The sequence below is a fragment of the Schistocerca gregaria genome, unplaced genomic scaffold (genome assembly GCF_023897955.1).
Source record: "Schistocerca gregaria isolate iqSchGreg1 unplaced genomic scaffold, iqSchGreg1.2 ptg000256l, whole genome shotgun sequence".
NCBI lineage: Eukaryota > Metazoa > Arthropoda > Insecta > Orthoptera > Acrididae > Schistocerca > Schistocerca gregaria.
In genome coordinates this window covers 436260-508348 of record NW_026061762.1, presented here as the reverse complement: position 1 = coordinate 508348, position 72089 = coordinate 436260, and positions in this window count along the sequence as shown.

The following is a 72089-nucleotide window of genomic DNA, read 5'->3' as shown; positions in this document are numbered from 1 at the left end:
TCCGTCCGTTTTCGTCATTTGTTATCGAATCGACTTAAAGCCAGATCGTCACATTTGCCGCTATTCTCTCTGGAACGGTTGTACTTATCGTCTGCAAAGCTATGTCGCGTGCTGCGGTATGCGGAGACACTAAAACCACCATAGTAAAACACAGATGAAGCTTCCTAGTTGATGTAATAGTCAGTATGAAGTAGTACAATTCAAGTTTTTGTTATCGATTATTGACTTTTTCTCTTCTTTGGTGCCTTGGACATGAGCTAGGACCTTAAGATTCTGCATGAAAGGAGGATTAGTAGCCGAGTTGCACAGGAGAATGTGAAAAGTGTTCATATGTAGTAAAAACCTGAGAATCCGTCCGTTTTCGTCATTTGTTATCGAATCGACTTTAAGCCAGATCGCCACATTGGCCGCTCTTCTCTCTGAAACGGTTGTACTTATCGTCTGCAAAGCTATGTCGCGTGCTGCGGTATGTGGAGACCCTAAAAGCACCATAGTAGAACACGGATGAAGTTTCTAAGTTGATGTAATAGCCAGTAAGAAGTAGTACAATTCAAGTTTTAGGTATCGATTATTGACTTTTTACCCTTCTTTGGTGCCTTGGACATGAGTTAGGATATTAAGATTTTGCATGAAAGGAGGACTAGCAGCCACGTGTGCATGGGAGAATGTAAAAAGTGTTCATATGTAGTAAAAACCTGAGAAATCCGTCCGTTTTCGTCATTTGTTATCGAATCGACTTAAAGCCAGATCGTCATATTTGCCGCTCTTTTCTCTGAAACGATTGTACTTATCGTCTGCAAAGCTATGACGCGTGCTGCGGTATGCGGAGACATTAAAAGCACCATAGTAGAACACAGATGAAGCATCTAAGTTGATGTAATAGCTAGTAAGAAATAGTACAATTCAAGTTTTAGGTATCGATTATTGACTTTTTAGCTGGCTTAGGTGCTTTGGACATGAGCTAGAAACTTAAGTTTCTTCATGAAAGGAGGACTAGCAGCCGAGTTGCACGGGAGAATGTGAAAAGTGTTCATATGTAGTACAAACCTGAGAAATCCGTCCGTTTTCGTCATTAGTTATCAAATCAACTTAAAGCCAGATCGTCACATTGGCCACTCTTCTCTCTGAAACGGTTTTACTTATCGTCTGCAAAGCTATGTCGCGTGCTGCGGTATGCGGAGACACTAAAAGCACCATATTAGAACACAGAAGAAGCTTCTAAGTAGAAGTAATAGCCAGTAAGTAGTAGTACTATTTAAGTTTTAGTTGTCGATTAATCACATTTTAACCGGCTTTGGTGGCTTGGACATGACCTAGGACATTAAGATTTTGCATGACAGGAAGACTAGCAGCCGCGTTGCACGGGAGAATGTGAAAAGTGTTCATATGTAGTAAAAACCTGAGAAATCCGTCCGTTTTCGTCATTTGTTATCGAATCGATTTAAAGCCAGATCGTCACAGTGGCCGCTCTTCTCTCCGAAACGTTTACATTTATCGTCTGCAAAGCTATGTCGCGTGCTGCGGTATGCGGAAACACTAAAAGCACCATAGTAGAACAGAGAAGAAGCTTCTAAGTTGAAGTAATAGCCAGTAAAAAGTAGTACTACTTAAGTTTTAGTTGTCGTTGAATCACTTTTTAACCGGCTTTAGTGGCTTGGACATGTCTTAGGACCTTAAGATTTTGCAAGAAAGGAAGACTAGCAGCCGCGTTGCACGGGAGAATGTGAAAAGTGTTCATATGTAGTAAAAACCTGAGAAATCCGTCCGTTTTCGTCATTTGTTATCGAATCGATTTAAAGCCAGATCGCCACATTGGCCGCTCTTCTCTCTGAAACGGTTACATTTATGGTCTGCAAAGCTATGTCGCGTGCTGCGTTATGCGAAAACACTAAAAGCACCATAGTAGAACACAGAAGAAGCTTCTAAGTTGAAGTAATAGCCAGTAAGAAGTAGTACAATTCAAGTTTTAGTTGTCGATTATTCACTTTTTAGCCGGCTTTGGTGGCTTGGACATGACCTAGGACCTTACGATTTTGCATGAAAGGAGGACTAGTAGCCGCGTTGCACGGGAGAATGTGAAAAGTGTTCATATGTAGTAAAAACCTGAGAAATCCGTCCGTTTTCGTCATTTGTTATCGAATCGACTTAAAGCCCGATCGTCATATTGGCCGTTTTTCTCTCTGAGACGGTTACATTAATCGTGTGCAAAGCTATGTCGCGTGCTGCGGTATGCGGAGACATTAAAAGCACCATAGTAGAACACAGAAGAAGCACTAAATTGAAGTAATAGCCAGTAAGAAGTAGTACAATTCAAGTTTTAGTTATCGATTATTCACTTTTTAGCCGGCTTTGGTGGCTTGGACATGAGGTGGAAACTTAAGATTTTGCATGAAAGGAAGACTAGCAGCCGCGTTGCACGGGAGAATGTGAAAAGTGTTCATATGTAGTAAAAACCTGAGAAATCCGTCCGTTTTCGTCATATGTTATCGAATCGACTTAAATTCAGATCGACACATTGGCCGCTTTTCTCTCTGAGACGGTTACATTAATCGTCTGCAAAGCTATGTCGCATGCTGCGGTATGCGGAGACACTAAAAGCACCATAGTAGAACACAGAAGAAGCTTCTAAGTCTAAGTAATCGCCAGTAAGAAGTAGTACAATTCAAGTTTTAGTTATCGATTATTCACGTTTTAGCCAGCTTTGGTGGCTTGGACATGAGGTGGAACCTTAAGATTTTGCATGAAAGGAAGACTAGCAGCCGCGTTGCACGGGAGAATGTGAAAAGTGTTCATATGTAGTAAAAACCTGAGAAATCCGTCCGTTTTCGTCATTTGTTATCGAATCGATTTAAAGCCAGATCTTCACATTGGCCGCTCTTCTCTCTGAAACGGTTACATTAATCGTCTGCAAAGCTATGTCGCATGCTGCGGTATGCGGAGACACTAAAAGCACCATATTAGAACACAGAAGAAGCTTCTAAGTAGAAGTAATAGCCAGTAAGTAGTAGTACTATTTAAGTTTTAGTTGTCGATTAATCACTTTTTAACCGGCTTTGGTGGCTTGGACATGACCTAGGACATTAAGATTTTGCATGACAGGAAGACTAGCAGCCGCGTTGCACGGGAGAATGTGAAAAGTGTTCATATGTAGTAAAAACCTGAGAAATCCGTCCGTTTTCGTCATTTGTTATCGAATCGATTTAAAGCCAGATCGTCACAGTGGCCGCTCTTCTCTCCGAAACGGTTACATTTATCGTCTGCAAAGCTATGTCGCGTGCTGCGGTATGCGGAAACACTAAACGCACCATAGTAGAACAGAGAAGAAGCTTCTAAGTTGAAGTAATAGCCAGTAAAAAGTAGTACTATTTAAGTTTTAGTTGTCGTTGAATCACTTTTTAACCGGCTTTGGTGGCTTGGACATGTCTTAGGACCTTAACATTTTGCAAGAAAGGAAGACAAGCAGCCGCGTTGCACGTGAGAATGTGAAAAGTGTTCATATGTAGTAAAAACCTGAGAAATCCGTCCGTTTTCGTCATTTGTTATCGAATCGATTTAAAGCCAAATCGTCACAATGGCCGCTCTTCTCTCTGAAACGGTTACATTTATCGTCTGCAAAGCTATGTCGAATGCTGCGGTATACGGAAACACTAAAAGCACCACAGGAGAACTCAGAATAAGTTTCTAAGTTGAAGTAATAGCCAGTAAGAAGTAGTACAATTCAAGTTTTAATTATAGATTATTCACATTTTAGCCGGCTTTGGTGGCTTGGATATGACCTAGGACCTTAAGAATTTGCATGAAAGGAGGACTAGCAGCCGCGTTGCACGGGAGAATGTGAAAAGTGTTCATATGTAGTACAAACCTGAGAAATCCGTCCGTTTTCGTCATTAGTTATCAAATCAACTTAAAGCCAGATCGTCACATTGGCCACTCTTCTCTCTGAAACGGTTTTACTTATCGTCTGCAAAGCTATGTCGCGTGCTGCGGTATGCGGAGACACTAAAAGCACCATATTAGAACACAGAAGAAGCTTCTAAGTAGAAGTAATAGCCAGTAAGTAGTAGTACTATTTAAGTTTTAGTTGTCGATTAATCACATTTTAACCGGCTTTGGTGGCTTGGACATGACCTAGGACATTAAGATTTTGCATGACAGGAAGACTAGCAGCCGCGTTGCACGGGAGAATGTGAAAAGTGTTCATATGTAGTAAAAACCTGAGAAATCCGTCCGTTTTCGTCATTTGTTATCGAATCGATTTAAAGCCAGATCGTCACAGTGGCCGCTCTTCTCTCCGAAACGTTTACATTTATCGTCTGCAAAGCTATGTCGCGTGCTGCGGTATGCGGAAACACTAAAAGCACCATAGTAGAACAGAGAAGAAGCTTCTAAGTTGAAGTAATAGCCAGTAAAAAGTAGTACTACTTAAGTTTTAGTTGTCGTTGAATCACTTTTTAACCGGCTTTAGTGGCTTGGACATGTCTTAGGACCTTAAGATTTTGCAAGAAAGGAAGACTAGCAGCCGCGTTGCACGGGAGAATGTGAAAAGTGTTCATATGTAGTAAAAACCTGAGAAATCCGTCCGTTTTCGTCATTTGTTATCGAATCGATTTAAAGCCAGATCGCCACATTGGCCGCTCTTCTCTCTGAAACGGTTACATTTATGGTCTGCAAAGCTATGTCGCGTGCTGCGTTATGCGAAAACACTAAAAGCACCATAGTAGAACACAGAAGAAGCTTCTAAGTTGAAGTAATAGCCAGTAAGAAGTAGTACAATTCAAGTTTTAGTTGTCGATTATTCACTTTTTAGCCGGCTTTGGTGGCTTGGACATGACCTAGGACCTTACGATTTTGCATGAAAGGAGGACTAGTAGCCGCGTTGCACGGGAGAATGTGAAAAGTGTTCATATGTAGTAAAAACCTGAGAAATCCGTCCGTTTTCGTCATTTGTTATCGAATCGACTTAAAGCCCGATCGTCATATTGGCCGTTTTTCTCTCTGAGACGGTTACATTAATCGTGTGCAAAGCTATGTCGCGTGCTGCGGTATGCGGAGACATTAAAAGCACCATAGTAGAACACAGAAGAAGCACTAAATTGAAGTAATAGCCAGTAAGAAGTAGTACAATTCAAGTTTTAGTTATCGATTATTCACTTTTTAGCCGGCTTTGGTGGCTTGGACATGAGGTGGAAACTTAAGATTTTGCATGAAAGGAAGACTAGCAGCCGCGTTGCACGGGAGAATGTGAAAAGTGTTCATATGTAGTAAAAACCTGAGAAATCCGTCCGTTTTCGTCATATGTTATCGAATCGACTTAAATTCAGATCGACACATTGGCCGCTTTTCTCTCTGAGACGGTTACATTAATCGTCTGCAAAGCTATGTCGCATGCTGCGGTATGCGGAGACACTAAAAGCACCATAGTAGAACACAGAAGAAGCTTCTAAGTCTAAGTAATCGCCAGTAAGAAGTAGTACAATTCAAGTTTTAGTTATCGATTATTCACGTTTTAGCCAGCTTTGGTGGCTTGGACATGAGGTGGAACCTTAAGATTTTGCATGAAAGGAAGACTAGCAGCCGCGTTGCACGGGAGAATGTGAAAAGTGTTCATATGTAGTAAAAACCTGAGAAATCCGTCCGTTTTCGTCATTTGTTATCGAATCGATTTAAAGCCAGATCTTCACATTGGCCGCTCTTCTCTCTGAAACGGTTACATTAATCGTCTGCAAAGCTATGTCGCATGCTGCGGTATGCGGAGACACTAAAAGCACCATATTAGAACACAGAAGAAGCTTCTAAGTAGAAGTAATAGCCAGTAAGTAGTAGTACTATTTAAGTTTTAGTTGTCGATTAATCACTTTTTAACCGGCTTTGGTGGCTTGGACATGACCTAGGACATTAAGATTTTGCATGACAGGAAGACTAGCAGCCGCGTTGCACGGGAGAATGTGAAAAGTGTTCATATGTAGTAAAAACCTGAGAAATCCGTCCGTTTTCGTCATTTGTTATCGAATCGATTTAAAGCCAGATCGTCACAGTGGCCGCTCTTCTCTCCGAAACGGTTACATTTATCGTCTGCAAAGCTATGTCGCGTGCTGCGGTATGCGGAAACACTAAACGCACCATAGTAGAACAGAGAAGAAGCTTCTAAGTTGAAGTAATAGCCAGTAAAAAGTAGTACTATTTAAGTTTTAGTTGTCGTTGAATCACTTTTTAACCGGCTTTGGTGGCTTGGACATGTCTTAGGACCTTAACATTTTGCAAGAAAGGAAGACAAGCAGCCGCGTTGCACGTGAGAATGTGAAAAGTGTTCATATGTAGTAAAAACCTGAGAAATCCGTCCGTTTTCGTCATTTGTTATCGAATCGATTTAAAGCCAAATCGTCACAATGGCCGCTCTTCTCTCTGAAACGGTTACATTTATCGTCTGCAAAGCTATGTCGAATGCTGCGGTATACGGAAACACTAAAAGCACCACAGGAGAACTCAGAATAAGTTTCTAAGTTGAAGTAATAGCCAGTAAGAAGTAGTACAATTCAAGTTTTAATTATAGATTATTCACATTTTAGCCGGCTTTGGTGGCTTGGATATGACCTAGGACCTTAAGAATTTGCATGAAAGGAGGACTAGCAGCCGCGTTGCACGGGAGAATGTGAAAAGTGTTCATATGTAGTAAAAACCTGAGAAATCCGTCGGTTTTCGTCATTTGTTATCGAATCGACTTAAATTCAGATCGACACATTGGCTGCTTTTCTCTCTGAGACGGTTACATTTATCGTCTGCAAAGCTATGTCGCGTGCTGCGGTATGCGGAGACACTAAAAGCACCATATTAGAACACAGAAGAAGCTTATAAGTTGAAGCAATACCAAGTAAGAAGTAGTACAATTCAAGTTATAGTTGTCGATTAATCACTTTTTAGCTGGCTTTGGTGGGTTGGACATGACCTAGGACCTTAAGATTTTGCATGAAAGGAAGACTAGCAGCCGCGTTGCACGGAGAATGTGAAAAGTGTTCATATGTAGTACAAACCTGAGAAATCCGTCCGTTTTCGTCATTTGTTATCGAATCGTCTTAAAGCCCGATCGTCATATTGGCCGCTTTTCTCTCTGAGACGGTTACATTAATCGTCTGCAAAGCTATGTCGCGTGCTGCGGTATGCGGAGACACTAAAAGGACCATAGTAGAACACAGAAGATGCACTAAGTTGAAGTAATAGCCAGTAAGAAGTAGTACAATTCAACTTTTAGTTATCGATTATTCACTTTTTAGCCGGCTTTGGTGGATTGGACATGAGGTGGAACCTTAAGATTTTACATGAAAGGAGGACTAGCAGCCGCGTTGCACGGGAGAATGTGAAAAGTGTTCATATGTAGTAAAAACCTGAGATATCCGTCCGTTTTCGTCATTTGTTATCGAATCGATTTGAAGCCAGATCGTCACAATGGCTGCTCTTCTCTCTGAAACGGTTACATTTATCGTCTGCAAAGCTATGTCGCGTGCTGCGGTATGTGGTGACCCTAAAAGCACCATAGTAGAACACGGATGAAGTTTCTAAGTTGATGTAATAGCCAGTAAGAAGTAATACAATTCAAGTTTTAGGTATCGATTATTGACTTTTTACCCTTCTTTTGTGCCTTGGACATGAGTTAGGATATTAAGATTTTGCATGAAAGGAGGACTAGCAGCCGCGTGTGCACGGGAGAATGTGAAAAGTGTTCATATGTAGTAAAAACCTGAGAAATCCGTCCGTTTTCGTCATTTGTTATCGAATCGACTTAAAGCCAGATCGTCACATTTGCCGCTATTCTCTCTGGAACGGTTGTACTTATCGTCTGCAAAGCTATGTCGCGTGCTGCGGTATGCGGAGACACTAAAAGCACCATAGTAAAACACAGATGAAGCTTCCAAGTTGATGTAATAGTCAGTATGAAGTAGTACAATTCAAGTTTTTGTTATCGATTATTGACTTTTTCTCTTCTTTGGTGCCTTGGACATGAGCTAGGACCTTAAGATTCTGCATGAAAGGAGGATTAGTAGCCGAGTTGCACAGGAGAATGTGAAAAGTGTTCATATGTAGTAAAAACCTGAGAATCCGTCCGTTTTCGTCATTTGTTATCGAATCGACTTTAAGCCAGATCGCCACATTGGCCGCTCTTCTCTCTGAAACGGTTGTACTTATCGTCTGGAAAGCTATGTCGCGTGCTGCGGTATGTGGAGACCCTAAAAGCACCATAGTAGAACACGGATGAAGTTTCTAAGTTGATGTAATAGCCAGTAAGAAGTAGTACAATTCAAGTTTTAGGTATCGATTATTGACTTTTTACCCTTCTTTGGTGCCTTGGACATGAGTTAGGATATTAAGATTTTGCATGAAAGGAGGACTAGCAGCCACGTGTGCATGGGAGAATGTAAAAAGTGTTCATATGTAGTAAAAACCTGAGAAATCCGTCCGTTTTCGTCATTTGTTATCGAATCGACTTAAAGCCAGATCGTCATATTTGCCGCTCTTCTCTCTGAAACGGTTACATTTATCGTCTGCAAAGCTATGTCGCGTGCTGCGGTATGCGGAAACACTAAACGCACCATAGTAGAACAGAGAAGAAGCTTCTAAGTTGAAGTAATAGCCAGTAAAAAGTAGTACTATTTAAGTTTTAGTTGTCGTTGAATCACTTTTTAACCGGCTTTGGTGGCTTGGACATGTCTTAGGACCTTAACATTTTGCAAGAAAGGAAGACAAGCAGCCGCGTTGCACGTGAGAATGTGAAAAGTGTTCATATGTAGTAAAAACCTGAGAAATCCGTCCGTTTTCGTCATTTGTTATCGAATCGATTTAAAGCCAAATCGTCACAATGGCCGCTCTTCTCTCTGAAACGGTTACATTTATCGTCTGCAAAGCTATGTCGAATGCTGCGGTATACGGAAACACTAAAAGCACCACAGGAGAACTCAGAATAAGTTTCTAAGTTGAAGTAATAGCCAGTAAGAAGTAGTACAATTCAAGTTTTAATTATAGATTATTCACATTTTAGCCGGCTTTGGTGGCTTGGATATGACCTAGGACCTTAAGAATTTGCATGAAAGGAGGACTAGCAGCCGCGTTGCACGGGAGAATGTGAAAAGTGTTCATATGTAGTAAAAACCTGAGAAATCCGTCGGTTTTCGTCATTTGTTATCGAATCGACTTAAATTCAGATCGACACATTGGCTGCTTTTCTCTCTGAGACGGTTACATTTATCGTCTGCAAAGCTATGTCGCGTGCTGCGGTATGCGGAGACACTAAAAGCACCATATTAGAACACAGAAGAAGCTTATAAGTTGAAGCAATACCAAGTAAGAAGTAGTACAATTCAAGTTATAGTTGTCGATTAATCACTTTTTAGCTGGCTTTGGTGGGTTGGACATGACCTAGGACCTTAAGATTTTGCATGAAAGGAAGACTAGCAGCCGCGTTGCACGGAGAATGTGAAAAGTGTTCATATGTAGTACAAACCTGAGAAATCCGTCCGTTTTCGTCATTTGTTATCGAATCGTCTTAAAGCCCGATCGTCATATTGGCCGCTTTTCTCTCTGAGACGGTTACATTAATCGTCTGCAAAGCTATGTCGCGTGCTGCGGTATGCGGAGACACTAAAAGGACCATAGTAGAACACAGAAGATGCACTAAGTTGAAGTAATAGCCAGTAAGAAGTAGTACAATTCAACTTTTAGTTATCGATTATTCACTTTTTAGCCGGCTTTGGTGGATTGGACATGAGGTGGAACCTTAAGATTTTACATGAAAGGAGGACTAGCAGCCGCGTTGCACGGGAGAATGTGAAAAGTGTTCATATGTAGTAAAAACCTGAGATATCCGTCCGTTTTCGTCATTTGTTATCGAATCGATTTGAAGCCAGATCGTCACAATGGCTGCTCTTCTCTCTGAAACGGTTACATTTATCGTCTGCAAAGCTATGTCGCGTGCTGCGGTATGTGGTGACCCTAAAAGCACCATAGTAGAACACGGATGAAGTTTCTAAGTTGATGTAATAGCCAGTAAGAAGTAATACAATTCAAGTTTTAGGTATCGATTATTGACTTTTTACCCTTCTTTTGTGCCTTGGACATGAGTTAGGATATTAAGATTTTGCATGAAAGGAGGACTAGCAGCCGCGTTGCACGGGAGAATGTGAAAAGTGTTCATATGTAGTAAAAACCTGAGAAATCCGTCGGTTTTCGTCATTTGTTATCGAATCGACTTAAATTCAGATCGACACATTGGCTGCTTTTCTCTCTGAGACGGTTACATTTATCGTCTGCAAAGCTATGTCGCGTGCTGCGGTATGCGGAGACACTAAAAGCACCATATTAGAACACAGAAGAAGCTTATAAGTTGAAGCAATACCAAGTAAGAAGTAGTACAATTCAAGTTATAGTTGTCGATTAATCACTTTTTAGCTGGCTTTGGTGGGTTGGACATGACCTAGGACCTTAAGATTTTGCATGAAAGGAAGACTAGCAGCCGCGTTGCACGGAGAATGTGAAAAGTGTTCATATGTAGTACAAACCTGAGAAATCCGTCCGTTTTCGTCATTTGTTATCGAATCGTCTTAAAGCCCGATCGTCATATTGGCCGCTTTTCTCTCTGAGACGGTTACATTAATCGTCTGCAAAGCTATGTCGCGTGCTGCGGTATGCGGAGACACTAAAAGGACCATAGTAGAACACAGAAGATGCACTAAGTTGAAGTAATAGCCAGTAAGAAGTAGTACAATTCAACTTTTAGTTATCGATTATTCACTTTTTAGCCGGCTTTGGTGGATTGGACATGAGGTGGAACCTTAAGATTTTACATGAAAGGAGGACTAGCAGCCGCGTTGCACGGGAGAATGTGAAAAGTGTTCATATGTAGTAAAAACCTGAGATATCCGTCCGTTTTCGTCATTTGTTATCGAATCGATTTGAAGCCAGATCGTCACAATGGCTGCTCTTCTCTCTGAAACGGTTACATTTATCGTCTGCAAAGCTATGTCGCGTGCTGCGGTATGTGGTGACCCTAAAAGCACCATAGTAGAACACGGATGAAGTTTCTAAGTTGATGTAATAGCCAGTAAGAAGTAATACAATTCAAGTTTTAGGTATCGATTATTGACTTTTTACCCTTCTTTTGTGCCTTGGACATGAGTTAGGATATTAAGATTTTGCATGAAAGGAGGACTAGCAGCCGCGTGTGCACGGGAGAATGTGAAAAGTGTTCATATGTAGTAAAAACCTGAGAAATCCGTCCGTTTTCGTCATTTGTTATCGAATCGACTTAAAGCCAGATCGTCACATTTGCCGCTATTCTCTCTGGAACGGTTGTACTTATCGTCTGCAAAGCTATGTCGCGTGCTGCGGTATGCGGAGACACTAAAAGCACCATAGTAAAACACAGATGAAGCTTCCAAGTTGATGTAATAGTCAGTATGAAGTAGTACAATTCAAGTTTTTGTTATCGATTATTGACTTTTTCTCTTCTTTGGTGCCTTGGACATGAGCTAGGACCTTAAGATTCTGCATGAAAGGAGGATTAGTAGCCGAGTTGCACAGGAGAATGTGAAAAGTGTTCATATGTAGTAAAAACCTGAGAATCCGTCCGTTTTCGTCATTTGTTATCGAATCGACTTTAAGCCAGATCGCCACATTGGCCGCTCTTCTCTCTGAAACGGTTGTACTTATCGTCTGCAAAGCTATGTCGCGTGCTGCGGTATGTGGAGACCCTAAAAGCACCATAGTAGAACACGGATGAAGTTTCTAAGTTGATGTAATAGCCAGTAAGAAGTAGTACAATTCAAGTTTTAGGTATCGATTATTGACTTTTTACCCTTCTTTGGTGCCTTGGACATGAGTTAGGATATTAAGATTTTGCATGAAAGGAGGACTAGCAGCCACGTGTGCATGGGAGAATGTAAAAAGTGTTCATATGTAGTAAAAACCTGAGAAATCCGTCCGTTTTCGTCATTTGTTATCGAATCGACTTAAAGCCAGATCGTCATATTTGCCGCTCTTCTCTCTGAAACGGTTGTACTTATCGTCTGCAAAGCTATGACGCGTGCTGCGGTATGCGGAGACATTAAAAGCACCATAGTAGAACACAGATGAAGCATCTAAGTTGATGTAATAGCTAGTAAGAAATAGTACAATTCAAGTTTTAGGTATCGATTATTGACCTTTTAGCTGGCTTAGGTGCTTTGGACATGAGCTAGGAACTTAAGTTTCTTCATGAAAGGAGGACTAGCAGCCGAGTTGCACGGGAGAATGTGAAAAGTGTTCATATGTAGTACAAACCTGAGAAATCCGTCCGTTTTCGTCATTAGTTATCAAATCAACTTAAAGCCAGATCGTCACATTGGCCACTCTTCTCTCTGAAACGGTTTTACTTATCGTCTGCAAAGCTATGTCGCGTGCTGCGGTATGCGGAGACACTAAAAGCACCATAGTAGAACACAGATGAAGCTTCTAAGTTGATGTAATAGTCAGTAAGAAGTAGTACAATTCAAGTTTTAGTTGTCGATTATTCACTTTTTAGCCGGCTTTGGTGGCTTGGACATGACCTAGGACCTTAAGATTTTGCATGAAAGGAAGACTAGCAGCCGCGTTGCACGGGAGAATGTGAAAAGTGTTCATATGTAGTAAAAACCTGAGAAATCCGTCCGTTTTCGTCATTTGTTATCGAATCGACTTAAAGCCAGATCGTCACATTTGCCGCTCTTCTCTCTGAAACGGTTGTACTTATCGTCTGCAAAGCTATGTCGCGTGCTGCGGTATGCGGAGACACTGAAAGCACCATAGTAGAACACAAATGAAGCTTCTAAGTTGATATAATAGTTAGTATGATGTAGTATAATTCAAGTTCTGTTATCGATTGTTGACTTTTTACCCATCTTTGGTGCCTTGGACATGAGCTAGAAACTAAAGATTTTGCATGAAAGGAGGACTAGCAGCCGCGTTGCATGGGACAATGTGAAAAGTGATCATATGTAGTAAAAACCTGAGAAATCCGTCCGTTTTCGTCATTTGTTATCGAATCGACTTAAACCCAGATCGTCACATTGGCCGCTCTTCTGACTGAAACGGTTACATTTATCGTCTGCAAAGCTATGTCGCGTGGTGCGGTACGCGGAGACACAAAATGCACCATAGTAGAACACAGATGAAGCATCTAAGTTGATGTAATAGCTAGAAAGAAGTAGTAAAATTCAAGTTTTAGGTATTGATTATTGACGTTTTAGCTGGCTTTGGTGTCTTGGACATGAGCTAGGAGCTTAAGATTCTGCATGAAAGGAGGACTAGCAGCAGAGTTGCATGGGAGAATGTGAAAAGTCTTCATATGTAGTAAAATCCTGAGAAATCCGTCCGTTTTCGTTATTTGTTATCGAATCGATTTAAACCCAGATCGTCACATTGGCCGCTCTTCTCTCTGAAACGGTTGTACTTATCGTCCGCAAAGCTATGTCGCGTGCTGCGGTATGCGGAGACACTAAAAGCACCATAGTAGAACACAGATGAAGCTTCTAATTTGAAGTAATAGCCATTAAGAAGTAGTACAATTCAAGTTTTAAGTATCGATTATTGATTTTTTAGCTGGCTTTCGTGCCTTGGACATGAGCTAGGACTTTAAGATTCTGCATGAAAGGAGGACTAGCAGCCGAGTTGCACGGGAGAATGAGAAAAGTGTTCATATGTAGTAAACACCTGAGAAATCTGTCCGTTTTCGTAATTTGTTATCGAATCGACTTAAAGCCAGATCGTCACATTCGCCGCTCTTCTCCTGAAACGGTTGTACTTATCGTCCGCAAAGCTATGTCGCGTGCTGCGATATGCGGAGACACTAAAAGCACCATAGTAAAACACAGATGAAGCTTCTAAGTTGATGTAATAGTCAGTATGAAGTAGTATAATTCAAGTTATGTTATCGATTATTGACTTTTTACCCATCTTTGGTGCCTTGGACATGAGCTAGAAACTAAAGATTTTGCATGAAAGGAGGACTAGCAGCCGCGTTGCATGGGACAATGTGAAAAGTGATCATATGTAGTAAAAACCTGAGAAATCCGTCCGTTTTCGTCATTTGTTTTCGAATCGACTTAAAGCCAGATCGTCACATTGGCCGCTCTTCTCTCTGAAACGGTTGTACTTATCATCTGCAAAAGTATGTCGCGTGCTGCGGTATGGGGAGACACTAAAAGCACCATAGTAGAACACAGATGAAGCATCTAAGTTGATGTAATAGCTAGTAAGAAATAGTACAATTCAAGTTTTAGGTATCGATTATTGACTTTTTAGCTGGCTTTGGTGCTTTGGACATGAGCTAGGAACTTAAGTTTCTTCATGAAAGGAGGACTAGCAGCCGAGTTGCACGGGAGAATGTGAAAAGTGTTCATATGTAGTACAAACCTGAGAAATCCGTCCGTTTTCGTCATTAGTTATCAAATCAACTTAAAGCCAGATCGTCACATTGGCCACTCTTCTCTCTGAAACGGTTTTACTTATCGTCTGCAAAGCTATGTCGCGTGCTGCGGTATGCGGAGACACTAAAAGCACCATAGTAGAACACAGATGAAGCTTCTAAGTTGATGTAATAGTCAGTAAGGAGTAGTACAATTCAAGATTTACTTGTCGATTATTCACTTTTTAGACGGCTTTGGTGGCTTGGACATGACCTAGGACCTTAAGATTTTGCATGAAAGGAAGACTAGCAGCCGCGTTGCACGGGAGAATGTGAAAAGTGTTCATATGTAGTAAAAACCTCAGAAATCCGTCCGTTTTCGTTATTTGTTATCGAATCGACTTAAACCCAGATCGTCACATTGGCCGCTCTTCTCTCTGAAACGGTTGTGCTTATCGTCCGCAAAGCTATGTCGCGTGCTGCGGTATGCGGAGACACTAAAAGCACCATAGTAGAACACAGATGAAGCTTCTAATTTGAAGTAATAGCCATTAAGAAGTAGTACAATTGAAGTTTTAGGTATCGATTATTGACGTTTTAGCTGGCTTTGGTGCCTTGGACATGAGCTAGGACCTTAAGATTCTGCATGAAAGGAGGACAAGCAGCCGAGTTGCACGGGAGAATGAGAAAAGTGTTCATATGTAGTAAACACCTGAGAAATCTGTCCGTTTTCGTAATTTGTTATCGAATCGACTTAAAGCCAGATCGTCACATTCGCGGCTCTTCTCCTGAAACGGTTGTACTTATCGTCCGCAAAGCTATGTCGCGTGCTGCGATATGCGGAGACACTAAAAGCACCATAGTAGAACACAGATGAAGCTTCTAAGTTGATGTAATAGCCATTAAGTAGTAGTACAATTCAAGTTTTAGGTATCGATTATTGACTTTTTAGCTGGCTTTGGTGCCTTGGACATGAGCTAGGACCTTCAGTTTCTGCATCAAAGGAGGACTACAGCCGAGTTGCTCGGGAGAATGTGAAAAGTGTTCATATGTAGTAAAAACCTGAGAAATCCTTCCGTTTTCGTCATTTGTTATGAAATCGACTTAAATTCAGATCGTCACATTGGCTGCTCTTCTCTCTGAAACGGTTGTCCTTATCGTCCGCAAGGCTATGTCGCGTGCTGCGGAATGCGTAGACACTAAAAGCACCATAGTAGAACACAGATGAAGCTTCTAATTTGAAGTAATAGCCATTAAGAAGTAGTACAATTCAAGTTTTAGGTATCGATTATTGACTTTTTAGCTGGCTTTGGTGCCTTGGCCATGAGCTAGGACCTTAAGATTCTGCATGAAAGGAGGACTAGCAGCCGAGATGCACGGGAGAATGAGAAAAGTGTTCATATGTAGTAAACACATGAGAAATATGTCCGTTTTCGTAATTTGTTATCGAATCGACTTAAAGCCAGATCGTCACATTCGCCGCTCTTCTCCTGAAACGGTTGTACTTATCGTCCGCAAAGCTATGTCGCGTGCTGCGATATGCGGAGACACTAAAAGCACCATAGTAGTACACAGATGAAGCTTCTAAGTTGATGTAATAGCCATTAAGAAGTAGAAAAATTCAAGTTATAGGTATCGATTATTGACATTTTAGCTGGCTTTGGTGCCTTGGACATGAGCTAGGACCTTCAGATTCTGCATCAAAGGAGGAGTAGCAGCCGAGTTTCTCGGGAGAATGTGAAAAGTGTTCATATGTAGTAAAAACCTGAGAAATCCTTCCGTGTTCGTCATTTGTTATGAAATCGACTTAAATCGAGATCGTCACATTGGCTGCTCTTCTCTCTGAAACGGTTGTCCTTATCGTCCGCAAGGCTATGTCGCGTGCTGCGGTATGTGGAGACACTAAAAGCACTATAGTAGAACACAGATGAAGCATCTAAGTTGATGTAATAGCTAGAAAGAAGTAGTAAAATTCAAGTTTTAGGTATCGATTATTGACGTTTTAGCTGGCTTTGGTGCCTTGGACATGAGCTAGGACCTTAAGATTCTGCATGAAAGGAGGACTAGCAGCCGAGTTGCACGGGAGAATGTGAAAAGTGTTCATATGTAGTAAAAACCTGAGAAATCCGTCCGTTTTCATCATTTGTTATGAAATCGACTTAAATCCAGATCGTCACATTGGCCGCTCTTCTTTCTGAAACGGTTGTCCTTATCGTCCGCAAGGCTATGTCGCGTGCTGCGGTATGCGGAGACACTAAAAGCACCATAGTAGAACACAGATGAAGCTTCTAAGTTGATGTAATAGCCAGTAAGAAGTAGTAAAATTGAAGTTTTAGCTATCGATTATTGACTTTTTACCCTTTTTTGGTGCCTTGGACATGAGCTAGGAACTTAAGATTCTGCATGAACGGAGGACTAGCAGCCGCGCTGCACGGGAGAATGTGAAAAGTGTTCATGTGTAGTAAAAACCTGAGAAATCCGTCCGTGTTCGTCATTTGATATCGAATCGACTTAAAGCCCGATCGTCTATTTGGCTACTGTTCTGTCTGAAACGGTTACATTTATCGTCTGCAAACCTAAGTCGCGTGCTGCGGTATGCGGAGACACTAAACGCACCATAGCAGAACACAGATGAAGCATCTAAGTTGATGTAATAGCTAGTAAAAAATAGTACAATTCAAGTTTTAAGTATCGATTATTGACTTTTTAGCTGGCTTTGGTGCCTTGGACATGAGCTAGGAACTTAAGATTCTTCATGAAAGGAGGACTAGCAGCCGTGTTTCATGGGAGAATGTGAAAAGTGTTCATATGTAGTAAAAACCTGAGAAATCCGTCCGTTTTCGTCATTTGTTATCGAATCGACTTAAAGCCAGATCGTCACATTGGCCGCTCTTCTCTCAGAAACGGTTGTACTTATCGTCCGCAAAGCTATGTCGCGTGCTGCGTTATGCGGAGACACTAAAAGCACCATAGTAGAACACAGATGAAGTTTCTAAGTTGATGTAATAGCCAGTAAGAAGTAGTAAAATTCAAGTTTCAGGTATCGATTATTGACCTTTTAGCTGGCTTTGGTGCCTTAGACATGAGCTAGGACCTTAAGATTCTGCATTAAAGGAGGACTAGCAGCCGAGTTGCACGGGAGAATGTGAAAGGTGTTCATATGTAGTAAAAACCTGAGAAATCCGTCCGTTTTCGTCATTTGTTATCGAATCGACTTAAAGCCAGATCGTCACATTGGAAGCTCTTCTGTCTGAAACGGTTACATTTATCGTCTGCAAAGCTATGTCGCGTGCTGCGGTATGCGGAGACACTAAAAGCACCAAAGTATAACACAGAAGAAGCTTCTATGTTGATGTAATAGCCAGTAAGAAGTAGTACAATTCAAGTTTTAGTTGGCGATTATTCACTTTTTAGCCGTCTTTGGTGGCTTGGACATGACCTAGGACCTTACGATTTTGCATGAAAAGAGGACTAGCAACCGCGTTGCACGGGAGAGTGTGAAAAGTGTTCATGTGTAGTAAAAACCTGAGAAATCCGTCCGTTTTCGTCATTTGTTATCGAATCGACTTAAAGCCAGATCATCACATTGGCCGCTTTTCTCTCTGAGACGGTTACATTTATCGTCTGCAAAGATATGTCGCATGCTGCGGTATGCGAAGACACTAAAAGCACCATAGTAGAACACAGAAGAAGCTTCTAAGTTGAAGTAATAGCCAGTAAGAAGTAGTACAATTCTACTTTTAGTTGTCGATTATTCACATTTTAGCCGCCTTTGGTGGCTTGGACAGGACATTGGACCTTAAGATTTTGCATGAAAGGAGGACTAGCAGCCGCGTTGCATGGGAGAATGTGACAAGTGCTCATATGTAGTAAAAACCTGAGAAAGCCGTCCGGTATCGTCATTTGTCATCGAATCGACTTAAAGCCAGATTGTCACATTGGCCGCTCTTCTCTCTGAAACAGTTACATTTATCGTCTGCAAAACTATTTCGCGTGCTGCGGTCTGCGGAGATACTAAAAGCACCATAGTAGAACACAGAATAAGCTTCTAAGATGAAGTAATAGCCAGTAAGAAGTAGTACAATTCAAGTTTCAGTTGTCGATTATTCACTTTTAGCCGGCTTTGGTGGCTTGGACATGACCTAGGACCTTAAGATTTTGCATGAAATGAGGACTAGCAGCCGCGTTGCACGGGAGAATGTGAAAAGTGTTCATATGTAGTAAGAACCTTAGAAATCCGTCCGTTTTCATCATTTGTTATCAAATCGACTTAAAGCCAGATCGTCACATTGGAAGCTCTTCTGTCTGAAACGGGTACATTTATCGTCTGCTAAGCTATGTCGCGTGCTGCGGTATGCGGAGACACTAAAAGCACCATAGTAGAAGACAGATGAAGCTTCTAAGTTGATGTAATAGCCAGTAAGAAGTAGTACAATTCAAGTTTCAGTTGTCGATTATTCACTTTTTAGCCGGCTTTGGTGGCTTGGACATGACCTAGGACCTTAACATTTTGCATGAAAGGAGGACTAGCAGCCGCGTTGTACGGGAGAATGTAAAAAGTGTTCATATGTAGTAAACACCTGAGAAATCCGACCGTTTTCGTCATTTGATATCGAAACGACTTAAAGCCAGATCGTCACATTGGCCGCACTTCTGTCTGAAACGGTTACATTTATCGTCTGCAAAGCTATGTCGCGTGCTGCGGTATGCGCAGACACTAAAAGCACAAAGTATAACACAGAAGAAGCTTCTAAGTTGAAGTAATAGCCAGTAAGAAGTAGTACAATTCAAGTTTTAGTTGTCGATTATTCACTTTTTAGCCGACTTTGGTGGCTTGGACATGACCTAGGACCTTACGATTTTGCATGAAAAGAGGACTAGCAGCCGCGTTGCACGGGAGAATGTGAAAAGTGTTCATATGTAGTAAAAACCTGAGAAATCCGTCCGTTTTCGTCATTTGTTACCGAATCGACTTAAAGCCAGATCATCACATTGGCCGCTTTTCTCTCTGAGACGGTTACATTTATCGTCTGCAAAGCTATGTCGCGTGCTGCGGTATGCGAAGACACTATAAGCACCATAGTAGAACACAGAAGAAGCTTCTAAGTTGAAGTAATAGCCAGTAAGAAGTAGTACAATTCAAGTTTTAGGTATCGATTATTGGCTATTTAGCTTGCTTTGGTGCCTTGGACATGAGCTAGGACCTTAAGATTCTGCATGAAAGGAGGACTAGCAGCCAAGTTGCAAGGGAGAATGTTAAAAGTATTCATATGTAGTAAAAACCTGAGAAATCCGTCCGTTTTCGTCATTTGTTATCGAATCGACCTAAAGCCAATTCGTCACATTGGGCGCACGTCTGTCTGAAACGGTTACATTTATCGTCTGCAAAGCTATGTCGCGTGCTGCGGTATGCGGAGACACTAAAAGCACCATAGTAGAAGACAGATGAAGCTTCTAAGTTGATGTAATAGCCAGTAAGAAGTAGTACAATTCAAGTTTTAGTTATCAACTATTGACATTTTAGCTGGTTTTGGTGCCTTGGACATGAGCTGTGACCTTAACATTTTGCATGAAAGGAGGACTAGCAGCCGCGTTGTACGGGAGAATGTGAAAAGGGTTCATATGTAGTAAAAAGCTGAGAAATCCATCCGTTTTCGTCATTTGTTACCGAATCGACTTAAAGCCAGATCATCACATTGGCCGCTTTTCTCTCTGAGACGGTTACATTTATCGTCTGCAAAGCTATGTCGCGTGCTGCGGTATGCAAAGACACTATAAGCACCATAGTAGAACACAGAAGAAGCTTCTAAGTTGAAGTAATAGCCAGTAAGAAGTAGTACAATTCAAGTTTCAGTTGTCGATTATTCACTTTTTAGCCGGCTTTGGTGGCTTGGACATGACCTAGGACCTTCAGATTTTGCATGAAATGAGGACTAGCAGCCGCGTTGCACGGGAGAATGTGATAAGTGTTCATATGTAGTAAAAACCTGAGAAAAACGTCCGGTATCGTCATTTGTCATCGAATCGACTTAAAGCCAGATTGTCACATTGGCCGCTCTTCTCTCTGAAACAGTTACATTTATCGTCTGCAAAGCTATTTCGCGTGCTGCGGTCTGCGGAGAGACTAAAAGCACCATAGTAGAACACAGAATAAGCTTCTAAATTGAAGTAATAGCCAGTAAGATGTAGTACAATTCAAGTTTCAGTTGTCGATTATTCACTTTTTAGCCGGCTTTGGTGGCTTGGACATGACCTAGGACCTTAAGATTTTGCATGAAATGACGACTAGCAGCCGCGTTGCACGGGAGAATGTGAAAAGTGTTCATATGTAGTAAGAACCTTAGAAATCCGTCCGTTTTCGTCTTTTGTTATCAAATCGACTTAAAGCCAGATCGTCACATTGGCCGCTCTTCTCTCTGAAACGGTTACATTTATCGTCTGCAAAGCTATGTCGCGTGCTGCGGTATGCGGAGACACTAAAAGAACCATAGTAGAAGACAGATGAAGCTTCTAATTTGATGTAATAGCCAGTAAGAAGTAGTACAAGTTTTATTTATCAATTATTGACTTTTCAGCTGGTTTTGGTGCCTTGGACATGAGCTAGGACCTTAACATTTTGCATGAAAGGAGGACTAGCAGCCGCGTTGTACGGGAGAATGTAAAAAGTGTTCATATGTAGTAAACACCTGAGAAATCCGTCCGTTTTCGTCATTTGATATCGAAACGACTTAAAGCCAAATCGTCACATTGGCCGCACTTCTGTCTGAAACGGTTACATTTATCGTCTGCAAAGCTATGTCGCGTGCTGCGGTATGCGAAGACACTATAAGCACCATAGTAGAACACAGAAGAAGCTTCTAAGTTGAAGTAATAGCCAGTAAGAAGTAGTACAATTCAAGTTTTAGTTGTCGATTATTCACTTTTTAGCCGACTTTGGTGGCTTGGACATGACCTAGGACCTTACGATTTTGCATGAAAAGAGGGCTAACAATAGCGTTGCACTGGAGAATGTGAAAAGAGTTCATATGTAGTAAAAACCTGAGAAATCCGTCTGTTTTCGTCATTTGTTATCGAATCGACTTAAAGCCAGATCATCACATTGGCCGCTTTTCTCTCTAAGACGGTTACATTTATCGTCTGCAAAGCTATGTCGCGTGCTGCGGTATGCGAAAACACTATAAGCACCATAGTAGAACACAGAAGAAGCTTCTAAGTTGAAGTAATAGCCAGTAAGAAGTAGTACAATTCTACTTTTAGTTGTCGATTATTCACATTTTAGCCGCCTTTGGTGGCTTGGACATGACCTAGGACCTTAAGATTTTGCATGAAAGGAGGACTAGCAGCCGCGTTGCACGGGAGAATGTGAGAAGTGTTCATATGTAGTAAAAACCTGAGAAAGCCGTCCGGTATCGTCCTTTGTCATCGAATCGACTTAAAGCCAGATTGTCACATTGGCCGCTCTTCTCTCTGAAACAGTTACATTTATCGTCTGCAAAACTATTTCGCGTGCTGCGGTCTGCGGGGAGACTAAAAGCACCATAGTAGAACACAGAATAAGCTTCTAAGTTGAAGTAATAGCCAGTAAGAAGTAGTACAATTCAAGTTTCAGTTGTCGATTATTCATTTTTAGCCGGTTTTGGTGGCTTGGACATGACCTAGGACCTTAAGATTTTGCATGAAATGAGGACTAGCAGCCGCGTTGCACGGGAGAATGTGAAAAGTGTACATATGTAGTAAGAACCTTAGAAATCCGTCCGTTTTCGTCATTTGTTATCAAATCGACTTAAAGCCAGATCATCACATTGGAAGCTCTTCTGTCTGAAACGGTTACATTTGTCGTCTGCAAAGCTATGTCGCGTGCTGCGGTATGCGGAGACACTAAAAGCACCATAGTAGAAGACAGATGAAGCTTCTAAGTTGATGTAATAGCCAGTAAGAAGTAGTACAATTCAAGTTTTAGTTATCAATTATTGACTTTTCAGCTGGTTTTGGTGCCTAGGACATGAGCTAGGACCTTAACATTTTGCATGAAAGGAGGACTAGCAGCCGCGTTGTACGGGAGAATGTAAAAAGTGTTCATATGTAGTAAACACCTGTGAAATCCGTCCGTTTTCGTCATTTGATATCGAAACGACTTAAAGCCAGATCGTCACATTGGCCGCACTTCTGTCTGAAACGGTTACATTTATCGTCTGCAAAGCTATGTCGCGTGCTGCGGTATGCGGAGACACTAAAAGCACCATAGTAGAACACAGATGAAGCTTCTAAGTTGATGTAATAGTCAGTAAGAAGTAGTACAATTCAAGATTTACTTGTCGATTATTCACTTTTTAGACGGCTTTGGTGGCTTGGACATGACCTAGGACCTTAAGATTTTGCATGAAAGGAAGACTAGCAGCCGCGTTGCACGGGAGAATGTGAAAAGTGTTCATATGTAGTAAAAACCTCAGAAATCCGTCCGTTTTCGTTATTTGTTATCGAATCGACTTAAACCCAGATCGTCACATTGGCCGCTCTTCTCTCTGAAACGGTTGTGCTTATCGTCCGCAAAGCTATGTCGCGTGCTGCGGTATGCGGAGACACTAAAAGCACCATAGTAGAACACAGATGAAGCTTCTAATTTGAAGTAATAGCCATTAAGAAGTAGTACAATTCAAGTTTTAGGTATCGATTATTGACGTTTTAGCTGGCTTTGGTGCCTTGGACATGAGCTAGGACCTTAAGATTCTGCATGAAAGGAGGACAAGCAGCCGAGTTGCACGGGAGAATGAGAAAAGTGTTCATATGTAGTAAACACCTGAGAAATCTGTCCGTTTTCGCAATTTGTTATCGAATCGACTTAAAGCCAGATCGTCACATTCGCGGCTCTTCTCCTGAAACGGTTGTACTTATCGTCCGCAAAGCTATGTCGCGTGCTGCGATATGCGGAGACACTAAAAGCACCATAGTAGAACACAGATGAAGCTTCTAAGTTGATGTAATAGCCATTAAGTAGTAGTACAATTCAAGTTTTAGGTATCGATTATTGACTTTTTAGCTGGCTTTGGTGCCTTGGACATGAGCTAGGACCTTCAGTTTCTGCATCAAAGGAGGACTACAGCCGAGTTGCTCGGGAGAATGTGAAAAGTGTTCATATGTAGTAAAAACCTGAGAAATCCTTCCGTTTTCGTCATTTGTTATGAAATCGACTTAAATTCAGATCGTCACATTGGCTGCTCTTCTCTCTGAAACGGTTGTTCTTATCGTCCGCAAGGCTATGTCGCGTGCTGCGGAATGCGTAGACACTAAAAGCACCATAGTAGAACACAGATGAAGCTTCTAATTTGAAGTAATAGCCATTAAGAAGTAGTACAATTCAAGTTTTAGGTATCGATTATTGACTTTTTAGCTGGCTTTGGTGCCTTGGCCATGAGCTAGGACCTTAAGATTCTGCATGAAAGGAGGACTAGCAGCCGAGATGCACGGGAGAATGAGAAAAGTGTTCATATGTAGTAAACACATGAGAAATATGTCCGTTTTCGTAATTTGTTATCGAATCGACTTAAAGCCAGATCGTCACATTCGCCGCTCTTCTCCTGAAACGGTTGTACTTATCGTCCGCAAAGCTATGTCGCGTGCTGCGATATGCGGAGACACTAAAAGCACCATAGTAGTACACAGATGAAGCTTCTAAGTTGATGTAATAGCCATTAAGAAGTAGAAAAATTCAAGTTATAGGTATCGATTATTGACATTTTAGCTGGCTTTGGTGCCTTGGACATGAGCTAGGACCTTCAGATTCTGCATCAAAGGAGGAGTAGCAGCCGAGTTTCTCGGGAGAATGTGAAAAGTGTTCATATGTAGTAAAAACCTGAGAAATCCTTCCGTTTTCGTCATTTGTTATGAAATCGACTTAAATCGAGATCGTCACATTGGCTGCTCTTCTCTCTGAAACGGTGGTCCTTATCGTCCGCAAGGCTATGTCGCGTGCTGCGGTATGTGGAGACACTAAAAGCACCATAGTAGAACACAGATGAAGCTTCTAAGTTGATGTAATAGCCAGTAAGAAGTAGTACAATTCAAGTTTTAGGTATCGATTATTGACTTTTACCCTTCTTTGGTGCCTTGGACATGAGCTAGGAACTTAAGATTGTGCATGAAAGGAAGACTAGCAGCCGAGTTGCACAGGAGAATGTGAAAAGTGTTCATACGTAGTAAAAACCTGAGAAATCCGTCCGTTTTCGTCACTTCTTATCGAATCGACCTAAAGCCAGATCGTCACATTGGCCGCTCTTCTGACTGAAACGGTTACATTTATCGTCTGCAAAGCTATGTCGCGTGGTGCGGTACGCGGAGACACTAAAAGCACCATAGTAGAACACAGATGAAGCATCTAAGTTGATGTAATAGCTAGAAAGAAGTAGTAAAATTCAAGTTTTAGGTATCGATTATTGACGTTTTAGCTGGCTTTGGTGCCTTGGACATGAGCTAGGACCTTAAGATTCTGCATGAAAGGAGGACTAGCAGCCGAGTTGCACGGGAGAATGTGAAAAGTGTTCATATGTAGTAAAAACCTGAGAAATCCGTCCGTTTTCATCATTTGTTATGAAATCGACTTAAATCCAGATCGTCACATTGGCCGCTCTTCTTTCTGAAACGGTTGTCCTTATCGTCCGCAAGGCTATGTCGCGTGCTGCGGTATGCGGAGACACTAAAAGCACCATAGTAGAACACAGATGAAGCTTCTAAGTTTATGTAATAGCCAGTAAGAAGTAGTAAAATTGAAGTTTTAGCTATCGATTATTGACTTTTTACCCTTTTTTGGTGCCTTGGACATGAGCTAGGAACTTAAGATTCTGCATGAACGGAGGACTAGCAGCCGCGCTGCACGGGAGAATGTGAAAAGTGTTCATGTGTAGTAAAAACCTGAGAAATCCGTCCGTGTTCGTCATTTGATATCGAATCGACTTAAAGCCCGATCGTCTATTTGGCTACTGTTCTGTCTGAAACGGTTACATTTATCGTCTGCAAACCTAAGTCGCGTGCTGCGGTATGCGGAGACACTAAACGCACCATAGCAGAACACAGATGAAGCATCTAAGTTGATGTAATAGCTAGTAAAAAATAGTACAATTCAAGTTTTAAGTATCGATTATTGACTTTTTAGCTGGCTTTGGTGCCTTGGACATGAGCTAGGAACTTAAGATACTTCATGAAAGGAGGACTAGCAGCCGTGTTTCATGGGAGAATGTGAAAAGTGTTCATATGTAGTAAAAACCTGAGAAATCCGTCCGTTTTCGTCATTTGTTATCGAATCGACTTAAAGCCAGATCGTCACATTGGCCGCTCTTCTCTCAGAAACGGTTGTACTTATCGTCCGCAAAGCTATGTCGCGTGCTGCGTTATGCGGAGACACTAAAAGCACCATAGTAGAACACAGATGAAGTTTCTAAGTTGATGTAATAGCCAGTAAGAAGTAGTAAAATTCAAGTTTCAGGTATCGATTATTGACCTTTTAGCTGGCTTTGGTGCCTTAGACATGAGCTAGGACCTTAAGATTCTGCATTAAAGGAGGACTAGCAGCCGAGTTGCACGGGAGAATGTGAAAGGTGTTCATATGTAGTAAAAACCTGAGAAATCCGTCCGTTTTCGTCATTTGTTATCGAATCGACTTAAAGCCAGATCGTCACATTGGCCGCTCTTCTCTAAGATACGGTTGTACTTATCGTCTGCAAAGCTATGTAGCGTGCTGCGGTATGCGGAGACACTAAAAGCACCATAGTAGAACACAGATGAAGCATCTAAGTTGATGTAATAGGTAGTAAGAAATAGTACAATTCAAGTTTAGGTATCGATTATTGACTTTTTGGCTGCCTTTGGTGCCTTGGACATGAGCTAGGAACTTAAGATTCTTCATGAAAGGAGGACTAGCAGCCGAGTTCCACGGGAGAATGTGAAAAGTGTTCATATGTAGTAAAAACCTGAGAAATCCGTCCGTTTTCGTCATTTGTTATCGAATCGACTTAAGGCCAGATCGCCACATTGGCCGCTTTTCTCTCTGAGACGGTTACATTTATCGTCTGCAAAGCTATTTCGCGTGCTGCGGTCTGCGGAGAGACTAAAAGCACCATAGTAGAACACAGAATAAGCTTCTAAGTTGAAGTAATAGCCAGTAAGAAGTAGTACAATTCAAGTTTCAGTTGTCGATTATTCACTTTTTAGCCGGCTTTGGTGGCTTGGACATGACCTAGGACCTTAAGATTTTGCATGAAATGAGGGACTAGCAGCCGCGTTGCACGGGAGAATGTGAAAAGTGTTCATATGTAGTAAAAACCTTAGAAATCCGTCCGTTTTCGTCATTTGTTATCAAATCGACTTAAAGCCAGATCGTCACATTGGAAGCTCTTCTGTCTGAAACGGTTACATTTATCGTCTGCAAAGCTATGTCGCGTGCTGCGGTATGCGGAGACACTAAAAGCACCAAAGTATAACACAGAAGAAGCTTCTATGTTGATGTAATAGCCAGTAAGAAGTAGTACAATTCAAGTTTTAGTTGGCGATTATTCACTTTTTAGCCGTCTTTGGTGGCTTGGACATGACCTAGGACCTTACGATTTTGCATGAAAAGAGGACTAGCAACCGCGTTGCACGGGAGAGTGTGAAAAGTGTTCATGTGTAGTAAAAACCTGAGAAATCCGTCCGTTTTCGTCATTTGTTATCGAATCGACTTAAAGCCAGATCATCACATTGGCCGCTTTTCTCTCTGAGACGGTTACATTTATCGTCTGCAAAGATATGTCGCATGCTGCGGTATGCGAAGACACTAAAAGCACCATAGTAGAACACAGAAGAAGCTTCTAAGTTGAAGTAATAGCCAGTAAGAAGTAGTACAATTCTACTTTTAGTTGTCGATTATTCACATTTTAGCCGCCTTTGGTGGCTTGGACAGGAGATTGGACCTTAAGATTTTGCATGAAAGGAGGACTAGCAGCCGCGTTGCATGGGAGAATGTGACAAGTGCTCATATGTAGTAAAAACCTGAGAAAGCCGTCCGGTATCGTCATTTGTCATCGAATCGACTTAAAGCCAGATTGTCACATTGGCCGCTCTTCTCTCTGAAACAGTTACATTTATCGTCTGCAAAACTATTTCGCGTGCTGCGGTCTGCGGAGAGACTAAAAGCACCATAGTAGAACACAGAATAAGCTTCTAAGTTGAAGTAATAGCCAGTAAGAAGTAGTACAATTCAAGTTTCAGTTGTCGATTATTCACTTTTAGCCGGCTTTGGTGGCTTGGACATGACCTAGGACCTTAAGATTTTGCATGAAATGAGGACTAGCAGCCGCGTTGCACGGGAGAATGTGAAAAGTGTTCATATGTAGTAAGAACCTTAGAAATCCGTCCGTTTTCATCATTTGTTATCAAATCGACTTAAAGCCAGATCGTCACATTGGAAGCTCTTCTGTCTGAAACGGGTACATTTATCGTCTGCTAAGCTATGTCGCGTGCTGCGGTATGCGGAGACACTAAAAGCACCATAGTAGAAGACAGATGAAGCTTCTAAGTTGATGTAATAGCCAGTAAGAAGTAGTACAATTCAAGTTTCAGTTGTCGATTATTCACTTTTTAGCCGGCTTTGGTGGCTTGGACATGACCTAGGACCTTAACATTTTGCATGAAAGGAGGACTAGCAGCCGCGTTGTACGGGAGAATGTAAAAAGTGTTCATATGTAGTAAACACCTGAGAAATCCGACCGTTTTCGTCATTTGATATCGAAACGACTTAAAGCCAGATCGTCACATTGGCCGCACTTCTGTCTGAAACGGTTACATTTATCGTCTGCAAAGCTATGTCGCGTGCTGCGGTATGCGCAGACACTAAAAGCACAAAGTATAACACAGAAGAAGCTTCTAAGTTGAAGTAATAGCCAGTAAGAAGTAGTACAATTCAAGTTTTAGTTGTCGATTATTCACTTTTTAGCCGACTTTGGTGGCTTGGACATGACCTAGGACCTTACGATTTTGCATGAAAAGAGGACTAGCAGCCGCGTTGCACGGGAGAATGTGAAAAGTGTTCATATGTAGTAAAAACCTGAGAAATCCGTCCGTTTTCGTCATTTGTTACCGAATCGACTTAAAGCCAGATCATCACATTGGCCGCTTTTCTCTCTGAGACGGTTACATTTATCGTCTGCAAAGCTATGTCGCGTGCTGCGGAATGCGAAGACACTATAAGCACCATAGTAGAACACAGAAGAAGCTTCTAAGTTGAAGTAATAGCCAGTAAGAAGTAGTACAATTCAAGTTTTAGGTATCGATTATTGGCTATTTAGCTTGCTTTGGTGCCTTGGACATGAGCTAGGACCTTAAGATTCTGCATGAAAGGAGGACTAGCAGCCAAGTTGCAAGGGAGAATTGTAAAAGTATTCATATGTAGTAAAAACCTGAGAAATCCGTCCGTTTTCGTCATTTGTTATCGAATCGACCTAAAGCCAATTCGTCACATTGGGCGCACGTCTGTCTGAAACGGTTACATTTATCGTCTGCAAAGCTATGTCGCGTGCTGCGGTATGCGGAGACACTAAAAGCACCATAGTAGAAGACAGATGAAGCTTCTAAGTTGATGTAATAGCCAGTAAGAAGTAGTACAATTCAAGTTTTAGTTATCAACTATTGACATTTTAGCTGGTTTTGGTGCCTTGGACATGAGCTGTGACCTTAACATTTTGCATGAAAGGAGGACTAGCAGCCGCGTTGTACGGGAGAATGTGAAAAGGGTTCATATGTAGTAAAAAGCTGAGAAATCCATCCGTTTTCGTCATTTGTTACCGAATCGACTTAAAGCCAGATCATCACATTGGCCGCTTTTCTCTCTGAGACGGTTACATTTATCGTCTGCAAAGCTATGTCGCGTGCTGCGGTATGCAAAGACACTATAAGCACCATAGTAGAACACAGAAGAAGCTTCTAAGTTGAAGTAATAGCCAGTAAGAAGTAGTACAATTCAAGTTTCAGTTGTCGATTATTCACTTTTTAGCCGGCTTTGGTGGCTTGGACATGACCTAGGACCTTCAGATTTTGCATGAAATGAGGACTAGCAGCCGCGTTGCACGGGAGAATGTGATAAGTGTTCATATGTAGTAAAAACCTGAGAAAAACGTCCGGTATCGTCATTTGTCATCGAATCGACTTAAAGCCAGATTGTCACATTGGCCGCTCTTCTCTCTGAAACAGTTACATTTATCGTCTGCAAAGCTATTTCGCGTGCTGCGGTCTGCGGAGAGACTAAAAGCACCATAGTAGAACACAGAATAAGCTTCTAAATTGAAGTAATAGCCAGTAAGAAGTAGTACAATTCAAGTTTCAGTTGTCGATTATTCACTTTTTAGCCGGCTTTGGTGGCTTGGACATGACCTAGGACCTTAAGATTTTGCATGAAATGACGACTAGCAGCCGCGTTGCACGGGAGAATGTGAAAAGTGTTCATATGTAGTAAGAACCTTAGAAATCCGTCCGTTTTCGTCTTTTGTTATCAAATCGACTTAAAGCCAGATCGTCACATTGGCCGCTCTTCTCTCTGAAACGGTTACATTTATCGTCTGCAAAGCTATGTCGCGTGCTGCGGTATGCGGAGACACTAAAAGAACCATAGTAGAAGACATATGAAGCTTCTAATTTGATGTAATAGCCAGTAAGAAGTAGTACAATTCAAGTTTTATTTATCAATTATTGACTTTTCAGCTGGTTTTGGTGCCTTGGACATGAGCTAGGACCTTAACATTTTGCATGAAAGGAGGACTAGCAGCCGCGTTGTACGGGAGAATGTAAAAAGTGTTCATATGTAGTAAACACCTGAGAAATCCGTCCGTTTTCGTCATTTGATATCGAAACGACTTAAAGCCAAATCGTCACATTGGCCGCACTTCTGTCTGAAACGGTTACATTTATCGTCTGCAAAGCTATGTCGCGTGCTGCGGTATGCGAAGACACTATAAGCACCATAGTAGAACACAGAAGAAGCTTCTAAGTTGAAGTAATAGCCAGTAAGAAGTAGTACAATTCAAGTTTTAGTTGTCGATTATTCACTTTTTAGCCGACTTTGGTGGCTTGGACATGACCTAGGACCTTACGATTTTGCATGAAAAGAGGGCTAACAATAGCGTTGCACTGGAGAATGTGAAAAGAGTTCATATGTAGTAAAAACCTGAGAAATCCGTCTGTTTTCGTCATTTGTTATCGAATCGACTTAAAGCCAGATCATCACATTGGCCGCTTTTCTCTCTAAGACGGTTACATTTATCGTCTGCAAAGCTATGTCGCGTGCTGCGGTATGCGAAAACACTATAAGCACCATAGTAGAACACAGAAGAAGCTTCTAAGTTGAAGTAATAGCCAGTAAGAAGTAGTTTAATTCTACTTTTAGTTGTCGATTATTCACATTTTAGCCGCCTTTGGTGGCTTGGACATGACCTAGGACCTTAAGATTTTGCATGAAAGGAGGACTAGCAGCCGCGTTGCACGGGAGAATGTGAGAAGTGTTCATATGTAGTAAAAACCTGAGAAAGCCGTCCGGTATCGTCCTTTGTCATCGAATCGACTTAAAGCCAGATTGTCACATTGGCCGCTCTTCTCTCTGAAACAGTTACATTTATCGTCTGCAAAACTATTTCGCGTGCTGCGGTCTGCGGGGAGACTAAAAGCACCATAGTAGAACACAGAATAAGCTTCTAAGTTGAAGTAATAGCCAGTAAGAAGTAGTACAATTCAAGTTTCAGTTGTCGATTATTCACTTTTTAGCCGGTTTTGGTGGCTTGGACGTGACCTAGGACCTTAAGATTTTGCACGAAATGAGGACTAGCAGCCGCGTTGCACGGGAGAATGTGAAAAGTGTACATATGTAGTAAGAACCTTAGAAATCCGTCCGTTTTCGTCATTTGTTATCAAATCGACTTAAAGCCAGATCATCACATTGGAAGCTCTTCTGTCTGAAACGGTTACATTTGTCGTCTGCAAAGCTATGTCGCGTGCTGCGGTATGCGGAGACACTAAAAGCACCATAGTAGAAGACAGATGAAGCTTCTAAGTTGATGTAATAGCCAGTAAGAAGTAGTACAATTCAAGTTTTAGTTATCAATTATTGACTTTTCAGCTGGTTTTGGTGCCTAGGACATGAGCTAGGACCTTAACATTTTGCATGAAAGGAGGACTAGCAGCCGCGTTGTACGGGAGAATGTAAAAAGTGTTCATATGTAGTAAACACCTGTGAAATCCGTCCGTTTTCGTCATTTGATATCGAAACGACTTAAAGCCAGATCGTCACATTGGCCGCACTTCTGTCTGAAACGGTTACATTTATCGTCTGCAAAGCTATGTCACGTGCTGCGGTATGCAAAGACACTATAAGCACCATAGTAGAACACAGAAGAAGCTTCTATGTTGAAGTAATAGCCAGTAAGAAGTAGTACAATTCAAGTTTTAGGTATCGATTATTGACTTTTTACCCTTTTTTGGTGTCTTGGACATGAGCTAGGAACTTAAGATTTTGCATGGAAGGAGGACTAGCAGCTGCGTTGCACGGGAGAATGTGAAAAGTGTTCATATGTAGTAAACACCTGAAAATCCGTCCGTTTTCGTCATTTGTTATCGAATCGACTTAAAGCCAGATCGCCACATTGGCCGCTCTTCTCTCTGAGACGGTTACATGTATCGTCTGCAAGGCTATGTCGCGTGCTGCGGTATGCGAAGACACTATAAGCACCATAGTAGAACACAGAAGAAGCTTCTAAGTTGATGTAATAGCCAGTAAGGAGTAGTACAATTCAAGTTTCAGTTGTCGATTATTCACTTTTTAGCCGGCTATGGTGGCTTGGACATGACCTAGGACCTTACGATTTTGCATGAAATGAGGACTAGCATCCGCGTTGCACGGGAGAATGTGAAAAGTGTTCATATGTAGTAAGAACCTTAGAAATCCGTCCGTTTTCGTCATTTGTTATCAAATCGACTTAAAGCCAGATCGTCACATTGGAAGCTCTTCTGTCTGAAACGGTTACATTTATCGTCTGCAAAGCTATGTCGCGTGCTGCGGTATGCTGAGACACTAAAAGCACCATAGTAGAAGACAGATGAAGCTTCTAAGTTGATGTAATAGCCAGTAAGAAGTAGTACAATTCAAGTTTCAGTTGTCGATTATTCACTTTTTAGCCGGCTTTGGTGGCTTGGACATGACCTAGGACATTAAGATTTTGCATGAAAGGAGGACTAGCAGCCGCGTTGTACGGGAGAATGTAAAAAGTGTTCATATGTAGTAAACACCTGAGAAATCCGTCCGTTTTCGTCATTTGATATCGAAACGACTTAAAGCCAGATCGTCACATTGGCCGCACTTCTGTCTGAAACGGTTACATTTATCGTCTGCAACGCTATGTCGCGTGCTGCGGTATGCGAAGACACTATAAGCACCATAGTAGAACACAGAAGAAGCTTCTATGTTGATGTAATAGCCAGTAAGAAGTAGTACAATTCAAGTTTTAGTTGGTGATTATTCACTTTTTAGCCGACTTTGGTGGCTTGGACATGACCTAGGACCTTACGATTTTGCATGAAAAGAGGACTATCAGCCGCGTTGCACGGGAGAATGTGAAAAGTGTTCATATGTAGTAAAAACCTGAGAAATCCGTCCGTTTTCGTCATTTGTTATCGAATCGACTTAAAGCCAGATCATCACATTGGCCGCTTTTCTCTCTGAGACGGTTACATTTATCGTCTGCAAAGCTATGTCGCGTGCTGCGGTATGCGAAGACACTATAAGCACCATAGTAGAACACAGAAGAAGTTTCTAAGTTGAAGTAATAGCCAGTAAGAAGTAGTACAATTCTACTTTTAGTTGTCGATTATTCACATTTTAGCCGCCTTTGGTGGCTTGGACATGACCTAGGACCTTAAGATTTTGCATGAAAGGAGGACTAGCACCCGCGATGCACGGGAGAATGTGACAAGTGTTCATATGTAGTAAAAACCTGAGAAAGCCGTCCGGTATCGTCATTTGTCATCGAATCGACTTAAAGCCAGATTGTCACATTGGCCGCTCTTCTTTCTGAAACAGTTACATTTATCGTCTGCAAAGCTATTTCGCGTGCTGCGGTCTGCGGAGAGACTAAAAGCACCATAGTAGAACACATAATAAGCTTCTAAGTTGAAGTAATAGCCAGTAAGAAGTAGTACAATTCAAGTTTCAGTTGTCGATTATTCACTATTTAGCCGGTTTTGGTGGCTTGGACATGACCTAGGACCTTAAGATTTTGCATGAAAGGAGGACTAGCAGCCGCGTTGCACGGGAGAATGTGAGAAGTGTTCATATGTAGTAAAAACCTGAGAAAGCCGTCCGGTATCGTCCTTTGTCATCGAATCGAATTAAAGCCAGATTGTCACATTGGCCGCTCTTCTCTCTGAAACAGTTACATTTATCGTCTGCAAAACTATTTCGCGTGCTGCGGTCTGCGGAGAGACTAAAAGCACCATAGTAGAACACAGAATAAGCTTCTAAATTGAAGTAATAGCCAGTAAGAAGTAGTACAATTCAAGTTTCAGTTGTCGATTATTCACTTTTTAGCCGGTTTTGGTGGCTTGGACATGACCTAGGACCTTAAGATTTTGCATGAAATGAGGACTAGCAGCCGCGTTGCACGGGAGAATGTGAAAAGTGTTCATATGTAGTAAGAACCTTAGAAATCCGTCCGTTTTCGTCTTTTGTTGTCTAATCGACTTAAAGCCAGATCATCACATTGGAAGCTCTTCTGTCTGAAACGGTTACATTTGTCGTCTGCAAAGCTATGTCGCGTGCTGCGGTATGCGGAGACACTAAAAGCACCATAGTAGAAGACAGATGAAGCTTCTAAGTTGATGTAATAGCCAGTAAGAAGTAGTACAATTCAAGTTTTAGTTATCAATTATTGACTTTTCAGCTGGTTTTGGTGCCTTGGACATGAGCTAGGACCTTAACATTTTGCATGAAAAGAGGACTAGCAGCCGCGTTGTACGGGAGAATGTAAAAAGTGTTCATATGTAGTAAACACCTGTGAAATCCGTCCGTTTTCGTCATTTGATATCGAAACGACTTAAAGCCAGATCGTCACATTGGCCGCACTTCTGTCTGAAACGGTTACATTTATCGTCTGCAAAGCTATGTCACGTGCTGCGGTATGCAAAGACACTATAAGCACCATAGTAGAACACGGAAGAAGCTTCTAAGTTGAAGTAATAGCCAGTAAGAAGTAGTACAATTCAAGTTTTAGGTATCGATTATTGACTTTTTACCCTTTTTTGGTGTCTTGGACATGAGCTAGGAACTTAAGATTTTGCATGGAAGGAGGACTAGCAGCTGCGTTGCACGGGAGAATGTGAAAAGTGTTCATATGTAGTAAACACCTGAAAATCCGTCCGTTTTCGTCATTTGTTATCGAATCGACTTAAAGCCAGATCGCCACATTGGCCGCTCTTCTCTCTGAGACGGTTACATTTATCGTCTGCAAGGCTATGTCGCGTGCTGCGGTATGCGAAGACACTATAAGCACCATAGTAGAACACAGAAGAAGCTTCTAAGTTGATGTAATAGCCAGTAAGAAGTAGTACAATTCAAGTATCAGTTGTCGATTATTCACTTTTTAGCCGGCTTTGGTGGCTTGGACATGACCTAGGACCTTAAGATTTTGCATGAAATGAGGACTAGCATCCGCGTTGCACGGGAGAATGTGAAAAGTGTTCATATGTAGTAAGAACCTTAGAAATCCGTCCGTTTTCGTCATTTGTTATCAAATCGACTTAAAGCCAGATCGTCACATTGGAAGCTCTTCTGTCTGAAACGGTTACATTTATCGTCTGCAAAGCTATGTCGCGTGCTGCGGTATGCTGAGACACTAAAAGCACCATAGTAGAAGACAGATGAAGCTTCTAAGTTGATGTAATAGCCAGTAAGAAGTAGTACAATTCAAGTTTCAGTTGTCGATTATTCACTTTTTAGCTGGCTTTGGTGGCTTGGACATGACCTAGGACATTAAGATTTTGCATGAAAGGAGGACTAACAATAGCGTTGCACTGGAGAATGTGAAAAGAGTTCATATGTAGTAAAAACCTGAGAAATCCGTCTGTTTTCGTCATTTGTTATCGAATCGACTTAAAGCCAGATCATCACATTGGCCGCTTTTCTCTCTGAGACGGTTACATTTATCGTCTGCAAAGATATGTCGCGTGCTGCGGTATGCGAAGACACTAAAAGCACCATAGCAGAACACAGAAGAAGCTTCTAAGTTGAAGTAATAGCCAGTAAGAAGTAGTACAATTCAAGTTTTAGTTGTCGATTATTCACTTTTTAGCCGACTTTGGTGGCTTGGACATGACCTAGGACCTTAAGATTTTGCATGAAATGAGGACTAGCAGCCGCGTTGCACGGGAGAATGTGAAAAGTGTTCATATGTAGTAAGAACCTTAGAAATCCGTCCGTTTTCGTCTTTTGTTATCAAATCGACTTAAAGCCAGATCGTCACATTGGAAGCTCTTCTGTCTGAAACGGTTACATTTATCGTCTGCAAAGCTATGTCGCGTGCTGCGGTATGCGGAGACACTAAAAGCACCATAGTAGAAGACAGATGAAGCTTCTAAGTTGATGTAATAGCCAGTAAGAAGTAGTAAAATTCAAGTTTTAGTTATCAATTATTGACTTTTCAGCGGGTTTTGGTGCCTTGGACATGAGCTAGGACCTTAACATTTTGCATGAAAGGAGGACGAGCAGCCGCGTTGTACGGGAGAATGTAAAAAGTGTTCATATGTAGTAAACACCTGAGAAATCAGTCCGTTTTTGTCATTTGATATCGAAACGACTTAAAGCCAGATCGTCACATTGGCCGCACTTCTGTCTGAAACGGTTACATTTATCGTCTGCAAAGCTATGTCGCGTGCTGCGGTATGCGGAGACACTAAAAGCACCATAGTATAACACAGAAGAAGCTTCTAAGTTGAAGTAATAGCCAGTAAGAAGTAGTACAATTCAAGTTTCAGTTGTCGATTATTCACTTTTTAGCCGGTTTTGGTGGCTTGGACATGACCTAGGACCTTAAGATTTTGCATGAAATGAGGACTAGCAGCCGCGTTGCACGGGAGAATGTGAAAAGTGTACATATGTAGTAAGAACCTTAGAAATCCGTCCGTTTTCGTCATTTGTTATCAAATCGACTTAAAGCCAGATCATCACATTGGAAGCTCTTCTGTCTGAAACGGTTACATTTGTCGTCTGCAAAGCTATGTCGCGTGCTGCGGTATGCGGAGACACTAAAAGCACCATAGTAGAAGACAGATGAAGCTTCTAAGTTGATGTAATAGCCAGTAAGAAGTAGTACAATTCAAGTTTTAGTTACCAATTATTGACTTTTCAGCTGGTTTTGGTGCCTAGGACATGAGCTAGGACCTTAACATTTTGCATGAAAGGAGGACTAGCAGCCGCGTTGTACGGGAGAATGTAAAAAGTGTTCATATGTAGTAAACACCTGTGAAATCCGTCCGTTTTCGTCATTTGATATCGAAACGACTTAAAGCCAGATCGTCACATTGGCCGCACTTCTGTCTGAAACGGTTACATTTATCGTCTGCAAAGCTATGTCACGTGCTGCGGTATGCAAAGACACTATAAGCACCATAGTAGAACACAGAAGAAGCTTCTATGTTGAAGTAATAGCCAGTAAGAAGTAGTACAATTCAAGTTTTAGGTATCGATTATTGACTTTTTACCCTTTTTTGGTGTCTTGGACATGAGCTAGGAACTTAAGATTTTGCATGGAAGGAGGACTAGCAGCTGCGTTGCACGGGAGAATGTGAAAAGTGTTCATATGTAGTAAACACCTGAAAATCCGTCCGTTTTCGTCATTTGTTATCGAATCGACTTAAAGCCAGATCGCCACATTGGCCGCTCTTCTCTCTGAGACGGTTACATGTATCGTCTGCAAGGCTATGTCGCGTGCTGCGGTATGCGAAGACACTATAAGCACCATAGTAGAACACAGAAGAAGCTTCTAAGTTGATGTAATAGCCAGTAAGGAGTAGTACAATTCAAGTTTCAGTTGTCGATTATTCACTTTTTAGCCGGCTATGGTGGCTTGGACATGACCTAGGACCTTACGATTTTGCATGAAATGAGGACTAGCATCCGCGTTGCACGGGAGAATGTGAAAAGTGTTCATATGTAGTAAGAACCTTAGAAATCCGTCCGTTTTCGTCATTTGTTATCAAATCGACTTAAAGCCAGATCGTCACATTGGAAGCTCTTCTGTCTGAAACGGTTACATTTATCGTCTGCAAAGCTATGTCGCGTGCTGCGGTATGCTGAGACACTAAAAGCACCATAGTAGAAGACAGATGAAGCTTCTAAGTTGATGTAATAGCCAGTAAGAAGTAGTACAATTCAAGTTTCAGTTGTCGATTATTCACTTTTTAGCCGGCTTTGGTGGCTTGGACATGACCTAGGACATTAAGATTTTGCATGAAAGGAGGACTAGCAGCCGCGTTGTACGGGAGAATGTAAAAAGTGTTCATATGTAGTAAACACCTGAGAAATCCGTCCGTTTTCGTCATTTGATATCGAAACGACTTAAAGCTAGATCGTCACATTGGCCGCACTTCTGTCTGAAACGGTTACATTTATCGTCTGCAACGCTATGTCGCGTGCTGCGGTATGCGAAGACACTATAAGCACCATAGTAGAACACAGAAGAAGCTTCTATGTTGATGTAATAGCCAGTAAGAAGTAGTACAATTCAAGTTTTAGTTGGTGATTATTCACTTTTTAGCCGACTTTGGTGGCTTGGACATGACCTAGGACCTTACGATTTTGCATGAAAAGAGGACTATCAGCCGCGTTGCACGGGAGAATGTGAAAAGTGTTCATATGTAGTAAAAACCTGAGAAATCCGTCCGTTTTCGTCATTTGTTATCGAATCGACTTAAAGCCAGATCATCACATTGGCCGCTTTTCTCTCTGAGACGGTTACATTTATCGCCTGCAAAGCTATGTCGCGTGCTGCGGTATGCGAAGACACTATAAGCACCATAGTAGAACACAGAAGAAGTTTCTAAGTTGAAGTAATAGCCAGTAAGAAGTAGTACAATTCTACTTTTAGTTGTCGATTATTCACATTTTAGCCGCCTTTGGTGGCTTGGACATGACCTAGGACCTTAAGATTTTGCATGAAAGGAGGACTAGCACCCGCGATGCACGGGAGAATGTGACAAGTGTTCATATGTAATAAAAACCTGAGAAAGCCGTCCGGTATCGTCATTTGTCATCGAATCGACTTAAAGCCAGATTGTCACATTGGCCGCTCTTCTTTCTGAAACAGTTACATTTATCGTCTGCAAAGCTATTTCGCGTGCTGCGGTCTGCGGAGAGACTAAAAGCACCATAGTAGAACACATAATAAGCTTCTAAGTTGAAGTAATAGCCAGTAAGAAGTAGTACAATTCAAGTTTCAGTTGTCGATTATTCACTATTTAGCCGGTTTTGGTGGCTTGGACATGACCTAGGACCTTAAGATTTTGCATGAAAGGAGGACTAGCAGCCGCGTTGCACGGGAGAATGTGAGAAGTGTTCATATGTAGTAAAAACCTGAGAAAGCCGTCCGGTATCGTCCTTTGTCATCGAATCGAATTAAAGCCAGATTGTCACATTGGCCGCTCTTCTCTCTGAAACAGTTACATTTATCGTCTGCAAAACTATTTCGCGTGCTGCGGTCTGCGGAGAGACTAAAAGCACCATAGTAGAACACAGAATAAGCTTCTAAATTGAAGTAATAGCCAGTAAGAAGTAGTACAATTCAAGTTTCAGTTGTCGATTATTCACTTTTTAGCCGGTTTTGGTGGCTTGGACATGACCTAGGACCTTAAGATTTTGCATGAAATGAGGACTAGCAGCCGCGTTGCACGGGAGAATGTGAAAAGTGTTCATATGTAGTAAGAACCTTAGAAATCCGTCCGTTTTCGTCTTTTGTTGTCTAATCGACTTAAAGCCAGATCATCACATTGGAAGCTCTTCTGTCTGAAACGGTTACATTTGTCGTCTGCAAAGCTATGTCGCGTGCTGCGGTATGCGGAGACACTAAAAGCACCATAGTAGAAGACAGATGAAGCTTCTAAGTTGATGTAATAGCCAGTAAGAAGTAGTACAATTCAAGTTTTAGTTATCAATTATTGACTTTTCAGCTGGTTTTGGTGCCTTGGACATGAGCTAGGACCTTAACATTTTGCATGAAAAGAGGACTAGCAGCCGCGTTGTACGGGAGAATGTAAAAAGTGTTCATATGTAGTAAACACCTGTGAAATCCGTCCGTTTTCGTCATTTGATATCGAAACGACTTAAAGCCAGATCGTCACATTGGCCGCACTTCTGTCTGAAACGGTTACATTTATCGTCTGCAAAGCTATGTCACGTGCTGCGGTATGCAAAGACACTATAAGCACCATAGTAGAACACAGAAGAAGCTTCTAAGTTGAAGTAATAGCCAGTAAGAAGTAGTACAATTCAAGTTTTAGGTATCGATTATTGACTTTTTACCCTTTTTTGGTGTCTTGGACATGAGCTAGGAACTTAAGATTTTGCATGGAAGGAGGACTAGCAGCTGCGTTGCACGGGAGAATGTGAAAAGTGTTCATATGTAGTAAACACCTGAAAATCCGTCCGTTTTCGTCATTTGTTATCGAATCGACTTAAAGCCAGATCGCCACATTGGCCGCTCTTCTCTCTGAGACGGTTACATTTATCGTCTGCAAGGCTATGTCGCGTGCTGCGGTATGCGAAGACACTATAAGCACCATAGTAGAACACAGAAGAAGCTTCTAAGTTGATGTAATAGCCAGTAAGAAGTAGTACAATTCAAGTTTCAGTTGTCGATTATTCACTTTTTAGCCGGCTTTGGTGGCTTGGACATGACCTAGGACCTTAAGATTTTGCATGAAATGAGGACTAGCATCCGCGTTGCACGGGAGAATGTGAAAAGTGTTCATATGTAGTAAGAACCTTAGAAATCCGTCCGTTTTCGTCATTTGTTATCAAATCGACTTAAAGCCAGATCGTCACATTGGAAGCTCTTCTGTCTGAAACGGTTACATTTATCGTCTGCAAAGCTATGTCGCGTGCTGCGGTATGCTGAGACACTAAAAGCACCATAGTAGAAGACAGATGAAGCTTCTAAGTTGATGTAATAGCCAGTAAGAAGTAGTACAATTCAAGTTTCAGTTGTCGATTATTCACTTTTTAGCTGGCTTTGGTGGCTTGGACATGACCTAGGACATTAAGATTTTGCATGAAAGGAGGACTAACAATAGCGTTGCACTGGAGAATGTGAAAAGAGTTCATATGTAGTAAAAACCTGAGAAATCCGTCTGTTTTCGTCATTTGTTATCGAATCGACTTAAAGCCAGATCATCACATTGGCCGCTTTTCTCTCTGAGACGGTTACATTTATCGTCTGCAAAGATATGTCGCGTGCTGCGGTATGCGAAGACACTAAAAGCACCATAGCAGAACACAGAAGAAGCTTCTAAGTTGAAGTAATAGCCAGTAAGAAGTAGTACAATTCAAGTTTTAGTTGTCGATTATTCACTTTTTAGCCGACTTTGGTGGCTTGGACATGACCTAGGACCTTACGATTTTGCATGAAAAGAGGACTAACAATAGCGTTGCACTGGAGAATGTGAAAAGAGTTCATATGTAGTAAAAACCTGAGAAATCCGTCTGTTTTCGTCATTTGTTATCGAATCGACTTAAAGCCAGATCATCACATTGGCCGCTTTTCTCTCTGAGACGGTTACATTTATCGTCTGCAAAGCTATGTCGCGTGCTGCGGTATGCGAAGACACTATAAGCACCATAGTAGAACACAGAAGAAGTTTCTAAGTTGAAGTAATAGCCAGTAAGAAGTAGTACAATTCTACTTTTAGTTGTCGATTATTCACATTTTAGCCGCCTTTGGTGGCTTGGACATGACCTAGGACCTTAAGATTTTGCATGAAATGAGGACTAGCAGCCGCGTTGCACGGGAGAATGTGAAAAGTGTTCATATGTAGTAAGAACCTTAGAAATCCGTCCGTTTTCGTCTTTTGTTATCAAATCGACTTAAAGCCAGATCGTCACATTGGAAGCTCTTCTGTCTGAAACGGTTACATTTATCGTCTGCAAAGCTATGTCGCGTGCTGCGGTATGCGGAGACACTAAAAGCACCATAGTAGAAGACAGATGAAGCTTCTAAGTTGATGTAATAGCCAGTAAGAAGTAGTAAAATTCAAGTTTTAGTTATCAATTATTGACTTTTCAGCGGGTTTTGGTGCCTTGGACATGAGCTAGGACCTTAACATTTTGCATGAAAGGAGGACGAGCAGCCGCGTTGTACGGGAGAATGTAAAAAGTGTTCATATGTAGTAAACACCTGAGAAATCAGTCCGTTTTTGTCATTTGATATCGAAACGACTTAAAGCCAGATCGTCACATTGGCCGCACTTCTGTCTGAAACGGTTACATTTATCGTCTGCAAAGCTATGTCGCGTGCTGCGGTATGCGGAGACACTAAAAGCACCATAGTATAACACAGAAGAAGCTTCTAAGTTGAAGTAATAGCCAGTAAGAAGTAGTACAATTCAAGTTTCAGTTGTCGATTATTCACTTTTTAGCCGGCGTTGGTGGCTTGGACATGACCTAGGACCTTAAGATTTTGCATGAAATGAGGACTAGCAGCCGCGTTGCACGGGAGAATGTGAAAAGTGTTCATATGTAGTAAGAACCTTAGAAATCCGTCCGTTTTCGTCTTTTGTTATCAAATCGACTTAAAGCCAGATCGTCACATTGAAAGCTCTTCAGTCTGAAACGGTTACATTTATCGTCTGCAAAGCTATGTCGCGTGCTGCGGTATGCGGAGACACTAAAAGCACCATAGTAGAAGACAGATGAAGCTTCTATGTTGATGTAATAGCCAGTAAGAAGTAGTACAATTCAAGTTTTAGTTATCAATTATTGACTTTTCAGCTGGTTTTGGTGCTTGGACATGGGCTAGGACCTTAACATTTTGCATGGAAGGAGGACTAGCAGCCGCGTTGTACGGGAGAATGTAAAAAGTGTTCATATGTAGTAAACACCTGAGAAATCCGTCCGTTTTCGTCATTTGATATCGAAATGACTTAAAGCCAGATCGTCACATTGGCCGCACTTCTGTCTGAAACGGTTACATTTATCGTCTGCAAAGCTATGTCGCGTGCTGCGGTATGCGAAGACACTATAAGCACCATAGTAGATCACACAAGAAGCTTCTAAGTTGAAGTAATAGCCAGTAAGAAGTAGTACAATTCTACTTTTAGTTGTCGATTATTCACCTTTTAGCCGCCTTTGGTGGCTTGGACATGACCTAGGACCTTAAGATTTTGCATGAAAGGAGGACTAGCAGCCGCGTAGCACGGGAGAATGTGAGAAGTGTTCATATGTAGTAAAAACCTGAGAAAGCCGTCCGGTATCGTCCTTTGTCATCGAATCGACTTAAAGCCAGATTGTCACATTGGCCGCTCTTCTCTCTGAAACAGTTACATTTATCGTCTGCAAAACTATTTCGCGTGCTGCGGTCTGCGGGGAGACTAAAAGCACCGTAGTAGAACACAGAATAAGCTTATAAGTTGAAGTAATAGCCAGTAAGAAGTAGTACAATTCAAGTTTCAGTTGTCGATTATTCACTTTTTAGCCGGTTTTGGTGGCTTGGACATGACCTAGGACCTTAAGATTTTGCATGAAATGAGGACCAGCAGCCGCGTTGCACGGGAGAATGTGAAAAGTGTTCATATGTAGTAAGAACCTTAGAAATCCGTCCGTTTTCGTCATTTGTTATCAAATCGACTTAAAGCCAGATCATCACATTGGAAGCTCTTCAGTCTGAAACGGTTACATTTGTCGTCTGCAAAGCTATGTCGCGTGCTGCGGTATGCGGAGACACTAAAAGCACCATAGTAGAAGACAGTTGAAGCTTCTAAGTTGATGTAATAGCCAGTAAGAAGTAGTACAATTCAAGTTTTAGTTATCAATTATTGACTTTTCAGCTGGTTTTGGTGCCTAGGACATGAGCTAGGACCTTAACATTTTGCATGAAAGGAGGACTAGCAGCCGCGTTGTACGGGAGAATGTAAAAAGTGTTCATATGTAGTAAACACCTGTGAAATCCGTCCGTTTTCGTCATTTGATATCGAAACGACTTAAAGCCAGATCGTCACATTGGCCGCACTTCTGTCTGAAACGGTTACATTTATCGTCTGCAAAGCTATGTCACGTGCTGCGGTATGCAAAGACACTATAAGCACCATAGTAGAACACAGAAGAAGCTTCTAAGTTGAAGTAATAGCCAGTAAGAAGTAGTACAATTCAAGTTTTAGGTATCGATTATTGACTTTTTACCCTTTTTTGGTGTCTTGGACATGAGCTAGGAACTTAAGATTTTTCATGAAAGGAGGACTAGCAGCCGCGTTGTACGGGAGAATGTAAAAAGTGTTCATATGTAGTAAACACCTGAGAAATCCGTCCGTTTTCGTCATTTGATATCGAAACGACTTAAAGCCAGATCGTCACATTGGCCGCACTTCTGTCTGAAACGGTTACATTTATCGTCTGCAACGCTATGTCGCGTGCTGCGGTATGCGAAGACACTATAAGCACCATAGTAGAACACAGAAGAAGCTTCTATGTTGATGTAATAGCCAGTAAGAAGTAGTACAATTCAAGTTTTAGTTGGCGATTATTCACTTTTTAGCCGACTTTGGTGGCTTGGACATGACCTAGGACCTTACGATTTTGCATGAAAAGAGGACTAGCAGCCGCGTTGCACGGGAGAATGTGAAAAGTGTTCATATGTAGTAAAAACCTGAGAAATCCGTCCGTTTTCGTCATTTGTTATCGAATCGACTTAAAGCCAGATCATCACATTGGCCGCTTTTCTCTCTGAGACGGTTACATTTATCGTCTGCAAAGCTATGTCGCGTGCTGCGGTATGCGAAGACACTATAAGCACCATAGTAGAACACAGAAGAAGTTTCTAAGTTGAAGTAATAGCCAGTAAGAAGTAGTACAATTCTACTTTTAGTTGTCGATTATTCACATTTTAGCCGCCTTTGGTGGCTTGGACATGACCTAGGACCTTAAGATTTTGCATGAAAGGAGGACTAGCACCCGCGATGCACGGGAGAATGTGACAAGTGTTCATATGTAGTAAAAACCTGAGAAAGCCGTCCGGTATCGTCATTTGTCATCGAATCGACTTAAAGCCAGATTGTCACATTGGCCGCTCTTCTTTCTGAAACAGTTACATTTATCGTCTGCAAAGCTATTTCGCGTGCTGCGGTCTGCGGAGAGACTAAAAGCACCATAGTAGAACACATAATAAGCTTCTAAGTTGAAGTAATAGCCAGTAAGAAGTAGTACAATTCAAGTTTCAGTTGTCGATTATTCACTATTTAGCCGGTTTTGGTGGCTTGGACATGACCTAGGACCTTAAGATTTTGCATGAAAGGAGGACTAGCAGCCGCGTTGCACGGGAGAATGTGAGAAGTGTTCATATGTAGTAAAAACCTGAGAAAGCCGTCCGGTATCGTCCTTTGTCATCGAATCGACTTAAAGCCAGATTGTCACATTGGCCGCTCTTCTCTCTGAAACAGTTACATTTATCGTCTGCAAAACTATTTCGCGTGCTGCGGTCTGCGGAGAGACTAAAAGCACCATAGTAGAACACAGAATAAGCTTCTAAGTTGAAGTAATAGCCAGTAAGAAGTAGTACAATTCAAGTTTCAGTTGTCGATTATTCACTTTTTAGCCGGTTTTGGTGGCTTGGACATGACCTAGGACCTTAAGATTTTGCATGAAATGAGGACTAGCAGCCGCGTTGCACGGGAGAATGTGAAAAGTGTTCATATGTAGTAAGAACCTTAGAAATCCGTCCGTTTTCGTCTTTTGTTATCTAATCGACTTAAAGCCAGATCATCACATTGGAAGCTCTTCTGTCTGAAACGGTTACATTTGTCGTCTGCAAAGCTATGTCGCGTGCTGCGGTATGCGGAGACACTAAAAGCACCATAGTAGAAGACAGATGAAGCTTCTAAGTTGATGTAATAGCCAGTAAGAAGTAGTACAATTCAAGTTTTAGTTATCAATTATTGACTTTTCAGCTGGTTTTGGTGCCTTGGACATGAGCTAGGACCTTAACATTTTGCATGAAAAGAGGACTAGCAGCCGCGTTGTACGGGAGAATGTAAAAAGTGTTCATATGTAGTAAACACCTGTGAAATCCGTCCGTTTTCGTCATTTGATATCGAAACGACTTAAAGCCAGATCGTCACATTGGCCGCACTTCTGTCTGAAACGGTTACATTTATCGTCTGCAAAGCTATGTCACGTGCTGCGGTATGCAAAGACACTATAAGCACCATAGTAGAACACAGAAGAAGCTTCTAAGTTGAAGTAATAGCCAGTAAGAAGTAGTACAATTCAAGTTTTAGGTATCGATTATTGACTTTTTACCCTTTTTTGGTGTCTTGGACATGAGCTAGGAACTTAAGATTTTGCAAGGAAGGAGGACTAGCAGCTGCGTTGCACGGGAGAATGTGAAAAGTGTTCATATGTAGTAAACACCTGAAAATCCGTCCGTTTTCGTCATTTGTTATCGAATCGACTTAAAGCCAGATCGCCACATTGGCCGCTCTTCTCTCTGAGACGGTTACATTTATCGTCTGCAAGGCTATGTCGCGTGCTGCGGTATGCGAAGACACTATAAGCACCATAGTAGAACACAGAAGAAGCTTCTAAGTTGATGTAATAGCCAGTAAGAAGTAGTACAATTCAAGTTTCAGTTGTCGATTATTCACTTTTTAGCCGGCTTTGGTGGCTTGGACATGACCTAGGACCTTAAGATTTTGCATGAAATGAGGACTAGCATCCGCGTTGCACGGGAGAATGTGAAAAGTGTTCATATGTAGTAAGAACCTTAGAAATCCGTCCGTTTTCGTCATTTGTTATCAAATCGACTTAAAGCCAGATCGTCACATTGGAAGCTCTTCTGTCTGAAACGGTTACATTTATCGTCTGCAAAGCTATGTCGCGTGCTGCGGTATGCTGAGACACTAAAAGCACCATAGTAGAAGACAGATGAAGCTTCTAAGTTGATGTAATAGCCAGTAAGAAGTAGTGCAATTCAAGTTTCAGTTGTCGATTATTCACTTTTTAGCTGGCTTTGGTGGCTTGGACATGACCTAGGACATTAAGATTTTGCATGAAAGGAGGACTAACAATAGCGTTGCACTGGAGAATGTGAAAAGAGTTCATATGTAGTAAAAACCTGAGAAATCCGTCTGTTTTCGTCATTTGTTATCGAATCGACTTAAAGCCAGATCATCACATTGGCCGCTTTTCTCTCTGAGACGGTTACATTTATCGTCTGCAAAGATATGTCGCGTGCTGCGGTATGCGAAGACACTAAAAGCACCATAGCAGAACACAGAAGAAGCTTCTAAGTTGAAGTAATAGCCAGTAAGAAGTAGTACAATTCAAGTTTTAGTTGTCGATTATTCACTTTTTAGCCGACTTTGGTGGCTTGGACATGACCTAGGACCTTACGATTTTGCATGAAAAGAGGACTAACAATAGCGTTGCACTGGAGAATGTGAAAAGAGTTCATATGTAGTAAAAACCTGAGAAATCCGTCTGTTTTCGTCATTTGTTATCGAATCGACTTAAAGCCAGATCATCACATTGGCCGCTTTTCTCTCTGAGACGGTTACATTTATCGTCTGCAAAGCTATGTCGCGTGCTGCGGTATGCGAAGACACTATAAGCACCATAGTAGAACACAGAAGAAGTTTCTAAGTTGAAGTAATAGCCAGTAAGAAGTAGTACAATTCTACTTTTAGTTGTCGATTATTCACATTTTAGCCGCCTTTGGTGGCTTGGACATGACCTAGGACCTTAAGATTTTGCATGAAAGGAGGACTAGCACCCGCGATGCACGGGAGAATGTGACAAGTGTTCATATGTAGTAAAAACCTGAGAAAGCCGTCCGGTATCGTCATTTGTCATCGAATCGGCTTAAAGCCAGATTGTCACATTGGCCGCACTTCTCTCTGAAACGGTTGTACTTATCGTCTGCATAGGTATGTCGCGTGCTGCGGTATGCGGAGAGAGTAAAAGCACCATAGTAGAACACATAATAAGCTTCTAAGTTGAAGTAATAGCCAGTAAGAAGTTTTACAATTCAAGTTTCAGTTGTCGATTATTCACTATTTAGCCGGTTTTGGTGGCTTGGACATGAGCTAGGACCTTAACATTTTGCATGAAATGAGGACTAGCAGCCGCGTTGCACGGGAGAATGTGAAAAGTGTTCATATGTAGTAAGAACCTTAGAAATCCGTCCGTTTTCGTCTTTTGTTATCAAATCGACTTAAAGCCAGATCGTCACATTGGAAGCTCTTCTGTCTGAAACGGTTACATTTATCGTCTGCAAAGCTATGTCGCGTGCTGCGGTATGCGGAGACACTAAAAGCACCATAGTAGAAGACAGATGAAGCTTCTAAGTTGATGTAATAGCCAGTAAGAAGTAGTAAAATTCAAGTTTTAGTTATCAATTATTGACTTTTCAGCGGGTTTTGGTGCCTTGGACATGAGATAGGACCTTAACATTTTGCATGAAAGGAGGACGAGCAGCCGCGTTGTACGGGAGAATGTAAAAAGTGTTCATATGTAGTAAACACCTGAGAAATCAGTCCGTTTTCGTCATTTGATATCGAAACGACTTAAAGCCCGATCGTCACATTGGCCGCACTTCTGTCTGAAACGGTTACATTTATCGTCTGCAAAGCTATGTCGCGTGCTGCGGTATGCGGAGACACTAAAAGCACCATAGTATAACACAGAAGAAGCTTCTAAGTTGAAGTAATAGCCAGTAAGAAGTAGTACAATTCAAGTTTCAGTTGTCGATTATTCACTTTTTAGCCGGCGTTGGTGGCTTGGACATGACCTAGGACCTTAAGATTTTGCATGAAATGAGGACTAGCAGCCGCGTTGCACGGGAGAATGTGAAAAGTGTTCATATGTAGTAAGAACCTTAGAAATCCGTCCGTTTTCGTCTTTTGTTATCAAATCGACTTAAAGCCAGATCGTCATATTGAAAGCTCTTCAGTCTGAAACGGTTACATTTATCGTCTGCAAAGCTATGTCGCGTGCTGCGGTATGCGGAGACACTAAAAGCACCATAGTAGAAGACAGATGAAGCTTCTAAGTTGATGTAATAGCCAGTAAGAAGTAGTACAATTCAAGTTTTAGATATCAATTATTGACTTTTCAGCTGGTTTTGGTGCTTGGACATGGGCTAGGACCTTAACATTTTGCATGGAAGGAGGACTAGCAGCCGCGTTGTACGGGAGAATGTAAAAAGTGTTCATATGTAGTAAACACCTGAGAAATCCGTCCGTTTTCGTCATTTGATATCGAAATGACTTAAAGCCAGATCGTCACATTGGCCGCACTTCTGTCTGAAACGGTTACATTTATCGTCTGCAAAGCTATGTCGCGTGCTGCGGTATGCGAAGACACTATAAGCACCATAGTAGATCACAGAAGAAGCTTCTAAGTTGAAGTAATAGCCAGTAAGAAGTAGTACAATTCTACTTTTAGTTGTCGATTATTCACATTTTGGCCGCCTTTGGTGGCTTGGACATGACCTAGGACCTTAAGATTTTGCATGAAAGGAGGACTAGCAGCCGCGTTGCACGGGAGAATGTGAAAAGTGTTCATATGTAGTAAAAACCTGAGAAAGCCGTCCGGTATCGTCATTTGTCATCGAATCGACTTAAAGCCAGATTGTCACATTGGCCGCTCTTCTCTCTGAAACAGTTACATTTATCGTCTGCAAAGCTATCTCGCGTGCTGCGGTCTGCGGAGAGACTAAAAGCACCATAGTAGAACACAGAATAAGCTTCTAAGTTGAAGTAATAGCCAGTAAGAAGTAGTACAATTCAAGTTTCAGTTGTCGATTATTCACTTTTTAGCCGGCTTTGGTGGCTTGGACATGACCTAGGACCTTAAGATTTTGCATGAAATGAGGACTAGCAGCCGCGTTGCACGGGAGAATGTGAAAAGTGTTCATATGTAGTAAGAACCTTAGAAATCCGTCCGTTTTCGTCTTTTGTTATCAAATCGACTTAAAGCCAGATCGTCACATTGGAAGCTCTTCTGTCTGAAACGGTTACATTTATCGTCTGCAAAGCTATGTCGCGTGCTGCGGTATGCGGAGACACTAAAAGCTCCATAGTAGAAGACAGATGAAGCTTCTAAGTTGATGTAATAGCCAGTAAGAAGTAGTACAATTCAAAGTTTTAGTTATCAATTATTGACTTTTCAGCTGGTTTTGGTGCCTTGGACATGAGCTAGGACCTTAACATTTTGCATGAAAGGAGGACTAGCAGCCGCGTTGTACGGGAGAATGTGAAAAGTGTTCATATGTAGTAAAAACCTGAGAAAGCCGTCCGGTATCGTCATTTGTCATCGAATCGACTTAAAGCCAGATGTCACATTGGCCGCTCTTCTCTCTGAAACAGTTACATTTATCGTCTGCAAAACTATTTCGCGTGCTGCGGTCTGCGGAGAGACTAAAAGCACCATAGTAGAACACAGAATAAGCTTCTAAGTTGAAGTAATAGCCAGTAAGACGTAGTACAATTCAAGTTTCAGTTGTCGATTATTCACTTTTTAGCCGGCATTGGTGGCTTGGACATGACCTAGGACCTTACGATTTTGCATGAAAAGAGGACTAACAATAGCGTTGTACTGGAGAATGTGAAAAGAGTTCATATGTAGTAAAAACCTGAGAAATCCGTCTGTTTTCGTCATTTGTTACCGAATCGACTTAAAGCCAGATCATCACATTGGCCGCTTTTCTCTCTGAGACGGTTACATTTATCGTCTGCAAAGCTATGTCGCGTGCTGCGGTATGCGAAGACACTATCAGCACCATAGTGGAACACAGAAGAAGCTTATAAGTTGAAGTAATAGCCAGTAAGAAGTAGTACAATTCAAGTTTTAGGTATCGATTATTGACTATTTAGCTTGCTTTGGTGAGTTGGACATGAGCTAGGACTTTAAGATTCTGCATGAAAATAGGACTAGCTGCCGAGTTGCAAGGGAGAATCTTAAAAGTATTCATATGTAGTAAAAACCTGAGAAATCCGTACGTTTTCGTCATTTGTTATCGAATCGACCTAAAGCCAATTCGTCACATTGGCCGCACGTCTGTCTGAAACGGTTACATTTATCGTCTGCAAAGCTATGTCGCGTGCTGCGGTATGCGGAGACACTAAAAGCACCATAGTAGAAGACAGATGAAGCTTCTAAGTTGATGTAATAGCCAGTAAGAAGTAGTACAATTCAAGTTTTAGTTGTCGATTATTCACTTTTTAGCCGCCTTTGGTGGCTTGGACATGACCTAGGACCTTAAGATTTTGCATGTAAGGAGGACTAGCAGCCGCGTTGCACGGGAGAATGAGAAAAGTGTTCAAATTTAGAAAAACCTGAGAAATCCGTCCGATTTCGTCATTTGTTATCGAATCGGCTTAAAGCCAGATCGTCACATTGGCCGTTCTTCTCTCTGAAACGGTTACATTTATCGTCAGCAAAGCTATGTCGCGTGCTGCGGTATGCGGAAACACTAAAATCACCATAGTAGAACACAGAAGAAGCTTCTAAGTTGAAGTAATAGCCAGGAAGAAGTAGTACAATTCAAGTTTTAGGTATCGATTATTGACTTTTTACCCTTTTTTGGTGCCTTGGACATGAGCTAGGAACTTAAGATATTGCATGGAAGGAGGACTAGCAGCTGCGTTGCACGCGATTATGTGAAAAGTGTTCATATGTAGTAAACACCTGAGAAATCCGTCCGTTTTCGTCATTTGTTACCGAATCGACTTAAAGCCAGATCGTCACATTGGCCGCTTTTCTCTCTGAGACGGTTGTAATTATCGTCTGCAAAGCTATGTCGCGTGCTGCGGTATCCGGAGACACTAAAAGCTCCATAGTAGAACACAGATGAAACTTCTAAGTTGATGTAATAGCCAGTAAGAAGTAGTACAATTCAAGTTTTAGGTATCGATTATTGACTTTTTACGCTTTTTTGGTGCCTTGGACATAAGCTAGGAACTTCAGATTTTGCATGGAAGGAGGACTAGCAGCTGCGTTCCACGGGAGAATGTGAAAAGTGTTCATATGTAGTAAACACCTGAGAAATCCGTCCGTTTTCGTCATTTGTTATCGAATCGGCTTAAAGCCAGATCGTCACATTGACCGCTTTTCTCTCTGAGACGGTTGTACTTATCGTCTGCAAAGCTATGTCTCGTGCTGCGGTATCCGGAGACACTAAACGCTCCATAGTAGAACATAGATGAAACTTCTAAGTTGATGTAATAGGAAGTAAGAAGTAGTACAATTCAAGTTTTAGGTGTCGATTATTGACTTTTTACACTTTTTTGGTGCCTTGGACATGAGCTAGGAACTTAAGATTTTGCATGGAAGGAGGACTAGCAGCTGCTTCCCCGGGAGAATGTGAAAAGTGTTCATATGTAGTAAACACCTGAGAATTCCGTCCGTTTTCGTCATTTGTTATCGAAACGGCTTAAAGCCAGATCGTCAGATTGGTCGCTCTTCTCTCTGAAACGGTTACATTTATCGTCTGCAAAGCTATGTCCGTGCTGCGGTATGCGGAAACACTAAAATCACCATAGTAGAACACAGAAGAAGCTTCTACGTTGATATAATAGCCAGTAAGAAGTAGTACAATTCAAGTTTTAGTTGTCGATTATTCACTTTTTAGCCGACTTTGGTGGCTTGGACATGACCTAGGACCTTACGATTTTGCATGAAAAGAGGACTAGCAGCCGCGTTGCACGGGAGAATGTGAAAAGTGTTCATATGTAGTAAGAACCTTAGAATTCCGTCCGTTTTCGTCATTTGTTATCAAATCGACTTAAAGCCAGATCGTCACATTGGGCGCTCTTCTGTCTGAAACGGTTACATTTATCGTCTGCAAAGCTATGTCGCGTGCTGCGGTATGCGGAGACACTAAAAGCACCACAGTAGAAGACAGATGAAGCTTCTAAGTTTATGTAATAGCCAGTAAGAAGTAGTACGATTCAAGTTTTAGTTATCAATTATTGACTTTTTAGCAGGCTTTGGTGCCTTGGACATGAGCTAGGACCTTAACATTTTGCATGAAAGGAGGACTAGCAGCCGCGTAGTACGGGAGAATGTGAAAAGTGTTCATATGTAGTAAAAACCTGAGAAATCCGTCCGTTTTCGTCATTTGTTATCGAATCGACTTAAAGCCAGATCGTCACATTGGCCGCTCTTCTGTCTGAAACGGTTACATTTATCGTCTGCAAAGCTATGTCGCGTACTGCGGTATGCGGAGAGACTAAAAGCACCATAGTAGAACACAGAAGAAGGTTCTAAGTTGAAGTAATAGCCAGTAAGAAGTAGTACAATTCATATTTTAGTTATCAATTATTCACTTTTTAGCCGACTTTGGTGGCTTGGACATGACCTAGGACCTTAAGATTTTGCATGAAAGGAGGACTAGCAGCCGCGTTGCACGGGAGAATGTGAAAAGTGTTCATATGCAGTAAAAACCTGAGAAATCCGTCCGTTTTCGTCATTATTTATCAAATCGGCTTCAAGCCAGATCGTCACATTGGCCGCTCTTCTCTCTGAATCGGTTACATTTTTCGTCAGCAAAGCCATGTCGCGTGCTGCGGTATGCGGAAACACTAAAATCACCATAGTAGAACACAGAAGAAGCTTCTAAGTTGAAGTAATAGCCAGTAAGAAGTAGTACAATTCAAGTTTTAGGTATCGATTATTGACTTTTTACCCTTTATTGGTGCCTTGGACATGAGCTAGGGACTTAAGATTTTGCATGGAAGGAGGACTAGCAGCTGCATTGCACGGGAGAATGTGAAAAGTGTTCATATGTAGTAAACACCTGAGAAATCCGTCCGTTTTCGTCATTTGTTACCGAATCGACTTAAAGCCAGATCGTCACATTGGCCGCTTTTCTCTCTGAGACGGTTGTACTTATCGTCTGCAAAGCTATGTCGCGTGCTGCGGTATCCGGAGACACTAAAAGCTCCATAGTACAACACAGATGAAACTTCTAAGTTGATGTAATAGCCAGTAAGAAGTAGTACAATTCAAGTTTTAGGTATCGATTATTGACTTTTTACCCTTTTTTGGTGCCTTGGACATGAACTAGGAACTTAAGATTTTGCATGGAAGGAGGACTAGCAGCTGCGTTCCACGGGAGAATGTAAAAAGTGTTCATATGTAGTAAACACCTGAGAAATCCGTCCGTTTTCGTCAGTTGTTATCGAATCGGCTTAAATCCAGATCGTCACATTGGCCGCTCTTCTCTCTGAAACGGTTACATTTATCGACTGCAAAGCTATGTCGCGTGCTGCGGTATGCGGAAACACTAAAATCACCATAGTAGAACACAGAAAAAGCTTCTAAGTTGATGTAATAGCCAGTAAGAACTAGTACAATTCAAGTTTTAGTTGTCGATTATTCACTTTTTAGCCGACTTTGGTGGCTTGGACATGACCTAGGACCTTACGATTTTGCATTAAAAGAGGACTAGCAGCCGCGTTGCACGGGAGAATGTGAAAAGTGTTCGTATGTAGTAAGAACCTTAGAAATCCGTCCGTTTTCGTCATTTGTTATCGAATCGACTTAAAGCCAATTCGTCACATTGGCCGCACTTCTGTCTGAAACGGTTGCATTTATCGTCTGCAAAGCCATGTCGCGTGCTGCTGTATGCGGAGACACTAGAAGCACCATAGTATAACACAGAAGAAGCTTCTAAGTTGAAGTAATAGCCAGTAAGAAGTAGTACAATTCAAGTTTTAGTTGTCGATTATTCACTTTTTAGCCGGCTTTGGTGGCTTGGACGTGACCTAGGACCTTAAGATTTTGCATGAAAGGAGGACTAGCAGCCGCGTTGCACGGGAGAATGTGAAAATGTTCATATGTAGTAAAAACCTGAGAAATCCGTCCGTTTTCGTCATTTGTTATCAAATCGACTTAAAGCCAGATCGTCACATTGGGCGCTCTTCTGTCTGAAACGATTACATTTATCGTCTGCAAAGCTATGTCGCGTGCTGCGGTATGCGGAGACATTAAAAGCACCATAGTAGAAGACAGATGAAGCTTCTAAGTTGATGTAATAGCCAGTAAGAAGTAGTACTATTCAAGTTTTAGTTATCAATTATTGATTTTTTAGCTGGCTTTGGTGCCTTGGACATGAGCTAGGACCTTAACATATTGCATGAAAGAAGGACTAGCAGCTGCGTTGTACGGGAGAATGTGAAAAGTGTTCATATGTAGTAAAAATCTGAGAAATCCGTCCGTTTTCGTCATTTGTTATCGAATCGACTTAAAGCCAGATCGTCACATTGGCCGCTCTTCTCTCTGAAACGGTTACATTTATCGTCTGCAAAGCTATGTCGCGTACTGCGGTATGCGGAGAGACTAAAAGCACCATAGTAGAACACAGAAGAAGCTTATAAGTTGAAACAATAGCCAGTAAGAAGCAGTACAATTCAAGTTTTGGTTATCGATTATTGATTTTTAGCCGGCTTTGGTGCCTTGGACAAGAGGTGGAACCATAAGATTTTGCATGAAAGGAGGAGTAGCAGCCGCGTTGCACGAGAGAATGTGAAAAGGGTTCATATGTAGTATAAACGTGAGAATTCCGTCCGTTTTCGTCATTTCTTATCCAATCGAGTTAAAGGCAGATCGTCACATTGGCCGCTCTTCTCTATGAAATGGTTGTAAATTATCGTCTGCAAAGCTATATCGCGTGCTGCGGTATGCGGAGACATTAAAAGCACCATAGTTGATCAGAGATGAAGCTTCTAAGTTGATGTAATAGCCAGTAAGTAGTAGTACAATTCAAGTTTTAGGTACCGATTATTGACTTTTTACCCTTTTTTGGTGCCTTGGACATGCGCTAGGAACTTATGATTTAGCATGGAAGGAGGACTAGCAGCTGCGTTGCACGGGAGAATGTGAAAAGTGTTCATATGTAGTAAGAACCTTAGAAATCCGTCCGTTTTCGTCATTTGTTATCAAATCGACTTAAAGCCAGATCGTCACATTGGAAGCTCTTCTGTTTGAAACGGTTACATTTATCGTCTGCAAAGCTATGTCGCGTGCTGCGGTATGCGGAAACACTAAAAGCACCATAGTAGAAGACAGATGAAGCTTCTAAGTTGATGTAATAGCCAGTAAGAAGTAGTACAATTCAAGTTTTAGTTATCAATTATTGACTTCTTAGCTGGCTTTGGTGCCTTCGACATGAGCTACGACCTTAACATTTTGCATGAAAGGAGGACTAGTAGCCGCGTTGTACGGGAGAATGTGAAAAGTGTTCATATGTAGTAAAAACCTGAGAAATCAGTCCGTTTTCGTCATTTGTTATCAAATCGACTCAAAGCCAGATCGTCACATTGGCCGCTCTTCTCTCTGAATCGTTTACATTTATAATCTGCAAAGCTATGTCGCGTGCTGCGGTATGCGGAGACACTAAAAGCACCATAGTAGAAGACAGATGAAGCTTCTAAGTTGATGTAATAGCCAGTAAGAAGTAGTACTATTCAAGTTTTAGTTATCAATTATTGATTTTTTAGCTGGCTTTGGTGCCTTGGACATGAGCTAGGACCTTAACATATTGCATGAAAGAAGGACTAGCAGCTGCGTTGTACGGGAGAATGTGAAAAGTGTTCATATGTAGTAAAAATCTGAGAAATCCGTCCGTTTTCGTCATTTGTTATCGAATCGACTTAAAGCCAGATCGTCACATTGGCCGCTCTTCTCTCTGAAACGGTTACATTTATCGTCTGCAAAGCTATGTTGCGTACTGCGGTATGCGGAGAGACTAAAAGCACCATAGTAGAACACAGAAGAAGCTTATAAGTTGAAACAATAGCCAGTAAGAAGCAGTACAATTCAAGTTTTGGTTATCGATTATTGATTTTTAGCCGGCTTTGGTGCCTTGGACAAGAGGTGGAACCATAAGATTTTGCATGAAAGGAGGAGTAGCAGCCGCGTTGCACGAGAGAATGTGAAAAGGGTTCATATGTAGTATAAACGTGAGAATTCCGTCCGTTTTCGTCATTTCTTATCCAGTCGAGTTAAAGGCAGATCGTCACATTGGCCGCTCTTCTCTATGAAATGGTTGTAAATTATCGTCTGCAAAGCTATATCGCGTGCTGCGGTATGCGGAGACATTAAAAGCACCATAGTTGATCAGAGATGAAGCTTCTAAGTTGATGTAATAGCCAGTAAGTAGTAGTACAATTCAAGTTTTAGGTACCGATTATTGACTTTTTACCCTTTTTTGGTGCCTTGGACATGCGCTAGGAACTTATGATTTAGCATGGAAGGAGGACTAGCAGCTGCGTTGCACGGGAGAATGTGAAAAGTGTTCATATGTAGTAAGAACCTTAGAAATCCGTCCGTTTTCGTCATTTGTTATCAAATCGACTTAAAGCCAGATCGTCACATTGGGCGCTCTTCTGTTTGAAACGGTTACATTTATCGTCTGCAAAGCTATGTCGCGTGCTGCGGTATGCGGAAACACTAAAAGCACCATAGTAGAAGACAGATGAAGCTTCTAAGTTGATGTAATAGCCAGTAAGAAGTAGTACAATTCAAGTTTTAGTTATCAATTATTGACTTCTTAGCTGGCTTTGGTGTCTTCGACATGAGCTACGACCTTAACATTTTGCATGAAAGGAGGACTAGTAGCCGCGTTGTACGGGAGAATGTGAAAAGTGTTCATATGTAGTAAAAACCTGAGAAATCAGTCCGTTTTCGTCATTTGTTATCAAATCGACTCAAAGCCAGATCGTCACATTGGCCGCTCTTCTCTCTGAATCGTTTACATTTATAATCTGCAAAGCTATGTCGCGTGCTGCGGTATGCGGAGAGAATAAAAGCACCATAGTAGAACACAGAAGTAGCTTCTAAGTTGAAGTAATAGCCAGTAAGAAGTAGTACAATTCAAGTTTTAGCTGTCGATTATTCACTTTTAGCCGGCTGTGGTGGCTTGGACATGACCTAGGACCTTAAGATTTTGCATGAAAGGAGGATTAGCAGCCGCGTTGTACGGGAGAATGTGAAAAGTGTTCATATGTAGTAAAAACCTGAGAAAACAGTCCGTTTTCGTCATTTGTTATCGAATCGATTTAAAGCCAGATCGTCACATTGGCCGCTCTTCTCTCTGAAACGGTTACATTTATCGTCTGCAAAGTTATGTCGCGTGCTGCGGTATGCGGAGACACTAAATGCACCATAGTAGAACACAGATGAAGCTTTTATGTTGATGTAATAGCCAGTAAGAAGTAGTACTATTCAAGTTTAGCTATCGATTATTGACATTTTACCCTTCTTTGGTGCCTTAACATGAGCTAGGAACTTAAGATTTTGCATGAAAGGAGGACTAGCAGCCGCGTTGCAAGGGAGAATGTGAAAAGTGTTCATATGTAGTAAAAACCTGAGAAATCTGTCCGTTTTCGTCATTTGTTATCGAATCGACTTAAAGCCAGATCGTCACATTGGCCGCAGCTCTGTCTGAAAACGTTACATTTATCGTCTGCAAAGCTATGTCGCGTGCTGCGGTATGGGGAGACACTAAATGCACCATAGTAGAACACAGATGAAGCTTCTAAGTTGATGTAATAGCCAGTAAGAAGTAGTACAATTCAAGTTTTACGTATCGATTATTGACTTTGTACCCTTCTTTGGTGCCTTGGACATGATCTAGGAACATAAGATTCTGCATGAAAGGAGGACTAGCAGCCGCTTAGCACGGTAGAATGTGAAAAGTGTTCATATGTAGTAAAAACCTGAGAAATCCGTCCGTTTTCGTCATATGGTTATCAAATCGACTTAAAGCCAGATCGACACGTTGGCCGCTCTTCTGTCTGAAACGGTTACATTTATCGTCTGCAAAGCTATGTCGCATGCTGCGGTATGCGGAGACACAAAAAGCACCGTAGTAGAACACAGGTGAAGCTTCTAAGTTGATGAAATAACTAGTAAGAAATAGTACAATTCAAGTTTTAGGTATCGATTGTTGACTTTTTACCCTTCTTTGGTGCCATGGACATGAGCTAGGAACATAATATTTTGCATGAAAGGAGGACTAGCAGCCGCGTTGCACGGGAGAATGTGGAAAGTGTTCATATGTAGTAAAAACCTGAGAAATATGTCTGTTTTCGTCACTTGTTATCGAATCGACTTAAAGCCAGATCGTCACATTGTCCCCTCTCCTCTCTGAAACGGTTGTACTTATCGTCTGCAAAGCTATGTCGCGTGCTGCGGTATGCGGAGACACTACAAGCACCATAGTGGAAAACAGATGAAGCATCTAAGTTGATGTAATAGCCAGTAAGAAGTAGTATAATTCAAGTTTTATCTACGGATTATTGACTTTCTGGATTTGGTGCCTTGGACATGAGCTAGTACCTTAAGTTTCTGCATGAAAGGAGCACTAGCAGCCAAGTTGCACGGGAGAAAGTGAAAAGTGTTCATACGTAGTAAAAACGTGAGAAATCCGTCCGTTTTCGTAATTTGTTATCGAAACGACTTTAAGCCAGATCGTCACATTGGCCGCTCTTCTCTCTGAAACGGTTGTACTTATCGTTTGCAAAGCTATGTCGCGTGCTGCGGTGTGCGGAGACACTAAAAGCACCATAGTAGAACACAGATAAAGCTTCTAAGTTGTTGTAATAGCCAGTAAGAATCATTACAATACAAGTTTTAGGTATCGATTATTGACTTTTTACCCTTTTTTGTAATAGCCAGTAAGAAGTAGTATAATTCAAGTTTTATCTACGGATTATTGACTTTCTGGATTTGGTGCCTAGGACATGAGCTAATACCTTAAGTTTCTGCATGAAAGGACGACTAGCAGCCGAGTTGCACGGGAGAAAGTGAAAAGTTTTCATACATAGTAAAAACCTGAGAAATCCGTCCGTTTTCGTCATTTGTTATTGAATCGGCTTAAAGCCAAATCGTCACATTCGCCGCTCTTCTCTCTGAAACGGTTGTACTTATCGTTTGCAAAGCTATGTCGCGTGCTGCGGTATGTGGAGACACTAAAACCACCATAGTAGAACACAGATGAAGCTTCTAAGTTGATGTAATAGCCAGTAATAAGTAGTACAATTCAAGTTTTAGGTATCGATTATTGACTTTTTAGCTGGCTTTGGTGCCAGTAATAAGTAGTACAATTCAAGTTTTAGGTATCGATTATTGACATTTTAACTGGCTTTGGTGCCTCGGACATGAGCTACTACCTTAAGATTCTGCATGAAAGGAGGACTAGCAGCCGAGTTGCACGGGAGAATGTGAAAATTGTTCATATGTAGTAAAAACATGAGAAATCCGTCCGTTTTCGTCATTTGTTATCGAATCGACTTAAAGCCAGATCGTCACATTGGCCGCTCTTCTGTCTGAAACGGTTACATTTATCGTCTGCAAAGCTATGTGGCGTGCTGCGGTATGCGGAGACACAAAAAGCACCATAGTGGAACATAGATGAAGCATCTAAGTTGATGTAATAGCCAGTAAGATGTAGTATAATACAAGTTTTATCTATCGATTATTGACTTTTTATCTGGATTTGGTGCCTTGGACATGAGGTAGGATCTTCAGATTCTGCATGAAGGGAGGACTAGCAGCCGCGTTGCATGGGAGAATGTGAAAAGTTTTCATATGTAGTAAAAACCTGAGAAATCCGAACGTTTTCGTCACTTGTTATCAAATCGACTTAAAGATAGATCGTCACATTGGCCGCCCTACTCTCTGAAACGGTTGTACTTATCGTCTGAAAAGCTATGTCGCGTGCTGCGGTATGCGGAGACACTAAAAGCACCATAGTAGAACACAGATGAAGCTTCTAAGTTGATGTAATACCTAGTAAGATGTAGTACAATTCAAGTTTCAGTTATCGATTATTGACTTTTTTGCTGGCTTTGGTGCCTTCGACATGAGCTACGACTTTAAGATTTTGCATGAAAGGAGGACTAGCACCCGAGTTGCACGGGAGAATGTAAAAAATGTTCATATGTTGTAAAAACCTGAGTTATCCGTCCGTATTCGTCATTTGTTATCGAATCGACTTAAAGCCAGATCGTCACATTGGCCGCTCTTCTCTCTGAAACGGTTGTACTTATCGTCTGCAAAGCTATGTCGCGTGCTGCGGTGTGCGGAGACACTAAAAGCACCATAGTAGAACACAGATAAAGCTTCTAAGTTGGTGTAATGATAGGAGGACTAGCAGCCGCTTTGCACGGGAGAATGTGAAAAGTGTTCATATGTAGTAAAAACCTGAGAAATCCGTCCGTTTTCGTCATATGTTATCAAATCGACTTAAAGCCATATCGTCACGTTGGCCGCTCTTCTGTCTGAAACGGTTACATTTATCGTCTGCAAAGCTATGTCGCATGCTGCGGTATGCGGAGACACAAAAAGCACCGTAGTAGAACACAGGTGAAGCTTTATAAGTTGATGTAATAACTAGTAAGAAGTAGTACAATTCATATTTTAGGTATCGATTGTTGCCTTTTTACTCTTCTTTGGTGCCTTGGACATGAGCTAGGAACTTAATATTTTGCATGAAAGGAGGACTAGCAGCCGCGTTGCACGGGAGAATATGGAAAGTGTTCATATGTAGTAAAAACCTGAGAAATATGTCTGTTTTCGTCATTTGTTATCGAATCGACTTAAAGCCAGATCGTCACATTGCCCCTCTCCTCTCTGAAACGGTTGTACTTATCGTCTGCAAAGTTATGTCGCGTGCTGCGTTATGCAGAGACACTAAAAGCACCATAGTAGAACACAGATGAAGCTTCTAAGTTGATGTAATAGAGAGTAAGAAGTAGTACAATTCAAGTATTAGGTATCGATTATTGACTTTTTAGTTGGCTTTGGTGCCTTGAACATGAGCTAGGAACTTAAGATTTTGCATGAAAGGGGGACTACCAGCCGCGTTGCACGGGAGAATGTGAAAAGTGTTCATATGTAGTTGAAACCTGAAAAAATCCGTCCGTTTTCGTCATTTGTTATCGAATCGACTTAAAGCCACATCGTCACATTGGCCGCTCTTCTGTCTGAAACGGTTACATTTATCGTCTGCAAAGCTATGTCGCGTGCTGCGGTATGTGGAGACACAAAAAGCACCATAGTAGAACACAGATGAGGCTTGTAAGTTGATGTATAAGCCAGTAAGAAGTAGTACAATTCAAGTTTCAGGTATCGATTATTGACTTTTTACCCTTCTTTGGTGCCTTAGACATGTGCTAGGAAATTAAGATTTTGCATGAAAGGAGGACTAGCAGCCGCGTTGCACGGGAGAACGTGAAAAGTGTTCATATGTAGTAAAAACCTGAAAAAATCCGTCCGTTTTCGTCATTTGTTATGGAATCGACTTAAAGCCAGATCGTCACATTGGCCGCTCTTCGCTCTAGGACGGTTGTACGTATCGTCTGCAAAGCTATGTCGCGTGCTGTGGTATGTGGAGACACTAAAAGCACCATTATAGAACACAGATGAAGCTTCTAAGTTGATGTAATAGCCAGTAAGAAGTAGTACAATTCAAGTATTAGGTATCGATCTTTGACTTTTTAGCTGGCTTTGGTGCCTTGGACATGAGCTAGGAACTTAAGATTTTGCATGAAAGGGGGACTAGCAGCCGCGTTGCACGGGAGATTGTGAAAAGTGTTCATATGTAGTAAAAACCTGAGTTATCCGTCCGTATTCGTCATTTGTTATCGAATCGACTTAAAGCCAGATCGTCTCATTGGCCGCTCTTCTGTCTGAAACGGTTACATTTATCGTCTGCAAAGCTATGTCGCGTGCTGCGGTATGTGGAGACACTAAAAGCACCATAGTAGAACACAGATGAAGCTTGTAAGTTGATGTATAAGCCAGTAAGAAGTAGTACAATTCAAGTTTTAGGTTTCGATTATTGACTTTTTACCCTTCTTTGGTGTCTTGGACATGACCTAGGAACTTAAGATTTTGCATGAAAGGAGGACTAGCAGCCGCGTTGCACGGGAGAATGTGAAAAGTGTTCATATGTAGTAAAAACCTGCGTAATCCGTCCGTATTCGTCATTTGTTATCGATTCGACTTAAAGCCAGGTCGTCACATTGGCCGCTCTTCTCTCTGAAAAGGTTGTACTTACCGTCTGCAAAGCTATGTCGCGTGCTGCGGTATGTGGAGACACTAAAAGCACCATAGTGGATCACAGATGAAGCATCTAAGTTGATGTAATAGCCAGTATGAAGCAGTATAACTCAAGTTTTATCTATCGACTATTGACTTTTAGCTGGCTTTGGTGCCTTGGACATGAGGTAGGATCTTCAGATTCTGCATGAAAGGTGGACTAGCAGCCGCGTTGCACGCGAGAATGTGAAAATGGTTCATAAGTAGTAAAAACCTGAGAAATCCGTCCGTTTTCGTCATTTGTTATCGAATCGACTTAAAGCCACATCGTCACATTGGCCGCTCTTCTGTCTGAAACGGTTACATTTATCGTCTGCAAAGCTATGTGGCGTGCTGCGGTATGCGGAGACATTAAAAGCACCATAGTAGAGCACAGATGAAGCTTCTAAGTTGATGTAATAGCCAGTAAGAAGTAGTACAATTCAAGTATTAGGTATCGATTATTGACTTTTTACCCTTCTTTCGTGCCTTGGACATGAGCTAGAACCTTAAGATTTTGCATGAAAGGAGGACTAGCACCCGCGTTGCAAGGGAGAATGTGAAAAGCGTTCATATGTAGTAAAAACCTGAGAAATCCGTCCGTTTTCGTCATTTGTTATTGAATCGGCTTAAAGCCAAATCGTCACATTCGCCGCTCTTCTCTCTGAAACGGTTGTACTTACCGTTTGCAAAGCTATGTCGCGTGCTGCGGTATGCGGAGACACTAAAAGCACCATAGCAGAACACAGATGAAGCTTCTAAGTTGATGTAGTACAATTCTAGTTTTAGTTGTGGATTTTTGACTTTTTACCCTTCTTTGGTGCCTTGGACATGAGCTGGGAACTTAAGGTTTTGCATGAAGGGAGGACTAGCAGACGCGTTGCACGGGAGAATGTGAGAAGTGTTCATATGTTGTAAAAACCTGAGAAACCCGTTCGGGTTCGTCATTAGTATTCGAATCGACTTAAAGCCAGATAGTCACATTGGCCGCTCTTCTCCCTGAAACGGTTGTACTTATCGCCTGCAAACCATGTCGCGTGCTGCGGTATGCGGAGACACTAAATGCACCATTGTAGACCACAGATGAAGCTTCTAAGTTGATGTATAAGCCAGTAAGAAGTAGTACAATTCAAGTTTTACGTATCGATTATTGACTTTTTACCCTTCTTTGGTGCCTTGGACATGAGCTAGGAACTTAAGATTTTGCATGAAAGGGGGACTAGCAGCCGAGTCGCACGGGAGAATGTGAAAAGTGTTCATATGTAGTAAAAACCTGAGTTATCCGTCCGTATTCGTCATTTGTTATCGAATCGACTTAAAGCCAGATCGTCTCATTGGCCGCTCTTCTGTCTGAAACGGTTACATTTATCGTCTGCAAAGCTATGTCGCGTGCTGCGGTATGTGGAGACACAAAAAGCACCATAGTAGAACACAGATGAAGCTTGTAAGTTGATGTATAAGCCAGTAAGAACTAGTACAATTCAAGTTTCAGGTATCGATTATTGACTTTTTACCCTTCTTTGGTGCCTTAGACATGTGCTAGGAAATTAAGATTTTGCATGAAAGGAGGACTAGCAGCCGCGTTGCACGGGAGAACGTGAAAAGTGTTCATATGTAGTAAAAACCTGAGAAATCCGTCCGTTTTCGTCATTTGTTATGGAATCGACTTAAAGCCAGATCGTCACATTGGCCGCTCTTCGCTCTAGGACGGTTGTACGTATCGTCTGCAAAGCTATGTCGCGTGCTGCGGTATGTGGAGACACTAAAAGCACCATTATAGAACACAGATGAAGCTTCTAAGTTGATGTAATAGCCAGTAAGAAGTAGTACAATTCAAGTATTAGGTATCGATCTTTGACTTTTTAGCTGGCTTTGGTGCCTTGGACATGAGCTAGGAACTTAAGATTTTGCATGAAAGGGGGACTAGCAGCCGCGTTGCACGGGAGATTGTGAAAAGTGTTCATATGTAGTAAAAACCTGAGTTATCCGTCCGTATTCGTCATTTTTTATCGAATCGACTTAAAGCCAGATCGTCTCATTGGCCGCTCTTCTGTCTGAAACGGTTACATTTATCGTCTGCAAAGCTATGTCGCGTGCTGCGGTATGTGGAGACACTAAAAGCACCATAGTAGAACACAGATGAAGCTTGTAAGTTGATGTATAAGCCAGTAAGAAGTAGTACAATTCAAGTTTTAGGTTTCGATTATTGACATTTTACCCTTCTTTGGTGTCTTGGACATGACCTAGGATCTTAAGATTTTGCATGAAAGGAGGACTAGCAGCCGCGTTGCACGGGAGAATGTGAAAAGTGTTCATATGTAGTAAAAACCTGCGTAATCCGTCCGTATTCGTCATTTGTTATCGATTCGACTTAAAGCCAGGTCGTCACATTGGCCGCTCTTCTCTCTGAAACGGTTGTAACTACCGTCTGCAAAGCTATGTCGCGTGCTGCGGTATGTGGAGACACTAAAAGCACCATAGTGGATCACAGATGAAGCTTCTAAGTTGATGTAATAGCCAGTAAGAAGTAGTACAATTCAAGTTTTAGGTATCTATTATTGACTTTGTAGCTGGCTTTGGTGCATTGGACATGAGCTAGGAACTTAAGATTTTGCATGAAAGGGGGACTAGCAGCCGCGTTGCACGGGAGAATGTGAAAAGTGTTCATATGTAGTAAAAACCTGAGTAAACCGTAAGTTTTCGTAATTTGTTATCGAATCGACTTAAAGCCACATCGTCACATTGGCCGCTCTTCTGTCTGAAACGGTTACATTTATCGTCTGCAAAGCTATGTGGCGTGCTGCGGTATGCGGAGACACTAAAAGCACCATAGTGGAACATAGATGAAGCATCTAAGTTGATGTAACAGCCAGTAAGAAGTAGTATAATACAAGTTTTATCTATCGATTATTGACTTCTTAGCTGGATTTGGTGCCCTTTTACATGAGGTAGGATCTTCAGATTCTGCATGAAGGGGTGACTAGCAGCCGCGTTGCATGGGAGAATGTGAAAAGTTTTCATATGTAGTAAAAACCTGAGAAATCCGAACGTTTTCGTCACTTGTTATCAAATCGACTTAAAGCCAGATCGTCACATTGGCCGCCCTTCTCTCTAAAAAGGTTGTACTGATCGTCTGCAAAGCTATGTCGCGTGCTGCGGTATGCGGAGACACTAAAAGCACCATAGTAGAACACAGATGAAGCTTCTAAGTTGATGTAATACCTAGTAAGATGTAGTACAATTCAAGTTTCAGTTATCGATTATTGACTTTTTTGCTGGCTTTGGTGCCTTCGACATGAGCTACGACTTTAAGATTTTGCATGAAAGGAGGACTAGCAGCCGAGTTGCACGGGAGAATGTGAAAAGTTCATATGTAGTAAAAACCTGAGAAATCCGTCCGTTTTCTTCATTTGTTATTGAATCGGCTTAAAGCCAAATCGTCACATTCGCCGCTCTTCTCTCTGAAACGGTTGTACTTATCGTTTGCAAAGCTATGTCGCGTGCTGCGGTATGCGGAGACACTAAAACCACCATAGTAGAACACAGATGAAGCTTCTAAGTTGATGTAATAGCCAGTAAGAAGTAGTACAATTCAAGTTTTAGGTATCGATTACTGACTTTTTAGCTGGCTTTGGTGCCTTGGACATGAGCTAGGACCTTAAGATTCTGCATGAAGGGAGGACTAGCAGCCGCGTTGCACGGGAGAATGTGAAAAGTGTTCATATGTAGTAAAAACCTGAGAAATCCGAACGTTTTCGTCATTTTCTATCGAATCGACTTAAAGCCAGATCGTCATATTGGCCGCTCTTCACTCTGAAACGGTTGTACTTATCGTCTGCAAAGCTATGTCGCTTGCTGCGGTATGTGGAGACACTAAAAGCACCATAGTAGAACACAGATGAAGCTTCTAAGTTGATGTAATAGCCAGTAAGAAGTAGTACAATTCAAGTTTTAGGTATCTATTATTGACTTTGTAGCTGGCTTTGGTGCATTGGACATGAGCTAGGAACTTAAGATTTTGCATGAAAGGGGGACTAGCAGCCGCGTTGCACGGGAGAATGTGAAAAGTGTTCATATGTAGTAAAAACCTGAGTAAACCGTAAGTTTTCGTAATTTGTTGTCGAATCGACTTAAAGCCAGATCGTCACATTGGCCGCTCTTCTTTCTGAAACGGTTACATTTATCGTCTGCAAAGCTATGTCGCGTGCTGCGGTATGTGGAGACACTAAAAGTACCATAGTAGAACACAGGTGAAGCTTCTAAGTTGATGTAATAGCTAGTTAGATGTAGTACAATTCAAGTTTCAGTTATCGATTATTGACTTTTTTGCTAGCTCTGGTGCCTTGGACATGAGCTAGGACCTTAAGATTCTGCATGAAAGGAGGACTAGCAGCCGCGTTGCAAGGGAGAAAATAAAAAGTGTTCATATGTAGTAAAAACCTGAGAAATCCGTCCGTTTTCGTCATTTGTTATCGAATGGACTTAAAGCCAGATCGTCACATTGGCCGCTCTTCTCCCTGAAACGGTTGTACTTATCGTCTGCAAAGCTATGTCGCGTGCTGCGGTATGTGGAGACCCTAAAAGCACCATAGTAGAACACAGATGAAGCTTCTAAGTTGATGTAATAGCCAGTAATAAGTAGTACAATTCAAGTTTTAGGTATCGATTATTGACTTTTTAGCAGGCTTTGGCGCCAGTAATAAGTAGTACAATTCAATTTTTAGGTATCGATTATTGACTTTTTAACTGGCTTTGGTGCCTCGGACATGAGCTAGGACCTTAACATTCTGCATGAAAGGAGGACTAGCAGCAGAGTTGCACGGGAGAATGTGAAAATTGTTCATATGTAGTAAAAACATGAGAAATCCGTCCGTTTTCGTCATTTGTTATCGAATCGACTTAAAGCCAGATCGTCACATTGGCCGCTCTTCTCTCTGAAACGGTTGTACTTATCGTCTGCAAAGCTATGTCGCGTGCTGCGGTATGCGGAGACACTAAAAGCACCATAGTAGAACACAGATGAAGCTTCTAAGTTGTTGTAATAGCCAGCAAGAAGTAGTACAATTCAAGTTTGAGGTATCGATTATTGACTTTTTACCCCTCTTTGGTGCCTTGGACATGAGCTAGAAACTTAAGATTTTGCATGAAAGGAGGACTAGCAGGAGAATTGCACGGGAGAATGTGAAAAGTGTTCATATGTAGTAAAAACCTGAGAAATCCGTCCGTTTTCGTCATTTGTTATCAAATCGACTTAAAGACAGATCGCCACATTGGCCTCTCTTCTGTCTGAAACGGTTACATTTATCGTCTGCAAAGCTATGTGGCGTGCTGCGGTATGCGGAGACACTAAAAGCACCATAGTGGAACATAGATGAAGCATCTAAGTTGATGTAATAGCCAGTAAGAAGTAGTATAATTCAAGTTTTATCTATCGATTATTGAGTTTTTAGCTGGCTTTGGTGCCTTGGACATGAGGTAAGATCGTCAGATTCTGCATGAATCGAGGACTAGCAGCCGCGTTGCATGGGAGAATGTGAAAAGTGTACATATGCAGTAAAAACCTGAGAAATCCGAACGTTTTCGTCACTTGTTATCGAATCGACTTAAACCTAGATCGTCACATTGGCCGCCCTTCTCTCTGAAACGGTTGTACTTATCGTCTGCAAAGCTATGTCGTGTGCTGCGGTATGCGGAGACACTAAAAGCACCAAAGTAGAACACAGATGAAGCTTCTAAGTTGATGTAATACCTAGTAAGATGTAGTACAATTAAAGTTTCAGTTATCGATTATTGACTTTTTAGCTGGCTTTGGTGCCTTGGACATGAAGTAGGATCTTCAGATTCTGCATGAAGGGAGGACTAGCAGCCGCGTTGCATGGGAGAATGTGAAAAGTGTTCATATGTAGTAAAAACCTGAGAAATCCGAACGTTTTCGTCATTTGTTATCGAATCGACTTAAAGCCAGATCGTCACATTGGCTGCTCTTCTCACTGAAACGGTTGTACTTATCGTCTGCAAAGTTATGTCGCGGGCTGTGGTATGCGGAGACACTAAAAGCAACATAGTAGAACACAGATGAAGCTTCTAAGTTGAAGTAATAGCCAGTAAGAAGTAGTATAATTCAAGTTTTAGGTATCGATTATTGACTTTTTAGCTGGCTTTGGTGCCTTGGACATGAGCTAGGATCTTAAGATTTTGCATGAAAGGAGGACTAGCAGCCGCGTTGCACGGGAGAATGTGAAAAATGTTCATATGTAGTAAAAACCTGAGTTATCTAACCGTATTCGTCATTTGTTATCGAATCGACTTAAAGCCAGATCGTCACATTGGCCGCTCTTCTCTCTGAAACGGTTGTACTTATCGTCTGCAAAGCTATGTCGCGGGCTGCGGTGTGCGGAGACACTAAAAGCACCATCGTAGAACACAGATGAAGCTTCTAAGTTGATGCAATAGCCAGTAATAAGTAGTACAATTCAAGTTTTAGGCATCGATTATTGACTCTTTAGCTGGCTTAGGTGCCAGTAACAAGTAGTACAATTCAAGTTTTAGGTATCGATTATTGACTTTTTAACTGGCTTTGGTGCCTCGGACATGAGCTAGGACCATAAGATTCTGCATGAAAGGAGGACTAGCAGCCGAGTTTCACGGGAGAATGTGAAAATTGTTCATATGTAGTAAAAACATGTGAAATCCGTCCGTTTTCGTCATTTGTTATCGAATCGACTTAAAGCCAGATCGTCACATTGGCCGCTCTTCTGTCTGGAACGGTTACATTTATCGTCTGCAAAGCTATGTCGCGTGCTGCGGTATGCGGAGACACTAAAAGCACCATATTGGAAAACAGATGAAGCATCTAAGTTGATGTAATAGCCAGTAAGATGTAGTATAATTCAAGTTTTATCTATCGATTATTGACTTTTTAGCCGGCTTTGGTGCCTTGGACATGAGATAGGATCTTCAGATTCTACATGAAGGGAGGACTGGCAGTCGCGTTGCACGGGAGAATGTGAAAAGTGTTCATATGTAGTAAAAACCTGAGAAATCCGAACGTTTTCGTCATTTTCTATCGAGTCGACTTAAAGCCAGATCGTCATATTGGCCGCTCTTCTCTCTGAAACGGTTGTACTTATCGTCTGCAAAGCTATGTCGCTTGCTGCGGTATGTGGAGACACTAAAAGCACCATAGTAGAACACAGATGAAGCTTCTAAGTTGATGTAATTGCCAGTAAGGAGTAGTACAATTCAAGTTTTAGGTATCGATTATTGACTTTTTAGGTGGCTTTGGTGCCTTGGACATGAGCTAGGAACTTAAGATTTTGCATGAAAGGGGGACTAGCAGCCGCGTTGCACGGGAGAATGTGAAAAGTGTTCATATGTAGTAAAAACCTGAGTAAACCGTAGGCTTTCGTAATTTGTTGTCGAATCGACTTAAAGCCAGATCGTCACATTGGCCGCTCTTCTTTCTGAAACGGTTACATTTATCGTCTGCAAAGCTATGTCGCGTGCTGCGGTATGTGGAGACACTAAAAGTACCATAGTAGAACACAGATGAAGCTTCTAAGTTGATGTAATAGCTAGTAAGATGTAGTACAATTCAAGTTTCAGTTATCGATTATTGACTTTTTTGCTAGCTTTGGTGCCTTGGAAATGAGCTAGGACCTTAAGATACAGCATGAAAGGAGGATTAGCAGCCGCGTTGCAAGGGAGAAAATGAAAAGTGTTCATATGTAGTAAGAACCTGAGAAATCCGTCCGTTTTCGTCATTTGTTATCGAATCGACTTAAAGCCAGATCGCCACATTGGCCGCTCTTCTGTCTGAAACGGTTACATTTATCGTCTGCAAAGCTATGTGGCGTGCTGCGGTATGCAGATACACTAAACGCACCATAGTGGAACACAGATGAAGCATGTAAGTTGATGTAATAGCCAGTAAGAAGTAGTATAATTCAAGTTTTATGTATCGATTATTGACTTTTTAGCTGGCTTTGGTGCCTTGGACATGAGGTAGGATCTTCCGATTTAGCATGAAGGGAGGACTAGCAGCCGCGTTGCAAGGGAGAATGTGAAAAGTGTTCATATGTAGTAAAAACCTGAGAAATCCGAACGTTTTCGTAATTTGTTATCGAATCGACTTAAAGCCAGATCGTCACATTGGCCGCTCTTCTCCCTGAAACGGTTGTACTTATCGTCAGCAAAGCAATGTCGCGTGCTGCGGTATGCGGAGACACTAAAACCGCCATAGTAGAACACAGATGAAGCTTCTAAGTTGATGTAATAGCCAGTAAGAAGTAGTACAATTCAAGTTTTAGGTATCGATTATTGACATTTTACCCTTCTCTGGTGCCTTGGACATGGGCTAGGAACTTAGGATTTTGAATGAAAGGAGGACTAGCAGCCGCGTTGCAAGGGAGAATATGAAAAGTGTTCATATGTAGTAAAAACCTGAGAAATCCGTCCGTTTTCGTCATTTGTTACCGAATGGACTTAAAGCCAGATCGCAACATTGGCCGCTCTTCTGTCTGAAACGGTTACATTTTTCGTCTGCAAAGCTATATGGCGTGCTGCGGTATGCGGAGACACTAAAAGCACCATAATGGAACACAGATGAAGCATCTAAGTAGATGTAATAGCCAGTAAGAAGTAGTATAATTCAAGTTTTATCTATCGATTATTGACTTTTTAGCCGGCTTTGGTGCCTTGGACATGAGATAGGATCTTCAGATTCTACATGAAGGGAGGACTGGCAGTCGCGTTGCACGGGAGAATGTGAAAAGTGTTCATATGTAGTAAAAACCTGAGAAATCCGAACGTTTTCGTCATTTTCTATCGAATCGACTTAAAGCCAGATCGTCATATTGGCCGCTCTTCTCTCTGAAACGGTTGTACTTATCGTCTGCAAAGCTATGTCGCTTGCTGCGGTATGTGGAGACACTAAAAGCACCATAGTAGAACACAGATGAAGCTTCTAAGTTGATGTAATTGCCAGTAAGGAGTAGTACAATTCAAGTTTTAGGTATCGATTATTGACTTTTTAGGTGGCTTTGGTGCCTTGGACATGAGCTAGGAACTTAAGATTTTGCATGAAAGGGGGACTAGCAGCCGCGTTGCACGGGAGAATGTGAAAAGTGTTCATATGTAGTAAAAACCTGAGTAAACCGTACGTTTTCGTAATTTGTTGTCGAATCGTCTTAAAGCCAGATCGTCACATTGGCTGCTCTTCTTTCTGAAACGGTTACATTTATCGTCTGCAAAGCTATGTCGCGTGCTGCGGTATGTGGAGACACTAAAAGTACCATAGTAGAACACAGACGAAGCTTCTAAGTTGATGTAATAGCTAGTAAG